Source organism: Zingiber officinale, chromosome 11A (genome assembly GCF_018446385.1).
Source record: "Zingiber officinale cultivar Zhangliang chromosome 11A, Zo_v1.1, whole genome shotgun sequence".
Taxonomy (NCBI): domain Eukaryota; kingdom Viridiplantae; phylum Streptophyta; class Magnoliopsida; order Zingiberales; family Zingiberaceae; genus Zingiber; species Zingiber officinale.
Window position 1 is genome coordinate 13630917 of NC_056006.1, and position 72089 is coordinate 13703005.

General features: G+C 35.7%; 2 protein-coding genes and 1 pseudogene across 2 annotated transcripts; all 3 read right to left on the reverse strand.

The window, feature by feature from the left end:
- Positions 1–8919: 8919 nt before the first annotated feature.
- Positions 8920–10588, reverse strand: LOC122032416 (annotated as a pseudogene).
- Positions 10589–46882: 36294 nt separating this feature from the next.
- Positions 46883–52685, reverse strand: LOC122031239. The gene is made up of 6 exons (XM_042590376.1): positions 52392–52685; positions 51293–51358; positions 48231–48586; positions 47844–48101; positions 47194–47339; positions 46883–47088 (listed from the first exon to the last, which is right to left on the reverse strand). Exons 1-6 carry the CDS (start codon positions 52683–52685, stop codon positions 46883–46885), a joined length of 1326 nt encoding a protein of 441 aa, XP_042446310.1.
- A 17349-nt stretch (positions 52686–70034) lies between these two features.
- On the reverse strand, positions 70035–71675 carry LOC122032257 (cytochrome P450 71A1-like). The gene is made up of 2 exons (XM_042591532.1): positions 70758–71675; positions 70035–70687 (listed from the first exon to the last, which is right to left on the reverse strand). Exons 1-2 carry the CDS (start codon positions 71433–71435, stop codon positions 70064–70066), a joined length of 1302 nt encoding a protein of 433 aa, XP_042447466.1. The 5' UTR covers positions 71436–71675; the 3' UTR covers positions 70035–70063.
- Positions 71676–72089: the final 414 nt, after the last annotated feature.

Here is a 72089-nt window from a genome sequence, read left to right on the forward strand (position 1 = left end):
TAGGACACAGTTTCCTTCTATAATCAACAACACACACTATAAGTGATACCATTTCCCAACTTATCGGGCTTATTGATTCATCGAACTAAATCTCACCCATTGATAAATTAAAGAAATAAATATCAAATATATGTGCTTGTTATTATATTAGGATTAAGAGCACACACTTCCATAATAACCGAGGTCTTTGTTTCTTTATAAAGTCAGTATAAAAGAAACGACCTCAAATAGTCCTACTCAATACACTCTGAGTGTGCTAGTGTAATTATACAGTCAAGATAAACTGATACCTAATTACACTACGACCTTCCAATGGTTTGTTCCTTTCCATTATGGTCGTGAGCTACTGTTTATAATTTATAAGATACTGATAACATGATCCTCTGTGTGTGACACCACACACCATGTTATCTACAATATAAATTAATTGAACAACTACATTTATCATAAATGTAGACATTTGACCAATGTGATTCTTATTTCTAGATAAATGTTTATACCAAAAGCTAGGCTTTTAGTATACACTCTAACATTTGTGAGGTAGATGGTTTCTTACTAAGCTCCCAAGCTTATAGTTGCATTTTCCTTATACTGCAGATAAAGATAAAGAAAAGATGGAATAGTGGAAGCTGGAGGCAATGTGATGAAGATGTGTGTGGGCAGGAACTTGGAATAAAGATCTTTGGGGGAACTGGCAGATTTAAGAACATAGTGTTTCAGTTTTGGTTATTTTATGCAATTCTAGAATATTAAGTGTCATGAATTGTGGATGTGGACACTATGTTATGCCTAGACCTCTAGCTACCTTAATGTTAGTCGTAAGTTATGGATCATGATCTGTTTAGTAAGAGTTTAGTGTTTGTTAGATGATATATCCATGTTTTGCTTGAGATTCTGAATTGCAGCAGAAATCAGAGCTCCGATCGATCAGCCGATCGATTGGAGAGACCCGCAATCGATCAGCCGATCGATTGGGAGGTAATCTGTTGCGTACATAGAGCTGTGGAATCGATCAGCTGATCGATCGGTCATGGATCGATCAGTCGATCGATCGGGAATTTAATTCCCGCGAACAGAGAGCTTCTGAATCGATCTCTGGATCGATTGAACAGATTGGATCGATCAGCCGATCGATCCAGTTTTGACTCCGTGCACAGTAGCGAGTTGAATCGATCATTGGATCGATCAGACAACTCCAATCGATCAGCCGATCGATTGGAATGTCTGATTTCAGCTAGAAGTGTCAAAATTCAGATTTTGACCAAATAGAAAGTTAAGTTCCCTTCTTTAGCATATGTATAACTTCAGGAATGTAATCCGAATATAAATTTCAGATGTTATGACACACAACATAGAATTTTAAATTAGTTCAGTTCTTTTCCGCACAAGAATAGTTAGCATAATGTAACCCCCGGCCTTACAGCATAGTTAGTAGGAGGCGGGTCGTTACACAATAATAGTGTCTTTTCCTTTTGCACTTCTATAAGTTCCATCATCAAGAATAATACTTGAGCTAATATTTGTATCGAGCTCACAAATATTTCTTTATTTCCCATTATGTGGTTGCTAGCACAGCTGTCCAAATACCATTGATGTTTTGATGCATAACCATGTTGAGAATAGAATAAAATCTCATGTTCTTCTTCTTTTAAGAAATTTGCAGTATCTTCTTTTTTTTTCTCATTGTTTTGAAACCAACAATCCCTTTAAGAGTGACTAGGAATTTTACATTTTTTGCATTTATAATAGCAATCACTTGACTCATTATTTAACTTTTTACAAATTATACAAGATTCAATGTTACCAGATTTTTGTAATGTCTTAGCTTTCCAATTTATCTTCTTTTTATATTTCCTACATTTGTTAGATTTTTCCTTACTATATTTTGAGCCTTCATTGCTCAAGTCTCCATAATTTCTTAAAATTGTCAATGATTACTTTGACTTGAAGGCTTGTTTGGTTGATTGAACATTAGAACGATTGATTTTTGGCTCATGTGTGAGAAGTGAACCCGTCAACTCATGTATTGTCATATTTACTAAGTTCTTTTATTCTTCGATTGCGGTAGCAGCATAATCAAACTTTGGAGGAAGAAATTGAAGTATTTTTTCAACAATTTTGTTTATCTTCAATCGAGTCTCTGCAGCCTTTTATTCGATTGACAATATTTGAAATCCGTAAAAAAAATTTTGTATGATCTCTCATTCCTCCATTATTAAATTATCAAAATCTCTCCATAAAAATTGGAGTTTTAATGTAATTGTCTTCTTTGTTCTATGAAATTCTTGCTTTAGTATTTGTGAAGCCTCTTTGCTCGTCATGACACCAAAGATAAGAGGAAAAATAGTTTTTTCCAACTCTTTGTTGAAGGTAATGCAACGTCATAATATTGCGTCTTGCTTTTTGTATTCTTTTAGCAACTCTTCATAATCTTTGCCCAAAGATACAAAGAGATGAAGAATGTCTACATTTGACTGCTCCAAAACTCATAATATTCGTCTTCAAATATAGGCAATTTGGCTCGAAGAATATGTGAATAAAATAGATGTCGTTTAATCGAGAAAAAGAGAAATCTTCTACCTAAGCTCTACTAGAAATTTTCCTGATGCAGACTCTGCTTTTGAATTTAGAAAAATTCTGCTCGATTGTTGAAGAAAGCATATTTTAGAGGACAAAGGTGGTTCTATACCAAATTTGTTGGGTTTGGAATTGTAGAAATTTGAGGAAAAGAGATTTTTTTATCGAAGTGAGTTTGCTACAGCACACTCTTTTACAATTTCTCTCTTGCTTTCTTACATCTCAAGTGCAAGTGCTTGACATGTTCGAATTTATAAGAATTTATAATGCAAAATGGAACACGATACATTAACATTAAAGCTAGTCAACCCTATCAACTATTGGTATGTTCCCCGATGCAATTCTTCTTTTCCCCTATTTTGACCATGCAATTGTAGTTCTTCTATGTCCCAAAGTGTGACCATGCAATTCCAGATTTTCAAAGATTACCAATTAATACTATTCAATATTGGCTAGGGATGAGAGTATTTTTTTTCCCAAGCAATGCTGTATTAATAGTATAAAAAAAGAGCATTCCTCTATAATACTGAATTTTCTTAGCTAGTACTTATTGTTTGCTTCAGTGATAAGAAAGAAGAAGGTTATGATTTTTGGTGTTGATGGGTGATTCATATTTGGATGAAGACCAATGTGATGGATGTCATGGAGGAAAAATCTGTTAAAATTTTTCGTAATGAAATTCTGTTGTGATTTTATATAACAGAATTTTGTTATGATTTTTCATAACAGAATTCTCTTGCGATTATTCATAACAAAATTTTATTATAAATTTATCAGGTCTGGGGTTTGTGCATTATTTATAGGGGTCATTGTAAACCTATTGTATAACAACAATCACAAGAATCATGTAATATGATTTTCTTGTGTAGAGAGAATTCTAATAAAGCTTCGACCGTTTTTGTAAAGTAGGCACGTTGCCGAACCACGATAACTCTTCTTCTTTCTCATCTTTTTCTCCTTTCTCATGTTTGCTCTGCTTTTGTGCGTCTTTATCTTGTTGCTCCACATGATCTCTTTTCTCTCTTCCTCGTCTTTCGCGCTTTAGAGGTTGAGAGGTGTTGTTGCCCCCTCTCTTTGCGCAACAATTGGTATCAAAACTATAAGTTTTTGGTGGATTTCTTCAACATGTCAGGGATGACTTCTGCGAAGTTTGATATGATGAAGTTTGACGGAACTGGAAACTTTGGATTATGACAGAGAAGAGTCAAGGACTTGTGGGTGCAACAAGGCACGGTGAAGGCGCTAGGAGAAAGAAAATCGGAAAGCATGGAGAGATCAGCTTGGGAAGAACTTCAGGTGAAGGTAGTAGCAACAATCAGGCTTTGTCTTACAGATGACATGATGTACCATGTCATGGACGAGGAGTCACCGATGGCAGTTTGACAAAAGTTGGAAAGTCGGTACATGTTAAAGTCATTAACAAACAAGTTGTATCTCAAGTAGAAATTATTCGGGCTGAAAATGATAGAAGGAACCGATCTGAGCTAGTACATCAACATATTCAATCAGGTTGTAAATGATCTGAAGTGGGTTGATGTGAAGATCGAAGACGAGGACAAGGCGTTGATATTGTTGAATTCTCTACCTTCATCTCCTACATACAAGAATTTGATTAATACTTTGATGTGGGATAAGGAAACTCTCAAATTGGAAGAGATCACAGATGCGTTGTTAGGTTTTCACCAAAGGAAGAAAACAAGTGATGAAGTTTTTCAGGGAGAAGGACTTTTGGTAAATAACAACCAAGAGTGTGGTAGAGGCAAATCTCGACATGGATATGACAACAACAACAAGGCTCGTTCTAAGTCGAGAAGGAAGAAGGTGATCACGTGCTACAAGTGTGGAGGCAAAGGTCATATCAAGAGAGATTGTCCAGAAATAAAGAAACATGTTGTAGAAAATAAAGGTAGAACTCTGCAAACATAGTTGAAGAAGAAAATTATGAGAGTAGTGATGGAGATATGCTTTCAGTTATGTCGAGTTCGGAACAACCGACAGATGCATGGGTTTTAGACTCTGCATGTTCATATCACATGTCTCCAAACACAGATTGGTTTGACACTTATAGGGCAGTGGATTCAGGTTCAGTTTGATGGGAAATGATGTGTCATGCAAAGTTATCGGCATAGGAAACGTCAGAATCAAGATGTTTGATGGTGTGATCAGAACCCTATGTGATGTCATATATATACCAAAGTTAAGGAAGAACTTGATCTTACTAGGTACACTAGATGGTATTGGTTGCAATTATAAATTAGTGAGTGGGGTGATAAAGGTCAACAAGGGCACTCTGATGGTAATGAAAGAACAAAAGGTAGTAGGAAACATCTACAAGTTGATAGGGACTATAGTTGTAGGTGGATCCGCCTCAGTGGAATCTGAATCAGATAGTACTGTCTTGTGGCATATGCGGCTAGGGCATATGGGTGAATGTGGGATGCTAGAACTTCACAAGAGAGATTTGTTGAAGGGTGTCAAAACGTGCAAGCTTGAATTTTGCAAATTCTGTGTTCTTGGGAAACAGAGCAAAGTGCAATTCAAGATGACAACAAACAAGATAGAGGGGATTTTGGACTACGTACATACGAATCTCTAAGGACCAGCCAGTGTAGCATCACGTGGAGGGCACTTGTATTTTATGAGTTTTACTGATGATTTCTCATGAAAGGTTTGGGTATACTTTATGCGTCACAAGTCGAAAATTTTTGTAAAGTTTAAATTGTGGAAAACTGAAGTGGAGAACCAAACCGGAAGGAAGATCAAATGCCTTAGGTCAGACAATGAGACTGAGTACACAGATTTAAAGTTTCAGGAATTTTGTAAGTAGCATGGGATAATGAGGCATTTCTCGGTTCGCAGGATACCTTAGCAAAATGGCATAGCGGAAAGGTTGAACATGACAATTATTGAGAAGGCAAGTGTCTTAGGCTAAATGTAGAGCTTGCAAAGAATTTTTGGGCAGAAGCAGTTAACATGGCATGTTATCTCATTAATAGATCACCAAGAGCAGCACTAGAAGGCAAAGTATCAGAGGAAGTATGGACAAGGAATCAAGTAGATTACTCTCATCTTCAAGTTTTTGGTTGTCCAGCCTATATGCATATATCTAGTGAGGAAAAATCAAAGTTGGATGAGAAGTCAAAGCAGTGCATTATTCTGAGGTATCAGAAAGGAGTTAAAGGCTTCAAGTTTTGGGATCCTAAGGCAAACAAGGTAGCGATCAGCAGAGATGTGGTGTTTGACGAGAAAGCTATGTTATAGCGTACTCAGGAAAAAGAAAGGAAACACCACAAAGCAACATAGCGAAAAATATTGTGCAGGTGGAACTAAAAACTCATAATTCCGATTATTCTAGCTCAGAGCACATAAAGTATCGCACTATAGTTAGTGGTAGAACGAGATGAGTCATAAAACCACCCACTAGATACGGATTCGAAGACTTGGTATCTTATGCACTTATCATAAGTAGCGAAGACCCTACATCTTTTCAGGAGGCGATACACAACTCTGAGAAGGACAGGTGGACAAGTGCTATGGCAAAGGAGATGGAGTCGTTGCATAAGAATCAAATGTGGGATATAGTGGAACTTCCTAAAGGAGAGAAAGCTATAAGGTGCAAGTGGATATTCAAGAAGAAAGAAACAATCTCAGAGGGAGAAGAAGTGAAGTTCAAGACTTGGTTGATAGCAAAGGGGTATTCACAGAGAAAGGGGAGAAATTTTCTCTCCGGTGGTAAGACATAGGTCAATTAGAGCGGTGTTGGCTTTGGTAGCGCATCACAATTTGCAACTGGAACAAATGGATGTGAAGACAGTATTTCTTCATGGAAATTTGGACAAGCAGATTTTTATGTAACAACTCGAGGGATTTAGTTAGCCCGAACAAGAGCGGTTGGTTTGTAAGTTGAAGAAATTGTTCTATAGATTGAAACAATCTCCTAGGCAATGGTACAAACTTTTTGATTCATTCATGATTCAAAACGGATATAGAAGATGTGAGTATTAATGATGCATATATGTGAAGAGTCTTGAAGAAGAATCACTGGTTTTCTTACTACTATATATAGATGACATGCTCATTGTTGCAAAGAATATGAAAGAGGTTGACAAATTGAAAAGACTACTAAGCAAAGAATTTGACATGAAAGATTTGGAAGAAGCCACGAAGATTCTTCGGGATGAAGATTCACTGTGATAGAGGTGCAAGGAGATTATGGTTGTCTCAACGTAGCTATGTGGAGAAGGTACTGGATAGATTCAACATGAAGAATGCAAAGTCGGTGAGCACATCCCTAATGCATCACTTCAAGTTATCTAGTACACAATATCCAAAGACGGATGATGAGATCTAAGAGATGTCAAAGGTTCCTTATGCCAGTGTAGTTGGTTGTCTGATGTATGCCATGGTTTGCACGAAACCAGATTTGGTGCATGCAGTTAGTATGGTAAGCAAGTTTCTCTCAAATCCTGGTCGATCACATTAGAATGTAGTGAAGTAGATTTTCATATATTTGAGAAATACGACTGATTATGACATTATGTTCATAGACAATCGGAAGATCTTTCAGTTGCTAGGTACATAGATGCAGACTATGTAGGAGATTTAGATAACATGAGATCTACTATAGGATACGCGTTCACTGTGGCAGGAGGACGTATTTGTTGGAAATCTATAATTCAATCTATTGTTGCATTGTCTACTACAGATTCAGAGTACATGGCAGCAGTTAAAGCAGTGAAGGAAACTTTATGACTCACAGGGTTGGTCAGAGAATTGGGTGTTCAAAAAGGTGGAGTCAAGTTGTTATGCGATAGTCAGAGTGCTATCTATTTGGCGAAGAATTAGGTGTATCATGCGAGAACCAAACACATTGATGTGAGGTTTCACAAGATCAGAGAGTTAATTGCTTCCGGAGAAATTCAACTTGAGAAGGTTCACACTGCAGACAATGCTGCAGATATGCTAACAAAGCCAGTGACCACATAGAAGTTTAAGTATTGCTTGAACTTATCCATATCTCTAAATGTTAGAGGAAGAAAGCCCAGACCTAGAGATCCAAGTGGAGTTTTGTTCAGATATTCGTGTTCTTCGAATGGGTGAATATTCATCAAGGTAGAGATTGTTGATGAGTGACTCATATTTGGATGAAGGTCAATGCGATGGATGTCATGGAAGAAAAATCTATTAAGATTTTTCGTAATGAAATTCTATTGTAATTTTATATAACAGAATTCTGTTACGATTTTTCATAACAAAATTTTGTTGCGATTATTCATAACAAAATTCTGTTACAAATTTATCGGGTCTGGGGTTTGTGCATTATTAATAGAGGTCATTATAAACTTATTGTACAACAACAATCACAAGAATCATGTAATATAATTCTCTTGTGTAGAAAGAATTCTAATAAAACTTTGACCGTTTTTGTGGAGTAGGCACGTCGCCGAACCATAGTAACTGTTCTTCTTTCTCTTCTTCTTTTCCTTTCTCGTGTTTTCTCTCCTTTTGTACGTCTTTATTTTGTTGCTCTGTGCAATCTTTTTTCTTCCTCTTCTTTTGCGCTTTAGAGGTTGAGAGGTTTTGTTGCCCCCTCTCTTTACGCAACACTTGGCATCTATCGAATAAAGAATAAATGGAGCTTGTAGTGACTAATTGGTTGAAGGCTTCGTTCGACCCAGAATGCAGCTGCTCCTTATTGAATGGACCAACGTCACTGCTCTTTATTGATTTAGCGTCGAACAAATGAACGGAACTGAATCGACGATGAGGAATGATTTTTTAACAACAGATTTATGCTTTGTTTTATTTTTTGTGTGCCTCATTTAGAGAAATTTTTTTTAATAAATTTATCATAGTTAAGAATCGAACTATGAGTACTTGGATGACAACTTAAATATCTTACAATTGTACCATAATTTCAGGGGCGATTTATGCTCTGTTTATGAATGAGTAGACAATGGTAAATAAAATAAACCTAGAGACATAAAAAGAGAATAAAAAGGAAAAGAAATTTCATCCTCCACATACTCTTGATTGGGGGAAGGTTGATATATTCAATATAATTTTTATAACTAAAAAAAGTACATATTTTATTTTTTAAATATATGATCTAATTTTGTGAGTTAAAAGAAAATATGATACATACATGATTTTTTTTATAAATATCACCGTGCATTAATATCGATCTTTTACAACGTATTATATGAACGTCCAATGTTATCGTCTACTTATTCATTGTACATAATTTATACTGACGGATTATTTTAAAATTAATTTGACATTTTATTTTATATATATATATATATATATATATATATATATATATAGTATCGCCGGCTCACGGGGATAATTTTTATTGGCGGAATTCATATTCTTCGTGCATGAGATCAACGACATGCTCAGTTTGCCTCAAATTTGGCGGCCACGAGGCACAGAGCATGCTTCCTGCGCACAGTGAAGCCCAGCGCTTCTTCCATGTTCACGTCCTCCTCACTCATTCCCGGAGGCAACTGCCAGTCGAAGGAGTACAATAGGTTGGCCAGCGCCACCTCCGCCATCAGCATCCCCAGATTCTTCCCCGGGCAAATCCTCCGTCCCTCGCCGAACGGAATCAGCTTGAAGTCATAGTGCGCAAACGAGTTCACCCCCGGCGACACCATGTTAACAAACCTATCCGGGTCGAACACCTCCGGTCTCTCCCACGCATCCGGATCCCTGCCGATCGCCCATGCGTTCACGTAGATCATCGTCTTGGGAGGAATTTGATACCCGTTGCTTAAAGTGACCGGGTGCATGGTTTCCTTGATGAGCAGCGGCGCCGGCGGGTGCAGCCTCATCGTCTCCTTGACGATGCGTTTAAGGTAGTGAAGCTGGTGCAGGTCGCTTTCTTCCACCTTCCCTTTGCTTCTCCCCACGCAGCTTCTCACTTCCTCTTGGGCTCTCTTCATCAACTCCGGCAGGCGGATGAGCTCAGCCATCGCCCATTCCACCACAGATGAAGAGGTATCCGTCCCGCCGATAAAAATATTCTGTCAATAACTGAGTCAGATTTAACTTCGACAATTCATTTTGACATCGAAACTGAAAATAATGGTCACCATAAGAATTCCTTTGAGGTTCTCCTCTGTCAGCTGTCCATCCTTCCGCAACCGAAGCAGCACATCCAATAAATCCTCATTCTCTTCACTTCCTGATCGACTCTTCGCATCGAGATGGCGATCGATGAATTTCTGGTAGATGCCGTCGAGCTTAAGAAACGATTTCCGAAGCCTGGATTTCTTCCCCGTCGCCACATCGACCCACCCGAGCAGGGGAAAGTAGTCTGCCATGAAGAAGCTAGCCAACATCTCCTGCGCTTCCCTGAGCACATCGTAAACGTTGAAGTCGTCGCCGGCGATGTCTCGACCGAAGGCCATCCTGTATGTAGTGTTGCAGGAGAAGTATAGGGCGAGCTCACTCACGTTGACGGTGAGGGAGCCCGAGATGCGAGAAGATATATGCTTCGCCATCCTCACGATCTCATCTTCCCTTACGGACTTAAAAGAGTTGATCTTTCTGGCGTTGAAGAATTCTACGGTGCAGAGCTTGCGTTGCTGGCTCCAGCGCTCGCCGTAGGGCATGAAGGCGATATCAGAGCTGCCGTAGAGAGCTCGGAGGTGGCCACGTTGTGGGGGCGGGAGCAGCAGGCGAGGTCGAAGGTCTTGAGGACGTCCCTGGCGAGGGTTGCGGAGGAGACGACGATGGCGGAAACTTGGCCGAGTTTTAGGTGCATGAGCGGGCCGTACTGTTTGGAGAATTCCCATAAGGACTGGTGCAGTAGATTGCCGCGTATCTGGTGGAGGTTACCGATGATCGGGAGTTTAGCGGGGCCCGGCGGGAGCTTTCTGATCGCTGGATTAGTTCTTGCTTCTCGGCCGCCGGCGAGAAGGAGAGAGGAGAGGAGTGCGACGAGGAAGAGAAGAGACAAGACAAACACAAACATTTTTTGACTTAAAAAAGTGGGAACAGCACGATGAGATAAACCGCCCTGCATCCACATCCGGTTAAATAGGGCAATGTTCTATGAAATTTTCAATAACATCCAAAATAGTTACTTAACTTTCATTTATCAAAAATTTTACCAAAATATATTTTTATTCTAGCAAGAAGGATTTTTTTTAAAAAAATAAAAAAGTAAAACTGTGAATTCTAGAAAACTAAACTACTATTTGTTGCCGTGAGTTCACCGATTAAATTGAGTGAACTTGCGGCCACTTAACCACGATTTTATCGTAGATTTTTAAATTTGAAAGTTACTTTGATAGCGACATTAAATGCCATTTGGTTTAAAGGTTTAGAAATGAGGAAATGGATTCATTCCTAAATCTTGTATTTGGATGATGGAAATGAAATCAAGATTTTGAAATAAAATCCAAAAACTTAGGTATGGATGAAACTCACCCTCTCCTTTGGATTTTTGATGAAATGAAAATAAGAATTAAGTTTTGGACGAAAATACCCTTAATATATTTATTCAATTTTTCTTTTATTTCACTCTCTATTCTTGTTCTCTCTCATCATACTTTTTCTCTCCTCATTTTATCATCACATTTCTCTCTCAATATACTTTCTCTCTCATCACACATTCTCTACTATTTTCTATCTGTATTTTCTCTTATCTCACACACTTTCTCGTATTTTCTCTCTCCTTATTTTTTTCATCATACTTTCTCTCTCCTCAATCTCTCTTACCGTACTCTCTCTCTCCATATTTTATCTCATCATACTTTCTCTCTCTTCATTCTCTTTTATCATACTCTCTCTTCTCATTCTCACTCAACATAAATTCTCTACCATTTTTTCTCTGTATTATCTCTCATCACACACTCTCTCTCATTATTTTCTCTCTCTTCATTCTCTCCTATTTTTTCATCATACATTCTCTCTAAACATACTTTCTCTCTCCTCAATCTCTTTTATCATACTCTCTCTCCATATTTTCTCTCATCACACGTTCTCTCTCTTTATTCTCTTCCATCACACTCTCTCTCCTAATTTTCTCTCATCACACTTTCCATCTCTTCATTTTTTCCCATCACACTTTCTCTCTCTTCATTTTTTCCCATCACTCTTTCTCTCTCAACACACTTTCTCTCTCAACACACTTTCTCTCTCATCATATTTTTTTCTCTTCTTAATCTCTCCTATCACATTCTCTCTCCTCATTTTCTCTCATCACATTTTCCCTCTCTTCATGTTTCCCATCACACTTTCTCTCTCATCATATTTTTTTCTCACATTCAACTTTCTCTTTCATCTAATTTTTTCTCTTATTTTCCTCTAAGGGTAAAAAAGGAAATTTAGGTTTATTCCGATTGAAAATATTCAACTAACCAAACATTATTTTTAAGAATGATATCCAAGCTCATACTCATTCTCATTCCACAATACTATGTAAGGGTGTAATCGAGCCGAGCCGAGCCGAGTCGAGTCGAACTCTTGGATGTTTGAGTTTGACTCATTTATAATCGAGCTGAGCTCGAGTTTTATTTAACAAATATATTCATGGCTCACGAACTTATTCGAGCTTTTATCGAGCCTAAACGAGCTTAAAAATATAAATTATAAATTTAAATATTCATTAAAAACTAAATTCTATATTTTAAAAAATTATAATATTCTTGTTAAAATTTATAATTTTATTCTAATAAATAAATTTAATATATTTATCTATGTTTTTCATAAGTAGAGTGTAAAATCTATAAATTTAATATCAAAACTATTATTTTTTTATTTAAAAGTTGATTCATGAGCTTAACGAATATGTTCACGAGCTAACAAGCCGAATATTGTGAAGCTTGAGCTTGGTTTGCTTAGCTTAACGAGCCTCATTAAACGAGCTCAAACAAGCTTTTATCGAATCGAGGTTCGAATAGCTCACGAGCAGCTTGGCTCATTTACACCTCTAATACTATGATACTCATTCCCATTCTGATTCCTAGGAGAGAACCAAACGCCACCTAAGTTCAATTTAAATTTACCAGTGAAAGTCTCGAAATCAAATGTTGATTTTTTTTAATTATTTTATTTTTATCATTTTTTATAAGAAATTTTTTTAAAAAAAATAAGTGTACTTTAAGTAAATATAAAAGTTAAGTGCCTATTATATATATATATTATTAAAATAGAGTACATAATAAGATGGATTGCTGATTTATTGCAATCTTTTAATTCGAGCAAATCAAATCACGCCGAAATGTGTAGCCTTTATAAAAAAAAATAATTTATTTTTACTTAATTTAACGATCAATTATAAATTAATCCTATAATTTGTTGCATAACTAACTATAATAAATATTTAAAAATGAGTGTAATTATTTTTTAATTATGGAATTGTGTTTATATAAATTTGAAAGCTATTTATTTATTAAAATATATTTATTCATTACTTTCATATTTATAAAAAATATATTTATTTTTTAAAATAACTTTTTACGCTTAGGATAAAAGAAAAAATCATTCAAGAAAATTCTATGCGTATTAAATTTGACGTGAACTTGTTGACGGATTTCTTGTGGGTTTTTACAAAGGGAAAAAATGTATTTTAACAAATAAATATATCTTTTAATTAATATAAAAATCAGGTGTATTTATTGCAGCCCTTTAATTTGTCCCTTTAATTTATTGCATCCCTTTAATAAAAATCAGGACCTTAATTTATATTTTTTTAAAAATTAAATACTAATTTCTAAAAGTTAGATAAATTTTATATAAAAAAAATAATTCTCTAATTTTGAGATATAAAATATTAATTAAATTTTTATATTTAAATTTTGATAATAATTTTTTTTGACAATTTACCAATAATCAACTTAAATGAATATGTGTTTTCCCTAAACACATATATGATTTTGGAAATGTCTAAATAATGTAATCTCTTATTTCCTTTTACTGATCATCTGACAAAAATTACATTCAACCTATTCTCTTTTCTCTTTCTTTTGTATTTATGCAATAAAAAAAGTTGTCTTTTCTCTCCAAGCAATCTCTCGAAGCAATCTTTTCTCTCTCTTTTGTATTTATGCAATAAAAAAATTTGTCTTTTCTCTCCAAGCAATCAATACTATTGTGTTGTTGAATTTCAAAAACAAGTAACACAACCATATTGATTTTTAAAATCAGTAGTACAGAGTTGAGTTTCTGTATTATTGTGTTCCTGATTTTTTATTTTAGAAATGTCCAAACAATGTAGACTTTCTATTATTTTTTATTTTTTTTTTCTTTTTTACTTATCTCTCTCTTCCGTTTTATTGTTTATCAAAAAAATCTAGCAAGTTAGCAACACCGTGTGTTGTTGATTTATGAAAAATTAGCAACACTTTGTATTACTAATTTCTAAAAAATAGCAACACAAACACACGGTGTTGCTGGAATTTTTTCAACAACACTCTGTGTTGCTGATTTCCACAATCAGCAACAAGAGTGTTGTAGAAAAAATTCTAGCAACACTGTATGCCTATATTATGGAAAAAATCTAACAAATCGTGTGTCTGTGTTGCAGATTTTTACAGCAACAAGACAGAGTGTTGTGTCAATGTTGTTGGAAATTTTTCAACAACACTCTTATGTTATTGATTTCTAAAAATCATCAACATAGACACACGGTATTGTTGGAATTTTTTTAGCAACACAAAGTGTTTCAAAATCATCAAACACTTTGTGTTGCTGAAAAAATTCTAGTAACACCATGTGTTTGTGTTACTGAAAAATCAACAACATTCTATGTTAATTAGCAACACCATATGTCTATATTGTTGTAAAAATTCCAGCAACACCATGTGTTTGTGTTGATGATTTATGAAATTAGCAAAAAATTCTAGCAACATCATATGTCTATATTGCTGAAAAAATTCTGGAATACAGTGTTGTTGGAATTTTTTCATCATTACTCTGTGTTATTGATTTTGGAAATCAATAACATAGAGTGTTGCTGAAAAATCAGCAACACAGACACGATGTTGTTGGAATTTTTTCAGCAATACTCTATGTTACTAATTTCATAAATCAACAACACAGACACACGGTGTTGTTAGAATTTTTTTAGCAGCACCCTGTTTGCTGATTTTCAGAAATTAACAGCACAGACATACGACATTGTTGGGATTGTTTTTAGCAATACTCTATGTTGCTGATTAACATAGAGTGTTACTATTTTTTTAACACCATAGACACACAGTGTTGCTAGAATTTTTTCAGCAACACTATGGAAATCAACAACACAGACATAACACTTTATGTTGTTACTGAAAAAAATCAGTAACACTATATTTTGGCATAACTTTCGAAGGGGTTGATGATTTTTGAAAACCAATAATAACATTGTTTATTTTGACCAAATCTACTGATGGACCTAAACAAGTTCAATTGGATCTATTTTCAAGTTTTGTGGATTCCTGAGGCTCCAAGGAGTCCAATGGTTCTCTCTATTGTTTATTTCAGTTTATCTAAAGATGCTAAAATATTATTGGAAGAATCAGCATTAAATCTCAACATGAGCCTGATATGAATCATATCAGACCCACGTTATGTTTGATATGATTCAATATTAGGTCCAATGTGAGCCTAATATGAATCTATATCAAGCCCCACATTAGGATTTAAAACTGATTTTTTTAATAACATTTTAACACATTCATAAAAGCTAAAATAAGTAATGGAGAGCACTGTTTGACTCCTTGATTCTTTAAAAATTCACAGGACCTGAAATGAGTCTAATTGGACGTGTCTAGGTTCATTAGTAGATTTTGATTAAAATCTACTGATGGAGCTAGACAAGTCTGATTGGACCAATTTTAGGTTATGTAGATTTTTGAGGCTGCAAGGAGTCTAACAATGCTCTCCATTGCTTATTTTGACTTCTCTAGAAGTGTTAAAATGTTATTGGAAAAATCGACATTAAATTTCAACATGGGCCTCATATGAAATGATATTAAGCCCATGGGCTTAATATAAAATCATATTAAGCCCACGTATCAAATCCGCATTAGAATTTAATGTTGATTCTTCCAATAACATTTTAATACATGATAAACATAGGAGGATCCAATCTTATGAAAGACATAACTTTTGACTTGGGATTCAAAATCAAGCTTTGTTCGCGGCCACACTTATAGAATTTAAAAATCTACGTTTGTTACTAGGGAACCCGTAACTACCAATTTTCAAGCTCAAATTCCACCGCTTAGACCCTTTTTGGAGCCTTTTTTTTTTACTATTTCCTCTCAAAGTTATAGCTTATAGTTCTAGCGTCTACAATTTCATAATTGTTATAATATGTTGCTGATCTTTTTGGCACATGGGAAAGAATCTCCTGGTGCGACATTTGAAAAGAGGTTGCAGAGAAAGAATAGGAAGAGGGGGGATTTGCCAACAAAGAGGAGTTACCTTTAGGTTTAAATGAAATAAATTTTTATTCAGATCAAAACCAAACTCCATATATTTTTATAAGAGACCTAACCCTTGTTTAAATATCCTAAGAAATAACAAAATGCCACAATAGATAAAAGAAAAAGTAAAAGGAAAATCATCCTAAAAATGAAATAAAATCTAAACTAATTTTTAGAAAAGAAAACTAATCCTAAAATTTAAAATAAATAAAAGAAAAAAAATAAATGACCAAATTTACAGTTCATCAAAAGACATAGCATAACATGCTCATGCCAAGGGGCATGGGATAGTTGTGTCGACCACTAGAAAGATGATTTTGCTTGGGATGGACTCTGAATTGACGACAACCGAGTTAGGATGTCATAGACTGGTCATCTTCCTTATTAGAAGTCTCGATCATCCTACTTCAAGATCCAAAAGGGAGGCAGATAGTTCATTTTCTTCTCGTCACAGCTAGAAAGAAAACATACTCATATCGGAGGACATAAATTGGTCATATTTGCTGGATGCTCCGGCATCAGACACCTTAGGTTGAAAAGAACTCATCCTCGAGTTTATAATTGTATTAGGTGGTAGTCTACAAGGAAGATTATTTGACACCAATTCAATAAAATCTACTAGTCGCTGTTGGATTTTCACCTATTTATTAAAATCAGTTGAATCCCTATAATCTCCATCACTATCATTAACAAAACATAATCTGTGTACTATGTCTCCTTCCATGACTACCATCAATGTATGCCACATAGTGTATCACCAATCCCTCCCTTCGGGTGAAGCCAATCCGGAAATTCCACTTTTGCCACTGCACAAAATAACTACTAATGCAAAAATTTGGACCTTCAGGATGAAGAATATGTATTAACCATAGCACCCATAGGTGGTTGGACGTCAGGAAGAACTTCAGATGAGATGACTTTTCCTCTATGATGGCCACCTAGAGTTGATGCATGCACTTCTGATAGTTCAACAATCCAAATGATTCTCCAAGGAGAAAGCTTACTGGGGATGGTAGAAGAGCCTTTAGTTTGGGGCAGTAGTGAAGGTTGAAAAGGAGGGAAGTCATAAGCATCAGCTAGAGCAACAATATTTTTCTTTGGTTCCAATAGAACAACTTGGATCAACCACATACTACTTCTCACCTCTAGAATTGCTCTAGCAGCTTGAACTGTTGCCATTGCAACATATATTTCAGTAGTAGATAATGGATCGAGAGGAGGTCTTGTCTGATCCCGCATTATAATTAGAAAACTTGCTTCATTGTAATTGAAGAGGCTGAAAATTGAGTAATAGTCTCATCTAAATGTTAGATAAATTGGGGTGTTGGATGGACGCATGGCGAGACGATGGGGAATGGGGCTTTATCGATAGAAGAACCAAGCTGTTGATTGCCATCAGACAAATTGAGCTTTAGATCTTTGATCAGTGCTTCATTCAGGTCTATCTCCTCTTCGTTATAAATTGGATCACCAAATATTTTAATCTTGTCGTCGTTGATAGAAATAAAGAAAATAAAGAATAATTATTTCTAGATGATTTTATTGATGAAGTTAAAGGGGTTATTTATACAAATTGTCTAACTAATAATAAAAATTTAAATATGATAAACAACCATAATAATAATAATAATAATCATAGCAGTGAATATAATAAATTTAGAAATATTAGCTGTTGCTGTCGATATTTGATTATGATACCAAATATGATAAACCATATGTGCTTGTTATTATATTAGAATTAAGAGCACACACTTCCATAATAACTAAGGTTTAGTTCTTTTACTAAGTCAATACAAAAAGAACATACCTAAATGATCCTACTCAATACACTTAAAGTGTATTAGTGTAATTTATTAGTCAAGATAAACTAATACTTAATTACACTACGACTATACTGATAGTTTGTTCCTTTCTATCTCAGTCGCGAGCCACTGTTTATAATTTATAGAGAACCGACAACATGATCTTCTGAGTGTGACACCACACTCCATGTTGTCTACTATATAAATTAATTGAACAATTACATTTAATAAATGCAGATATTGACCAATGTGATTCTTTTATTTTAACAAATAAATGTTTACAAAAGCTAGGCTTTTAGTATACACTCCAACAATCTCCCACTTATACCAAAAGACTAAGCTGCCATATCTGTTGCCTTACATCTGATTCTCATCCCCTCCACATGCCGATCAAAAGCTTTCGCCGGAAGGGCCTTTGTGAAAGGATCTGCTAGGTTATCTTCTGATGCAATCTTGGCGACGACAACTTCTCCTCGCTTGACGATGTCTCGTATCAAGTGGTACTTGCGCTCAATATGTTTACTTGCCTTATGAGCTCGTGGTTCTTTCGAGTTTGCAACTGCACCGCTATTATCACAATAAATTGTGATGATCTTGGGCAAACCAGGAATCACATCTAAGTCCATTAGAAAGTTTCTGAGCCATACGGCTTCTTTTGCTGCCTCAGAGGCTGCAACATACTCAGCTTCCATGGTTGAGTCCGAGATGCATTTCTGCTTAATACTCCTCCATGCAATGGCTCCACCTCCTAGAGTAAACACATAGCCTGATGTTGACTTACTATTATCCCTATCTGATTGGAAGTCCGAATCCGTGTAACCCACAGGGAGTAAATCGTCTGCTTGGTAGACCAGCATATAATCTATAGTCCTTTTCAGGTACTTTAAAATATGCTTCACAGCAGTCCAATGTCCTTGTCCAGGGTTACTCTGATATCTGCTAACCATGCCCACGGCAAAACAGATATCAGGTCTCGTACACAGCATTGCATACATAAGACTTCCTACAGCCGATGCATAAGGAACTGCCTTCATGTCCTCAATCTCCTTTGATGTCTTTGGGGACATCTCTTTAGATAAGGCTACTCCATGTCTAAAAGGTAAGAAACCTTTCTTAGAGTTTTGCATGCTAAAACGAGCAAGGATTGTGTCTATATATAAAGCTTGGGATAGGCACAACATTCTTTTCTTGCGATCCCTTATAACTTTGATCCCAAGAATGTGTGCACATTCTCCTAAGTCCTTCATATCAAATTGTTTGGACAACCATACCCTTACGTCCGATAATACCTTGACATTGTTGCCAATTAACAAAATATCATCTACGTATAGTACAAGAAATACCACCACGTTTCCGTTACACTTCTTGTATACACAAGACTCATCTGGACACTGAATAAATCCATATGACTGGATTACTTCGTTAAACCGGATGTTCCAAGATCTTGAAGCTTGCTTCAATCCGTAAATGGACCGATTAAGCTTGCACACTAGATGCTCTTTGCCTTTTTCAATGAACCCTTCTGGTTGCTTCATATGGATGTTTTCTTCAAGACTTCCGTTAAGGAAAGCTGTCTTGACATCCATTTGCCAAATCTCATAATCCATATGAGCAGCAATGGATAAGAGTATCCGGATAGACTTAAGCATGGCTACCGGCGAAAAAGTCTCCTCATAGTCGATTCCCTCTTTCTGAGTATACCCTTTCGCAACAAGCCTTGCTTTGAAGGTTTCTACCTTCCCATCTGTCCCTCTTTTCCTTTTGTAGATCCACTTGCATTCAACGGCTTTTACACCATCAGGTGGTTCTACAAGCTCCCAGACCTTATTAGAGTACATAGACTATATTTCAGAATTCATTGCCTTTTGCCAAGATACTGCATCTATATCTTGGAGTGCTTCATCATATGTCCGGGGATCAGGTTCATGTTTACCCGGGATCAAGTCCGAAGACTCTCCCAAAAACATGAATCTCTCAGGTTGCCTTACAACGCTCCCACTACGACGAGGCACCGTCTATGGTTGTGTATCATGTGCAACACATGTTGCAGTCTCTTGTGGTACTTCATCTTGTACTGTTGGTACTGAAGTAGACGTGTCCTCTCTAATTTCTTCTAAACTATTTCACTCATGGGCTTATGGTTCATTACATAATCTTCTTCTAAAAAACGAGCATTGGTGTTAACAATGATCTTCTGATTTTTAGGATTATAAAACAAATCACCTTTCGTTCCCTTAGGATATCCACCAAACAGACAAACTTCTGTACGTGATTTCAACTTGTCAGTATCTCCCTTCAGCACATGTGCTGGACTACCCCATATCCGGATATGATTCAGACTAGACTTACGTCCATTCCATGGGAGTAGAAGGAACTGTTTTAGAAGGTACCATATTCAGAATATACACTACTATTTCTAAAGCATATCCCTAAAACGAATTCGGTAATTCTGAATAACTCATCATTGATCTAACCATTTTCATAAGAGTCCTATTCCTTCGTTCTGCCACACCATTCTGCTGGGGTGTACCAGGTGCAGATAATTGGGATTGAATCCCGACTTCTGATAAGTAATTCCTAAACTCTCCAAAGAGGTATTCGCCACCACGGTCAGACCGTAGTGTCTTGATACTTTTTCCAAGACGTTTCTCCACATCAGCCCTATATTCTTTGAATTTGTCAAAGCATTCAGACTTGCGGCACATCAGGTAAATGTATCCGTATCTTGAATAATCGTCTATAAAGGAGACGAAGTAATCATAACCACCTCTTGCCTGGATAGACATATGACCACATAAATCCGAATGAACCAATTCTAACGCATCTTTGGCTCTATACCCCTTGGCCTTGAAAGGTCTCTTGGTCATTTTACCTTCCAAGCAGGATTCACATGTTGAAAAATTTTCCAACTCTAATGAACCCAATAGTCCATCGACTACAAGCCTTTGAATCCTACTTAAGTTAATATGTCCAAGCCTTAGATGCCAAAGATATGTTTGGTTCATTTCCGAAGGTTCTTTTCTCTTATTAGAGTTAGAAGATGTGTTATTAATTTCCATATTTTGCTTTGTGGGAGAAATTGGATTTAAAGTGTATAAATTACCAACCAATGCACCAGAACAGATAATCACCTTATTTCTCTTTATAACCACATTGTTACTAAAAGAAACTGAATATCCATCCAAATACAGTTTAGAAACTGAAATTAAATTCTTTCTAAAACTGGGTACATAAAGACAATTTCTTAAAACCAAATTTCTATTCCTATCAAAAGATAAGTAGATGTCTCCCACTGCAACAACCGCCACCTTAGTAGCATTGCCCATGTAGACGGTTATCTCTCCATCAAATAGTCGTCGGGTTTCCTGGAACCCCTGCAAAGAATTGCAGACATGATCAGTGGCTCCCGTATCTACACACCAGGTGCTGGTAGATAACACCGCTAAACATGTTTCAACTACTAAAGTATGAGATATACCTTTATTGTTCTGGTTCCTACAAGGACAGTCCGTTTTCCAATGTCCAGACTGCTTGCAGATGAAGCACTTGCCCTTCGGCTTCTTCATTCCAGCTTTCTGTCCCTTCTTTGCTGAAAAGACCTGTTTCTTCTTCTTCTTGCCTTTCGACTTAGAAGTAGAACCATTTTCAGCATAGTGAATCTGAGAACTGTGACGAAATATTCATTCTGCTGCCTGTAGTTCTGTCAGAAGTTCCGCCAATGTATACTCTCTTTTGTTCATGTTATAGTTCAGGCGGAACTGCTCAAAACTCCTTGGTAGCGTTTGGAGAATTATATCGACCTGGGTTTCTCCATCGATTTCTCCTCCAAGGACTTGTATTTCATTCAGATAAGCCATTATTTTGAGGATATGATCCCTTACGGGTGTCCCCTCAGACATGGTGGCTGTCATTAGCTTCCTCATTGCTTCTTGCCTAGCAGTCCGACTCTGGTGCCCAAAGAGTTCTTTGAGATTGTTCATTATATCATAAGCTGTTGGTAAATCTTGATGCTGATGTTTCAATACATTTGACATAGATGTCAAAATGTAACACCGCGCCATCTCATCAGCTTTTACCCATTTCTTATGATACTCAATCTCCTCTGGGGTAGAGTCATCGTCAGGTGCATCAGGGCAAGCCTCAGTCAGTACAAACTTATAGCTTTCAGCAGTAAGAACAATGTCCAGGTTTCTTTTCCAATCAATATAGTTGGGACCAGTAAGTTTGTTCTCTTTCAGTATAATGGCTAGTGGGTTGAAAGTCATCCTAAGAATCACAAAAATAAACTTTGGTCAAGACTCTAAATTTAGAATAATATTGATTCCTCAAATAATACTATTTTAAATTAACCAACACCTCAAATCATCGTGAATATTGCATGCCACGTTAGTGTGGACGTATACAAATTCATCATTTGTAAGAGGAGGGTGTGACCCATTAATTTTATTATCTTATCAGCCTAACTTTATGACAAATAAAATTAATAGTTGGTTTCACTTTGGTCACACAATACAATAGCAGTACTCCGTTGGGGAGGATACTATTGAATGCGTCTAAGTGTATACCATTACTTGATACTAAGTCCATTAAATAGGATTGTGCCCCTTCAGTTGGAGAAGATCACACGCTCCTAAATAATTTCCTATAACCATCCATAAAAGGAAATTTGATCTAGTGATCCGCAACAAACCCATCCGTTGTGGAGGGAGGCACTCGGAGCCAACACGCAAGCTTGTTGCATCACTTACAAACCAGTAATGGAGACCATGGGATTTATTAAAATCCCTCTCCCACTTAGTTATTTTAAAATGAGGATTTTTAACCTATCCTAGCATACATCACATGCATAAAAACATCACAGTAAATAAAAGCAATAAATTTGGAAATTAATTTTTCAACTATTATGGCATTTTCCATCACTGTCTTCAGTATGCTCCAACCCTAGCTGCTGTCATCTTTAGCCACCGCCATCGGGTCGAGTTGTCGCATCCTTCTTGCTTCTTATTCCGCTGCGCCTCTGGTGCTCCAAAAGTACCTCGCCTTGCAAGAATCCTATCAGCGACAAAAATAGAATTTTACATATATCGATCCTATATTCCACGAGGGAATGTACAAGTATTCTAGATTGAACAAAAAATAAAATTCTAAAAATAATACAACTCCTGCTGTATTATATACATACAATCATGCACACAAATAATGCCCTTGACATGTCCAAGGGTCTAATCACACACAATATCAATAAGCCATAATAGTTGGAGCCTACAACCAAAGAGTTAGCACATCCTACTATTTTCCTGCCTAAATTATGTATGACATGTACATAACCTATTTGAATTCTAAAAATACACAGAGGCAAACCCTAGCTCTGATAGAATTGTTGGTTAAACCTAAGAAAACGTACCGGTTCCACTGTACAAAAATTTTTGTACAAGTGTCAAACATTTCCTTAAATAACCTATTGTGTTCTTTAGAAGTTAAATAAGGAATCGCAGATGGAACTTAACATCATTGATTCCAAATTTAACTTATCTGTTCTTAATGGTTTAGATTTGAATCGCAAGCGGAACTTAACACTATTGATTCAAATCTACCTAGGTTATTAATTCCATAAATATTAATTTCCAAAATTGGCTTCCAGGACTACATGGCGAGACACATGACCTTCTTGGATATGGGAGCAGCCACCATCGCCTAGGCAAAGCCTTTTAAGGAAAGCTAATATTTATTTCCTTAAATAACTCTAGGTTAACCAAAAGGAACAATCGAATTACAAGTTCGAAAAGAAGAAAACACAAACTCGAAAAACTATTTCAAAAAACTAGATCTAATTGCCTTTTGTATTTAGAATTCTTACAAAGAGTAAAACTAGCATGATGCGGAAAACAATTGCGAATTATACCTTCTCTTTGTATGCTAATGACCTCGAGATCTTCTGTCGTATTCCTCGCCTCGCCTTGGACGTCGTGTGGGCGACGATCCTCCAAGATGAACACCACCCAAAAGCTTCCTCCTTCTTCTTCTAAAATCCGGCCACCACCACCACCAAGGAGAAGATAGCAAAGGGAGAGGAAGAAGGGAGAGGGCCGGCTACACCAAGAGATCACCCAAGCAAAAGAATAAGAGTTGTGTCTCATGAAGCCCCCTCACCCCTTCTTTTATATTACTTGCCCAAGGCAAATAAGGAAAAACCTTTTACAAAAAATAAAATCATCCAAGAGTTTTTCCTTTTCCCTTTTTATTTTTCCTTTTCTTTCCTCTCGATTGAATCAATCACCAATCAATGGTTTGTAAGACCGATAGGTTCGATAGAGGGGGGGGTGAATATCGATTCGAAAATATAGAGTATTAGCGCAGCGGAAAAGTAAAGTAGACACAGTTGTTTTTTTACTTCGTTCGGAGCCTGTGACGACTCCTACTCGAAGGCCCGTGGTCCTTGACCACTTTCGTTGGGCAATCACTAGCAATTCGATAATAATTACAAAATGAATACAGGAGATGCTTAATGAAACAAAGTAATACCGACAAGAAAATTAACCAAAAACAAAGAAGCACTTTGTCGGAGCTTTGTTAGCGTCGCAGGAACGTAGAGCAGCGGGACCAGCAGTCGAAAGTTCTCAGTAGATGATTGATTCTGAAGCTTCTGCCTGAGGCTTCTTTTATATGCTGTCCCGGGCCGGGAGCCTGGAATGTGACGTAGTTGCACAAACCATGATGCTCCACGTGGCGACGACTCGGCTGGATGAAATTTGCGGCGCGGACCTCCGGCGCCGGATCCGGCGCCGACCTCTTATCAGAAGTCCTTCTCCTGCAAGAAAAGGTTAGTCAGAGGCAAATGTACCCTGCAGCAAAAGAATGTTAGCACAGTTTTATAGATGAGAAAAGTATGACTTAGATTCCGTCTTTCCGAGACCGAAATCTAGTCACGATCTCGACTTAGATATCGAAATGGATCTAAGCGGATCGACGCTAATGTCCTTCCGGAATGTGTCCTCACACTCCCTCCGATGACTTACCTCCCTTACCGGGAACGTCCTCACGTCACTCCCCTCCAGTGACTTACCTTGACTTCTCGTCAGACGTCCGGTCAGCCCGTCGACCTCCCTGGACTTCTCGCCAGCTATCCGGTCAGCCCGTCGACCTAGCTGGACTTCTCGCCAAGCGTCCGGTCAGCCCGTCGACCCGTCTGGACTTCTCGCCAAGCGTCCGGTCAGCCCGTCGACCCGCTTGGACTTCTCGCCAGCTATCCGGTCAGCCCGTCGACCTAGCTGGACTTCTCGCCAGCTATCCGGTCAGCCCGTCGACCCAGCTGGACCTCTCTCCAGCCCGTCGACCAGCTGGACTTCGCCAGACATCAGGTCAGCCCGTCGACCGTCTGGACTTTTCCTGCACACTTGATAAAAGTCTCAGACAATAGAACCTAACTTAACCTGATTTGTCATTCATCAAAACCTGAGTTAGACCGTTAGTGCTAACCGCACCAACAATCTCCCCTTTTGATGGAATGACAACCTGGTTAAGTTAGTGAAAAAAATATGCAAGAATCAAGCATGATTTTTAAGGTTTAAGTTAGTTTTTTAAGTTTGCATTAAGTTGCTCTAACTTAACCAACCTAACCCTCCCCCTTTGGCATACATCAAAAACCGAGGGTAAACAAACATAGTGAGAATTACTGAAAACAATAAGACTTTGAAAAATAACTGAGTTTTTAAATCCAAGAAAAGATCAGATTAACTTTGAAATGCTACTTAAACATAAGTTTTCAAAACCGAAATTCCAAAACTAAGTTTGAAAGGTCTATTTTTCAAAACTAATTGAAATTTATTTTTCAACACTAGGTGTTTAAGATTCAATTTTCAAAATCAAGGAAACTAATATTGAGAAAGCTCAATTTATCTTTCAAATTAAGTAAGATTAAGTTTAAATCTTTACTTTTAGTTTTCAAGGGTGTATTGGTAAACGTAAAAAATATGTTTTTCAAAATCAAATTTTTCAAAGTTTAAAAATATTAGATTCAAAATCATGGTTTAAAATACTTGAAAGGTTAAACAAATTTTGTGAGTTTAAAATTTTCACAATTTTAAACAGATTATTAAACTTTGATTTTCAAAATTAAGTTTAAAACTCAATTTGGAAAACTAAATAGTTATATTTCTCCCCCTGAATTTGATACCTATCTTCAACCAGCTGTCTAACCAATTAGGTACTAACTAACTATCAGAAGACAGTAGTTTTCACTAGGTTAGTCAGATTAAGTTAATTGTAATCAGTCAGTGTTTGACTTGACTGATGAACTTTTAATCTGATTAATATTTGATTTGTATTTAATGTCCAGACTTATACTGATGCACTGAAATAAGCATCTTAAGTCCAGACAGATGGCCTATGCATCTCACCCCTTTCTATGTTTGTCAAACACAAGCAAGGTAATCCTAGGGTGTTGGTGAGATGATCAAGAACTCAACCTATGGGTACATGCTTTCTAAGGATGTAAACCTAGTCTAAGGCCAAAACTGTTTTTGAAAGTCTAAAAATGGAAATTTTGAAAGCACACAAGTTTAGCCTATAAGTTGATAAAATCATTTTTTGAAAGGATTTTTGAAATTTCCTAGTCTATTGAGCAAGAACATATTCAATGTAAGTTTGAAATGTCACTAGATAAATCCAAAATATTTTACAAATAGCGTAGCTACAGAAGTAGGTCATCACTAAAGCTACTGAGATGATGAAGGGGGTGGTCCAGATCCCAAGGATCGAAGAAGTGTCATCAGCTCAGTGTGGCGGGTGTCCCCGGCAGCTCGCAACTCGGCAACCTCTCGCCGTATGTCCCGATGAAAATCGGAGTTCTCCTGCTGGAGACTCGCCATGGCTCTCTCTAGTCCGGTCATACGGTCGGCTAGTGTGCGGGGAGCGCGTCGTGGTGGGGGTGGTGGTGGAGCCGGTGCGGCTTCCTCCGGAAATAGTGCGAGCATGAACTCGTCCATCTGTGCGTCTGGCCCCCCTCTGCCAAATCATAGTCCCGTCATCTCTATCTACCTGGATGCCGGCTAGGGAAAAGTTCCGAGAGGATATAACATCGAACTCGGTCATATGGGCAACGTCTCCTCTAGTGACATCAATGTGCAGTGAGGACATATAGGCTGTCAGAATGTGACCAAATGGCATATGGACTCGACTGTCAGTCACGTATCCGGCTGCGTAAATGATGGTGGAGAAGATATGTAGGCTAATGTCAATCTCCAACCTATGAATCAGGGCATAAAGTAGGAATGAATGGAATGGGCGCATCACAGCGATGTCCCGAGTGGTCAGTGGTAAAATGCAAAGAACTACAACCCTATAAAGAGCGTAGTCCTGGACTCTAAGTTCTACTGACCTAAACTGTGTCACAGTGGGATCTCTCTCTCCCCCCAAAAAATACGAATACATCGTATCGAGAGTAATATGTGAGTAGGGATCGTCGAGCGGTAGATCCCTCGGAGGATAGCACAAAAAGGGGCAAGTAGAAGGACGCAACTCTAAAAACTCTCGGATAGTCGTAGGGGAAAATACGATATCAGTGCCTGCTGCCCTAGTGGTATAGGTGAAGTCATCTACTTTTACTAAGTTATTGCAAAATTTGGCACATAGACTTATGTTTATTGGACTGGTACACTCTACAAGGTTCCTTAAATTGTAGTGGCCTATAACCTCTAAGGCAGGGGGACATGACCTTAGGAAGAACGCTCTATCTATGCAGGTAGTCCTAATGGCCTTATAGATGGTGGACTCAAATTTAATCCTAAGTTCGTCTGTGGGAAACCTAGGGTCTGCACTAGCAATGGAGGGTCCAGCACCAGTATTTGTTCGTTTCTTACTGTATATAAAGAATATATATTAAAAAATTTAGAAGACAACAACAAAAAAAATATTTTAGAGAGGGGAAGAATATTTTACCGAGGAGCCATCGAGAAAAATATAGATTTGACGACCTCGGTTGAATCGCAACAGCGTCTTCACCGCACGAAAATTTAAATTTAGAGTACTTTCGCACTGATAGGGCACTCCGGGCGCCCGGGGTTGCTGGGGCGGGGCGCCCGGGACCCCTTCCGGGCGCCCCCGACGAGAATACCAGGGGCGCCCGCCCCTGGTTTTTGACCTTTTTTTTTTTTTTTTAGATTAATTTAAGTTTCTTTAAAATTAATTAAGTTTGAAATTAATTTTTAAGTTTAAAATTTTGAAAATAATTTTTAAGTTTAAAATTAAAATTTTGAAATTAATTTTTAAGTTTAAAATTACAATTTTGAAATTAAGTTTTAAAATTAAAATTTTGAAAATAATTTTTAAGTTTAAAATTTTGAAAATAATTTTTAAGTTTTAAAATTTTGAAAATAATTTTTAAGTTTAAGAATTTTGAAAATAATTTTTAAGTTTTAAGAATTTTGAAAATAATTTTTAAGTTTTAAAATTTTTGAAATTAATTTTTAAGTTTAAAATTTTGAAAATAATTTTTAAGTTTTAAAATTTTGAAAATAATTTTTAAGTTTAAGAATTTTGAAAATAATTTTTAAGTTTTAAAATTCAAATTTTGAAATTAATTTTTAAGTTTAAAATTTTGAAAATAATTTTTAAGTTTAAGAATTTTGAAAATAATTTTTAAGTTTTAAAATTAAAATTTTGAAATTAATTTTTAAGTTTAAAATTTTGAAAATAATTTTTAAGTTTAAAATTAAAATTTTGAAACTTAATTTTAAGTTTAAAATTTTGAAAATAATTTTTAAGTTTAAAATTTTGAAAATAATTTTTAAGTTTAAAATTTTGAAAATAATTTTTAAGTTTTAAAATTAAAATTTTGAAATTAATTTTTAAGTTTAAGAATTTTGAAAATAATTTTAAGTTTAAGAATTTTGAAAATAATTTTAAGTTTTAAAATTTTGAAAATAATTTTAAGTTTAAGAATTTTGAAAATAATTTTAAGTTTTAAAATTAAAATTTTGAAATTAATTTTAAGTTTAAAATTTTGAAAATAATTTTAAGTTTAAGAATTTTGAAAATAATTTTAAGTTTTAAAATTAAAATTTTTGAAATTAATTTTAAGTTTAAGAATTTTGAAATTAATTTTAAGTTTTAAAATTAAAATTTTGAAATTAATTTTAAGTTTAAAATTTTGAAAATAATTTTAAGTTTAAAATTTTGAAAATAATTTTAAGTTTAAGAATTTTGAAAATAATTTTTAAGTTTAAGAATTTTGAAAATAATTTTAAGTTTTAAAATTTTTGAAATTAATTTTAAGTTTAAAATTTTGAAAATAATTTTTAAGTTTAAAATTTTGAAAATAATTTTTAAGTTTAAGAATTTTGAAAATAATTTTTAAGTTTAAGAATTTTGAAAATAATTAAGTTTTAAAATTTTTGAAATTAATTTTTAAGTTTAAAATTTTGAAAATAATTTTTAAGTTTAAGAATTTTGAAAATAATTTTAAGTTTTAAAATTAAAATTTTGAAATTAATTTTGAAGTTTAAAATTTTGAAAATAATTTTAAGTTTAAAATTTTGAAAATAATTTTAAGTTTAAGAATTTTGAAAATAATTTTAAGTTTTAAAATTAAAATTTTTGAAATTAATTTTAAGTTTAAGAATTTTGAAAATAATTTTAAGTTTTAAAATTAAAATTTTGAAATTAATTTTAAGTTTAAAATTAAAATAAGCCTAATTCATCTCACCGATCTATATTATCAATCAGGGAATCTTATGATTTTGTGAGATGAAATTGGTTTGATTCTGAGACTTTTGGTTTAACTTGTGTTAGATTCAGATTTAGTTTTGGTTTCCACAAATAGGCATTTTTGGATAAACTTCTAAGCTTGGTGAGTCACGGGGACATCATTAGAAGTAACCAACCTTTCAAGTTTTCCGAATAGTCCTATCCACTGAACTTAGTACTAAATCTTGGTCTAACTGGTTAGGATTCGTTTAAGGGTAGCTTCGGTCAGTTCCACTTGGCCAAATGCACCGGATCGAAGCCATATCTTTCTAGACATGCGATGCCCAAGCTTCCCTAACGTACTATCATCCAAAAACTTCACGACCATGAGTCAAGTTAACCTCGGTCTCTTTTTAACTAATCCGGATAACCTGCCGGGTTAGTTTGTTTTGGGTTACCTATCGGGTATGTTAGTTTTGGAGGTGCCTGATTCTGGAGCCTCCCTGAATTATTGGCCATTAATTTAGATTTTGGGTTTGTGTCGATTCTTTTATAGTTATAATCAACTTGGTGATAGTCTAAATTTTGTTGAGTTTTGAATTTTGATTTTAAGTTAAATTTATTTTTTAGTTTTTGATCTGATTTATTCAAGTTTATATAATGTATTTTATCTTTAGGTATATAGAATTGATTAAGTCCTACTTGCGTGGTTAAGCACGCTTTCGGGACCCAAGCTTGTTTAGTTGCTTTGTGTTGGGTTAATAATGATTTAAAGGTTTTGTTTGATTTTGACTTATATCCAAGCCCGGTTTTATTATAGCATGCCTTTTGGTTATTTAGAATTAAATCTAAATTTTTAGATCTTGTTGTGAATTTTCCAACAATTCTTTTAACTTATTAATTTCACTTTTTAATGATAAATTCTCCTCCTCAAGTGTTCGGTCTTGAGTTGAATTCGAATTTTTTAATTGTTCCTCGAGGTTTTGATTTTCCTCAAGAAGCGATTTATTTTCATTTTCCAATTTAACTAATTTTTTATTTAAACACGAGATAATTCTAAAGAATTTATGATTTAAGTTTCGGTATACCTCTTCGGAACCTTCGGAAACAAGTGCGGACTCGTGGCTCGATTCGGGTTCGGACCCGTCTTCCGATTCCTCTGATTCGTCTTCCGTTTCAGCTTCGCGAGCCATCAGCGCGAGGTGACTTTGGTGCTTTTGCCTTTCTCCCTCCGATTCGTCTGAGGAGGAATCGTCCCATGTTGCTTTGAGGGCTTTCTTCTTTGTTGACTTTGGTTTGTCAAGTTTCAATCTTGGGCATTCGTTCTTGTAGTGCCCCTTTTTGTTACATCCGAAACATGTGACATTTCTTGAGTCGGCTGGCGAACTGATCTTCTGAAGATCCTGTTTGCTGAAGTTTCTCTTTTTCCTTACCAGGTTCACCAGGTGTTCTTCGTCTTCAGAGTCTTGATCGGAGTCTTCTTCAGATTCGGGTTTGTTTTTCTTTTCTTTAGAGGAACCTGCAATTAAAGCTACACCTTTCTCGACCCCGGCGTTAGTTTGCTCATGAAGTTCTAATTCACAAAAGAGTTCATCCAATTTTAATTTAGATAAATTTTTGAAATTTTGTAGGCATCTACAATTGATGCCCACAAATTATTTCGTGGAAAAGCATTTAACGCGTACCTTATTAAGTCTCGGTTCTCCATTTGGTGTCCTATCGCGTGGAGACCGTTGAGGATATCTTTGATCCTCGCGTGGAGTTGACTTGCCGTTTCTCCTTCCTGCATTTTTATATTAAAAATTTTATTTAACAGCAAATCTCTTTTTGTTACCTTCGCGTCGCTTGTTCCTTCGTGCAGCTCGATCAGTTTATCCCAGAGCTCCTTAGCGTTTTCATGCGGTCCGACCCGGTTCAGTTCTTCTCGTGTTAGTCCGCAGTGTAGAGTGTTGATGGCTTTGTTCTCCATTGATGCCTTTTTCTTTAAATCATTTGTCCATTCTTCAGGGTCTATTATTTTCCCGGAGTTGTCTACTGGAATTTTATAAGCCTTTGTGACGCTCATCCATTGGTCGTAGTCTGTCTTCATGTAGACCTCCATTCTTCTCTTCCAGTACGAAAAGTCATCCCCGTTGAATAGGGGAGGACGAACTGTGTTGAAGCCTTCTTGTTGAGACATCTTATCCTGCACACACTAAATTAACTGGAAAAAAGGAAATCCCAAGACTTCGCTTGGATTAGTAGTCGGGAAAAATAGAAACTCTAAGTGTAACGAAAAAATCTTCCAAAACAATAATAATATCAGTTTGAGTTAGAAAATATTTCACCTGTCTCGATTGGTGGTTGCACCAAATCGAGGCGTACCTGCTCCGATACCACTTGTAAGACCGATAGGTTCGATAGAGGGGTGAATATCGATTCAAAATATAGAGTATTAGCGCAACGGAAAAGTAAAGTAGACACAGTTATTTTTTACTTCGATGTGACGACTCCTACTCGAAGGCCGTGGTCCTTGACCACTTTCGTTGGGCAATCACTAGCAATTCGATAATAATTACAAAATGAATACAGGAGATGCTTAATGAAACAAAGTAATACCGACAAGAAAATTAACCAAAACGAAGAAGCACTTTGTCGGAGCTTTGTTAGCGTCGCAGAACGTAGAGCAGCGGGACCAGAATGAAAGTTCTCGATAGATGATTGATTCAAGCTTACCGAGGCTTCTTTATATCTTGTCCGGGCACTGGATCCCTTCCGGCGCGGAATGTGACGAGCTGCACAAACCATGATGCTCCACGTGGCGACGACTCGGCTGGATGAAATTTGCCTTGGCGCCGGATCCTTCCGGCGCCGGACCTCAGCGCCGGACCTCCGCCGGACCGCCGGACCTCCGGCGCCGGACTTCTCCGGAAAGTCCTTCTCCTGCAAGAAAAGGTTAGTCCGAGGCAAATGTACCCTGCAGCAAAGAATGTTAGCACAGTTTTATAGCTGAGAAAAAGTATGACTTAGATTCCGTCTTTCCGAGACCGGAATCTAGTCACGATCTCGACTTAGATATCCGAAATGGATCTAAGCCGGATCGACGCCTAATGTCCCCTTCCCGGGAACGCGTCCTCACAGTCACTCCCCTCCAGTGACTTACCTCACTTACCTGCCAGACGTCCGGTCAGCCCGTCGACCCGTCTGGACTTCTCGCCAAGCGTCCGGTCAGCCCGTCGACCCGCTTGGACTTCTCGCCAGCTATCCGGTCAGCCCGTCGACCTAGCTGGACTTCTCGCCAGCTATCCGGTCAGCCCGTCGACCTAGCTGGACTTCTCGCCAAGCGTCCGGTCAGCCCGTCGACCCGTCTGGACTTCTCGCCAAGCGTCCGGTCAGCCCGTCGACCCGCTGGGCTTCGTGCCAGACATCTGCCTGGACTTCTCGCCAGCTATCCGGTCAGCCCGTCGACCTAGCTGGACTTCTCGCCAAGCGTCCGGTCAGCCCGTCGACCCGCTTGGACTTCTCGCCAGCTATCCGGTCAGCCCGTCGACCTAGCTGGACTTTTCCTGCACACTTGATAAAAGTCTCAGACAACAACAAACCTAACTTAACCTGATTTGTCATTCATCAAAACCTGAGTTAGACCGTTAGTGCTAACCGCACCAACATGGTTATGATCAATCCTATTTGGTTTAGGATTGAATTTTGTTTAATCCTATTGGTCGACCCTTGCTTGGGCACCAAGCAAGGTGGCCGGCCACAATTAAAAGGAAAGGAAAAATAATTTTTTAAAAATTTTACAAGAAGAAATCCTCTTATAAAATTTACAAGCTCTCTTTCCTAAAGTATGAGTTAAAAAAGGAAAGTTTCTAAAAATTAAAACCATGTTTTAAATTTAAAAAAACTCTCTTATAAAATTTCCTTTCTTAATATGGTGATAGAAAATTTAAATTTTAAAACTTCTTTTCCTTTTTTTAAACCATGAGGATGGTTAAAAAATGAAAGTTTTAAAATATTTTAAACTCTCTATTTAAACATGTGGCCTAATTCAAATAAGGAAAGTTTTAAAAATTAAAATCTCTCTTTTAAAACTTATAGTTTTCTACACAGAGAAGATTTTAAAAATTCAAAACAACCCTCCCTTTTTTGAATTATTATGGCCGGCCCCTACAAGCTTGGTCACCAAGCTATAGGGTCGGACCCTATAAGAGGATGTGGCTGGCCATTGCTTGGTCACCAAGCAATGGTCCGGCCCCCTTCTTGGACACCAAGAAGAGCCTTACATTTGGATGGACTTGAGGCTATAATGAGGCTACGACAGGGATCTAGAGGAGAAATTGGTTTTGGCCTTCTGATGAGCTTGAGTATCCCATGTTCACCCCGAACACACAACTCAAGTTCATCGATAATAACTCATTCCACTAGAGAGTTATTACTGCACTACCGCACCAATCCCAAATTACATTATGGGCTCCTTCTTATCATGAGTGTGTTAGTCTCCCTGTGTTTAAGATTACGAATGTCCACTAATTAAATAAGTTACTGACAACTCACTTAATTAATATCTAGCACCAAGAGTAGTACCACTCAACTTCATTGTCATGTCGGACTATGTCCACCTGCAGGGTTTAACATGACAATCCTTATGAGCTCCTCTTGGGGATATTCTCAACCTAGATAACTAGGACACATATTCCTTTTATAATCAACAACACACACTATAAGTAATATCATTTCCCAACTTATCGGGCATATTGATTTATCGAGCTAAACCTCACCCTTTGATAAATTAAAGAAATAAATATTAAATATATGTGCTTGTTATTATATTAGGATTAAGAGCACACACTTCCATAATAACTAAGGTTTAGTTCTTTTACTAAGTCAATACAAAAAGAACATACCTAAATGATCCTACTCAATACACTTAAAGTGTATTAGTATAATTTATTAGTCAAGATAAACTAATACTTAATTACACTACGACTATACTGATAGTTTGTTCATTTCTATCTTAGTCGCGAGCCACTGTTTATAATTTATAGAGAACCGACAACATGATCTTTTGAGTGTGACACCACACTCCATGTTGTCTACTATATAAATTAATTGAACAATTACATTTAATAAATGCAGATATTGACCAATGTGATTCTTTTATTTTAACAAATAAATGTTTACAAAAGCTAGGCTTTTAGTATACACTCCAACAGTCTAGACACTCAAGGTTATCTTATAAAGCTTCAATATTAATTGATGATGCATCTTTGACTAATGAGGGGACAACCTTTTTGGATGAACAATTTGATTCTATCTACAATAAAATTCAAGATATGAATATTAGTAGAACATGCAATGATAGAATTCAAAAGAAGAAATCTGTGGATGAGGGCCTTGGTATTATTGATCCTTCTTCAGTCAGAACAAAGGGATGTGGAAAGATATTGAAATCATCAAAGGAGAAATCAACCTCAAATTCCAGGCTATGTCTTGGATGCGGACATCGAGGAGTGTCACATGACAAGCGCAATTGTCCAACTTTGCAACAAGGGTGGTATGTGTCGATTAATGATGAATTTTTATTGTAATTTTACTTGCAAACATAAATTTATTTCATTACATTTTGTAAATATGACAATGTGTTAATTATTAGATCGACTGAAGATACTAATCATAACATTGTTGATGACATGTATGAACCAGATTTGACTTCTATAGCAGGTACTATTAAAATTTTAATATGTTAAATTATAGTGGTTCATTGAGAAAATGAAGTTAATAATTGCATTTATTGTTGCACGTTCTAACAACATGCATTGGTATTCATCTATTTCCTTTATTTGTATGTTTGATTGGTTTAGTACACTAGATGGCTACTGCTACTGCTGATGATTTCACTCAACAGCATGAAGATTATCTAATTTCAAGATATACTTTGATTCATGGATGATTTATGAGCTATTGGTTGCTTTTCCAGGTGACCACTGGTGGTGGGCCTCTTGAGAAGGATACAGTAATGATTCATTGCATTATGGCTGCATTTGAAGCAAAGGTATGATTAAAACCTTTCACAGGATATTATTTGACTTATGGTTTTCCACATATACTAAGCCTAGGGATATTGAGATTTTAATATGAATTCTCATGTCAACCATTGGATATTGAGGTTTTATGTACAAGATATTCTAGTTTCCACGTACTTGAGTATTTAAGGATCTTCCATTTATATATTCTTGAGTTTTGTAATAGGACTATAATTTTTATTTTTATTTTTTTGCATAAATCACAGCCGACTTTGACACTACTGGGCCTCTGAGTTCGTGGTTAGCACACATAAACTACTGGAAGGACCTCCATGTCATGTTTTGAGAGCAATGTTTATGTTGGTGATTTTCATTGTCATGGATCCTGATTGTCAGCACACATAAAATTTGAAGTTACAGAGTATGAAAAATGTTATCTGAAACTATTTGAATACGTTGGATCCTGATTTCATTGTCTGAAACTATTTGTAGCTTTTTTTCCCTTTCTGAATGAGTTGGTAGGCAGTGATGTTATCTGAAACTGATGACATTTTCTGGATCCTGATTTCATTGTTTGAAACTATTTGTAGCTTTTTCCCTTTCTGAATGAGTTGGTAGGTAGTAATGTTATCTGAAACTGATGACATTTTCTGGATCCTGATTTCATTGTCTGAAACTATTTGTAGCTTTTTTCCCTTTCTGAATGAGTTGGTAGGCAGTGATGTTATCTGAAACTGATGACATTTTCTGGATCCTAATTTCATTGTCTGAAACTATTTGTAGCTTTTTTCCCTTTCTGAATGAGTTGGTAGGCAGTGAAGTTATCTGAAACTATTTGAATACGTTGGATCTTGATTTCATTGTCGAAAACTATTTGTAGCTTTTTTCCCTTTCTGAATGAGTTGGTAGGCAGTGACTTTCACAGAGTGTGTTCCTCGCTGCTTCTTTTTCAGAGCCGGCATTGGATTTTTCCTATCTGAGTCAAACTTCCAGGAAGACCATTTGCCCCCGTACATGATTCAAATTACTAGATTTTTCAATTGATTACACAGCACAATGTCAAAACTAAGTGGAGTGACAAAAATGTTATCTTCAAATACATTTGTGTTATTAATTTGATCCTCCAAAGTTAGTTAATGTGAAATGGCAAGCAACTTCTGGTTTGAATTTATCCATTATCCAGACTATTGAATTAAGAAGCCAGTTGAGAAACGTAAAGTAAGAAGCATGTATGTTGCTTCTTAGCTCTACTCCATTTTCAACGGTGGCTAAAAGTACTGCAGTTTAATTGATTAGTATGAACGCCTAAGCTTAATCTGACGTATCATTTTGAAAAAAAGTATAATATGGACACAAAGCCTGATTTAATCAAACCGACGAGAATCAATTGATTAGCAAAGCACAGCTAATCAAGTTTGATTAATTACCTAGGTAACTTTTCCTCTCCTCTCCTACTATTTGATGAGTATACCCTCCTGCCAACAATTCAGGTTTAAGATGGTCCACAGTACTAATAAGGTAGCACTTGACTACGAAGATCCACCACTTGCAACATAACAAATTCCAAACATAACAACATATTAAGATAACATAACATATGTTTTAAATTCAATACACCACTTACAACACCATTGTTCAATTTGAACTCAGATTAAAAAAAAATAAAGCATAACACCAACAATAACAACAACTAGAAATTGGAAAGCTGCTCTATTTTTGTTTAATGTATCCTTCAACTTAGTTTTTTTTTCAGAGCTCAAAAGCTGTTTGTCTAAATTTGAATTTGATCCCGAAGTTGAAGTTGCACATGATGAAATGGAAATTGGTGCAAATTTTTTATCCAAGTGCGCTTGAAAAGCTTTTTGTGCCTCCATTCTACTTTTGTATGATTGATGTACGGTGCCTTTAAAGCCAATAACTTGACTTGATACTTCTATCCACGTTTCATAAATACCCGAATTATATCCAACAAATACAACATATGTTTTCCCCTATATTGAAACAATATTCAGAATTTTGTATAAATAAAATATTAGAACTTAAAATGAAATAAGTTACCATTTGTTGATAAAAGGAAACGTTGTTTTGCAAGTTTCCTGCATAACCGATATGAAAAACATAATTGACAGTATATATAATTGACAATAAATGACGGTATAACACAGAAGTAAAACAAAGATTCAAATCATGTTTTAAAATTTGCAACAAAAACAACAAATTCATTAATTTAAAGGTAAACAGATAACCAATTTCCAAATAACTTTTTGCTACTGCTACAAAGTATAAATAATTCTGTTGTGTTGTGTATTTCAAAACATATACTTACAACTTATTAACTCTATAACTGTATATTTCAAAACTTCCAAAATTTTGACCACTAAACTGATAGATACAAGTTGTGTTAGGATGTATACTAAAAGCCTAGCTTTTGGTATAAACATTTATCTAGAAATAAGAATCACATTGGTCAAATGTCTACATTTATGATAAATGTAGTTGTTCAATTAATTTATATTGTAGATAACATGGTGTGTGGTGTCACACACATAGGATCATGTTATCAGTACCTTATAAATTATAAACAGTAGCTCACGACTAAGATGGAAAGGAACAAACCATTGGAAGGTCGTAGTCTAATTAGGTATTAGTTTATCTTAACTATATAATTACACTAGTACACTTAGAGTGTATTGAGTAGGACCATTAGAGGTCGTTTCTTTTATACTGACTTTATAAAGGAACAAAGACCTCAGTTATTATGGAAGTGTGTGCTCTTAATCCTAATATAATAACAAGCACATATATTTGATATTTATTTCTTTAATTTATCAATGGGTGAAATTTAGTTCGATAAATCAATAAGGTCGATAAGTTGGGAAATGATATCACTTATAGTGTGTGTTGTTGATTATAGAAGGAAACTGTGTCCTAGTGATCTAGGTTGATAATGTCCCCAAGAGGAGCTCATAAGGATTGTCATGTTAAACCCTGCAGGTGGACTTAGCCTGACATGACGATAAAATTGAGTGGTACTACTCTTGGACTAAGATATTAATTAAGTGAGTTGTCAGTAACTCATTTAATTAGTGGACATTCGACATCTTAAACACAGGGAGACTAACACACTTATGATAAGAAGGAGGCCAAAATATAATTTGGGATTGGTGCGGTAGTTCAATAATAGTTCTTTAGTGGAATGAATTATTATTGATGAAATTAAGTTGTGTGTTCAGGGCGAACATGGGATGATTAATTTCATCGGGAGACCAAAACTAATTCCTCCTCGTGGTCCCTATCGTAGCCTCTTGTATATAGAGATTTATACCCACCACATACCCACCTTCTTACCCATCCAATGGGGCCGGCCAAAGCTTGGGTTCCAAGCTTAGGTGGCCGGCCACTAGAATATTAAAAAGGATTTTTATTAAAATTATTTCTTATGTGGATATCATGTTTTTAAAAGAGAGTTTAAAAATTAAAAATTTCCTTTTATAGCTTTCTACAAAAGATTAAGAGAAGAGATTAATCTCTTTCTTTATTTGTAGATTAAAAGTATGGTTTTAATTTTTGGTAAAAACTTTCCTTATTTGTAAATCATCTACATGTTTAAAAGAGAGTTTAAAATTTGAAATCTTTCCTTATTTGTTGATTAAAAGGTGGATTTTAAATTTTAAGAAAACTTTCCTTTTTAACCATGTTCATGATTTAAAAGAGAGTTTAAAAATTAAATATTCTCTTTTATAAGTTTCTACAAGAGATTAAGAAAAGATTTGATATCTTTCCTTATTTGTAGATTAAAAGAGATTTTAATTTTTAGTGATAACTTTCTTTTTATCCACATGTTTAAAAGAAAGATTTTAATTTATAAAATTTCCTTTTTACCAATCATAAAGGGATGAAAATTATTGGAGAAATTTTTTATAAATTTCTGGAGACAAATTAGGAAGTTTTAATTAATTAAAACTCTCCTTGTTTGTAGCTTTAATATGGCCGGCCATTATAATTGATGAGAAGAAAATTGTTTTTAATTAAATAAATTTTCTTTTTCAATGGCAAAAGAATTAAGGAAGTTTTTATTAAATTTTCCTTATTTGCCAAGACCAAGGATTATAAAAGAGGGGGTAGAGGAGGCTTCATGGTGAACATCTCTATTTCTATTTTTCCTCTCTTTTCTCCTTAGGTGTGGCCGGCCCCTCCTTTTCCTCTCCTCTCCTTTGTGTGGCCGAAACCTTCTCTTGGTGGAGATAGCTTTGGTGGTCGGATCTAAGAAGGAGAAGGAGAGAAAAGAAGCCTCTTTTCTAGCATCCCTTGGAGCATTAGTGGTGATTGAATCTCTTCATCCTTGGAGGTGCTCTTGTTGTGGCCGAACCTTGCAAGGAGGAGAAGAAGGTGCTTTGGTGGTTTCTCATCTTGGAAGATCGTTGCCCACACAACGTCCGAGGTTAGAAGAGGAATACGGTAGAAGACCTAGAGGTTTTTGCTTGCAAAAGAAAAGGTATACTAGTATTTAATTTCCGCACAATACTAGTTTTATTTCTTTGTAAAAATACCAAATACAAGAGGCATGCGATTCTAGTTTTTCGAATTATTTTTCGATGTTGTGTTCTTTTATTTTTCTTTTCCTTGTGATTCGATTGTTCCTTTTGGTTAACCTAGAGTTATTTAAGGAAATTAAATATTAGCTTTCCTTAAAAGGCTTTGTCTAGGTGGTAGTGGTTGCTCCCATATCCAAAAGGTCATGTGCCTCACCATGCAGTCCTAGAAGCCAATTTTGAAAATTAATATTTAATGGAATTAATAACCTAGGTGATTTGGATCGAATGTGTTAAGTTCCGCAGGAGATCCAAGTCTATACCTAAAAGAACAAATAAATTAAACTTAGGATCAAACGTGTAAAGTTCCGAGGGCGATCCAAGTTTAATTTAAAAGAACACATGGTAGCTAGGAAAAGGTTCAGACCTTTGTATAAAATTTTTGTACAGTGGAACCGTTAGGTTTTCTAAGTAGCAACCAACAAGTTGGACTTTATTCTGTCGGTATAATAAAGTTTTTTAGCTACAGTTTCAAAAACTTGCAAATTAATAGGAGGTATAATAAAGTTTTTTAGCTACAAGTTGGACTTTGTTCTGTATTTGAATTCAGACCTCCTATTAGTTGCAAGATTATGTTGAATTCAGACCCCCAGTGAGGAACAAAAAGTTAGACTTTATTATGCCGGTATAACATAGATGCAAAATCAACTTTTAAAAAAAAGTTTTTACCGACAATGAAGGGTACTCCATCCTTGTGTTATGGGAACACAAACAAAATGTTTTAGGAAAAAAACCGTAAATAGAGAGAAAAAAATAATTTCTGAAAAAAAACTGACAAACTAAATTGTAGCATTTACTCTGAAGAACGTTTTAAGATCACAAGCTACAAATATCTAAACATCAAAGTACCCCATAAGCTACAAACAATAATACCCTTTCAGACTTGCCTTTTCTGTGCATATTAATCACATCCTCCACATCTTTCAAAGAGAATTTCACAAAACTATATAAAGTTGACCAAGCTAGATTTAGAGTTGTACAAACTAAATCATTCATCCACCAAGCCAAAAAAAAAAAGAAGCCAAAGCCACTTATTTGCATGTACTATCCCCAATTATAGTGTTCACTAATCTAGAGGGATTAAAAATAAATATGAAGGTAAATAGGCTTGCCACAAAAGAAAAGTAGAAGTTGATTTGAATCAAAGCAAAAATCAGTCAGAAAATTGGTGGTTAGTATATCAGCATGTAATGTGTTTGCAGTATGAGCATGTTAACTGCTATATTAAGGCTACGGTTCAGTAAATTTGTACTTACAAAAATTATTCAAGATAAGCTTTGTAAACAACTCAGGCTGAAATCATATCCTGTGCTGATATTTGATCATTAAGCCATGACAGAACATATGGATCAAATTTAATGCACACAAAAATAAACATGCAACTTACAAGTGGTAGTAACAATTTCAGTGATGATTTAGAGGTTGTGTAGTCGACAGAAGATGCCAAAGTGATGATTTAGAGGTTGGTTTGATCATAAGAAGAGGGCTTCTGCAGGGACTCGGCGAGAGGGGTCTCTTCGGCGAGTCTGGGCAGCGTCGGAAGAAAAAGGAAGAGGCGATTTGGAGTAGCGTCGGGAGGAAGAAGATGCGGCGAGTTGGGGCAGGAGCTAGGGCACAGGTCGGGAGGAAGAGGCGCCTGTAGGGGCACAGCGCCAGGAGAAAAAGGAAGAGGCGATTTGGGGCAGCGTCGGGAGGAAGAAGATGCGGCGAGTTGGGGCAAGAGCTAGGGCACAAGTCGGGAGGAAGAGGCGCCTGTAGGGGCACAGCGCCAGGAGAAAAAGGAGAGGCGATTTGGGGCAGCATCAGGAGGAAGAAGATGCGGCGAGTTGGGGCAGGAGCTAGGGCACAGCGTTGGGAGGCAAGATGAGGGTTTGTGCAGGGTCTTGTGGCGAAAAGATATTAAAAACGGTGTGACGCGGACTTTGCCACGAGGGCAGTCCGCAGCGATCCGCAAATTCTACTCCGCAGCATAGCGATGCTGTATATATATATATATATATATATATATTGTGTGTGTGTATGTGATGCATGCTAATTTATTGAAATTAGTGCCTTTATGCGTATTTGATATACATCCTCGATTAGATTAGATCATAATCGAATCAACTCGAAAAATACCTAACAAGTTTTGATACCCATCACTACCTCGATCATATGTTGTTGTTGAATCTGCCAAAGCAGAGCAATGCATTTTATCTTGGTAGGGTGCGGAGGGACAACCTTGGTCCCGCCTATCAAAGCTTGGGTGAGAACAAACTCAATTAGATTGAGTCAAACGGACCTATCTGGACCTATCTGGACTTTCCACCATCTATCAGATCCAACGGACCTAGCTGGATTTCAGCCTGGTGTAGGTCCTCCAAACTCATCAAGTCTTGTACACTTGGTAATAAGTTTAGATCACACAACATCTTAATTACTTTAATCTATTTTTCATTCATCAAAATTTAAGTTTGATCATTGATGCTAACTGCACCAATACTATTCACCCTCTTCCTCTATATCGCATGGGTCCTAACATAATAGTCAATCGATAAAGTTATCAACCGATTGTTAAGTAAGGTTTTGATTGATTCAGGTTGTTTTGGTTAGCAATGTTTACTCATAAGTATTTTGGCTAACCCTAACCCTTTAACATGCTTGGACAAATATTCAAAGGAAACTTTCTTAGTGAAAATGAGAAAAAGATGTTAAAAAAATGGAGAATAAGAATTGAAGGGAGGCCAAGATTCAAGGTTGAACTTTTAACCTTATACAATATAGAATTTGGAACTTCCTAGAAGTATAGAAGCTCCAAAATATTATTGATGCAATAATTAAAAGCAAGTATGTTTTGAGGGGAGATCCATCTTAAAGGCATGTGAAATAACCTAGGAAGAGGAGATGTGTTTTCATAATGGGAGAGAAACTTCTCATATTAAGGAACGAAGTTAAGAATAGATGGTTAAATTAAGGAAGAGATAGTATTTTTGAAGGATTGTATACTCAAGGTTGACCTTTGGAGAAAATGAAATGTAGGGAACCTCCTTTAAGATATTGATATAAATTAGGAATGAAGGAGGAAAATGAAATATTTTTTATGTATACATGCCAAAAGGGGAGAATGAGTGATGTAAGTTAGAAATTTTCATTTATATATGCTTTGGAAAAATTAGTGAGAAGTTGAGCTAATGGTCTAACTTAAATATATTATTAAATATTAAAAAAGGGAGATTGTTGGAGAAATCGACCTCTAGTTGACGTAGACCAATCTCGAGTTAGATTACAATATTTGATCAATATATTTGATGTGAGAACAAAAAGTCAAGTAGGTCAAAGTTAACATGATACTTGACAGTGGAGAAATCTAAGTGGGCTATAGTTGATTAGACACTTGATAGTTGAAAGTCCAACAAAGGCTTGACAAGATCAGAGTCTAAATGGGTCATGGAAAATTGAACACTTGATATGAGAAGGGAATTCCAAATGGGTCATGGAGGAGTGAATACTTGACATAAGATGTAAAGTCCAAGTGAGTTAAAGATGATCAAACACTTAATATTGGTAAAGTTCTGACATATTAAATTGATCAGATGTTAAACATGAGATGAGAAATCTTGATATATTAAGGATGATCGGATGTTAGATAATAATGAAGTTTCGATGTGTCGGAGGAAATTAATTTATGAGTGAGTAAATGAATTAGGTGGTAAGACTGCCTGCTTAACTCAGAAATTTGACAATCGACTATGGTAAGAAATTTGATAATGACAAAAATTAAATGGTCTATTGATTTCTGAATATGATTTCTAAATATGCATGCTCTGAGTGTGCAAAAGTTGTAGTTTAAATTTATTCAATAGATAAATTAAAACAAAGATAGTCTAGATTAATAGGGTGAAATTAGATATCTAAATTATAAAATAAAAATATATCTTATTTAATTTAGATAAGTGCATATTTCACTTTAAAGGGTCCTGCTAAGATTGAGTTAATTAGTACGGAATAAAATAATTATTTTAGGATAAGAGTTTAAATTTGGATAAAGTTGAGGAAAACATAAATCTTTCTTCGCATTAGTCAATTATAATTTTTTAATTTATCTCCTAACATATGATGATAAGACAAATCATATAGCACTAGTAAGATGATAAATTCAACTTTTTACTATCATATTTTACTTTTAAAGGTCCATACCTAGTGCCCTTTCACTTAAAATAGAATTTTAACAAAAATCTAATTAATTTCGTATGTTTAAGCAACCGACGAGGACAATTTTAAATCAATAAAATTTTTCATATAGAGTAATTATTTTATATAATTTATTTTTATAACATAATAAATCTATTTATACAGATTATTTAAATAGTATAAATATCACCGTGCATTAATATCGATCTTTTACAACTTATTCTTCCTGCGTATCTCTAAAAGTCTAACGTTATCATCTGCTTATTCATTGAGCAGAAACTAATAGAGAGAGGAAAAAACATAATATAAAATAATTTTTTTATCTGTTATTTATTAAAGTTAATAAGCGTGATACATTAAATATGACATCTAACACTATTACAAATTGAGGCTAAGATATCATTCCTAAAATATTATTTTTGACCATATAAATGTTACATTATACTTAAGGTAATATTTTTCATTCTATTTTATCAGGTCCTGTCATGTTAGATATAACACAACACTTTTGTTATTTTATGCAACACTTTCTTGAACTGTCGCGATATATAGCAAAGACAACACTTCTCTATATGCAATACTTTTTTCTTCCAACAACAACACTTATTCTTTTGTTACTCTTAAACAATTGCAACACTTTTGACTATTAATAGCAACACATTTTACAATTTTTTAACCCAATAATGCAACACTTTTTTAATTAAATGCATCACTTTTTATTAAAAATTTCACCTCTTAAATACATCACTTATTGATACATATGCAATACTTATATTTGTGTTTTATTTTTTAAAATATAACATTTTTATCCATTAATAGGAACACTTATTTTTTCACCAATATATTATTGATAATGCAATTCTATTATCCAATCAAACACATTTGTATAAAATAGATTATTCAAAATATGGTCATTATATTACAAAAGTTGTATCACATTATATTCTGCTTAAGAATTTTACAAAAACCCAACAAAATTATAATTAAATGTCATCTACAAATATATAGCCAACGAAAGTACTATTAAAAGCCACCAATTAATACCTTTATGAATTCCCCCCAAAAAAGAAAGAAATGACATAAAAAACATCAAGATGACAGTACACCATCCTATCTAAAACAATAACATATAACATCAAAACACAAAACACAAGATCAAGACATCTAACATCAAAACACAAGATCAAGACAGCATATGACATCAAAACACAATGGATTTCAATTTTAATGTACAAGATCTTGCAATACTTGTCAATAAAGTAAAGCCCAGAGATTGACATTTATCATTGATGTGCGTAGATTATATACACTTTTATACATATTTTGACGCACATCTACTTGTATTTTATTAGCATAATCTATATTTATTACACCCTATTTCATTGTAATGTCATACTTTCATTATATTTTGTTCGGAGATCTGCTCTTTGCTTGTTTTGATTGATAGGACAATATTTGAAGCAAAAATGGAGCTAAAATGCACACGGGAGCAACTCCGGAAGAATTCATGCTTGGGCCGTGTATGTCACACGGTTGTGTGGCCATATCATGCCTTGGCCATGCCAAATGGCACGACCGTGCTCCAAAACCAAATGTAAAGAAGGTCACGGCCGTGTGTCCCACACGGCCGTGCTAAGCTTCCCGTGGCCAAGCAACACACGGCTGTGCCAAATGGCACGGCCGTGCCAAGTTTCCAGAGGAGAGAAAGGCCACGGCCGTGTGAATCCACACGGCCGTGTGGCCTCGGCAGAGAAGAAAAGGGCCACGACCGTGTGAGCCACACGGCCGTGTGACTCAACCAGAGAAGAAGCCGTGTGAGGCCGTGTGGATCCCACACGGCCGTGTGACGAAGAACACGAGCCGTGCCACGCCCAAACAAAGCTGTGCTGAATTCTGGGCAGACTGCAGACCGTTCGTAAAATGGCCATAACTTTGCGCTCGGTTGGATTTTTTGGATGATCTTTATACCAAAACGTAGCAGACTTCAAGATCTACAACTTTGATTCAGGTCCAACAGAGAGAGACACTTGTCTACCCGTGCTAAATGGCACAGCCGTGCCTCCCAACCGCGGGTTCAACTGGACCTCCGCCCAGACTGCAGACCAAACTTTGAACCACCATAATTTTCACTTCGGTTGGAGCCAGGGCTCGATCCAAGTATCAGATTGAAGATAATTTCAAGAGATACAACTTTGGTTCAGGGTTAATCATGAGAAAATCTGGTTTAGTGGGTGAAAAACTCGGTTTACCGGACCCCTGTTTTCCTAGTTTTCCTGGGCAGTTTGGTGGAGGTATAAAAGGGTCAAGATCCTCATTCTTTGACTGATCTTGGGAGATCTTGGGAGATATTGGATCTTGGATCTGGGACTTCATCCCTCTCCTTGGGGGAAGGGTTCTCCCCTTAGGGGGAAATCCTAGAGCTCCATTCTCCTCCATCCTTTGGCAATGGCGGATCCAGTAATTCAATCATGGAGGGGCGGCTGCAATCTTGAGTACGACAAATTTTTTTTGAACAGTTAATAACTTCTATGTAATTAAAAAAATATTTTTTAAATAACTAGACATACAGGAGAAAAAAGTACAATATTATGAAAAAATCTCATACAATAATATTAAAATATGAAAGTAGTCTACTAACGAATACGTGACAATTGCATTCTTCGAGACTCCATGTTCTGAAAACGCTGTAAAATTGGCTCATTGTCGACAGTATTAAAAACATCTTTCTCGATATAGACTACTGAACTATCATTCATCCATTCATCTCCAATCCTATTTCGCAAATCTGTTTTGACAATATTCATTGCCGAAAACACTCTTTCAACGGTTGCAGTAGCAACTGGAAGAAGTAAGGCTAGCTCAATCATCCGATAAACCAAAGGAAACACACGGTTCTTCATTGTTTCAATCATTTTCTTTGCAAGAGCTCCTAAATCTTAAATGCCTTCAAACCATTCATCTGATCTGATGTCATCAATATATGTTTCAAGCTCTTGTTCAACCAACATACGCTCATTCCAAGAAAAATCATCCTCATAAAAATGAGCCAGACGCACTAACTTCTGTACATCAAATCTAGAGAACGAGTTCCTATGATCAATGCATGACATATAAATCAACAAATTTATAGTTGTTTCAGAGAAATGACTATCCATCTCCTGTAGAATAATATCGATAACCTACAATTTAAAAAATCAAACAACAAAATTAAAAATTAATAAATATGTTACTGTTTAAAAGAATTTAATTGATGGTAAACAAAAACAGAATTATGAAATTACCTCACAAAAGATTTCAACATGGTAGTAGTGATAAAAATTAACATTTTTCCCATCTCTCTTCAAACGGCTATGACTGTTGATGTTATCTGTCATATTAATTATTTCAATAGAATGAGTGTTACAAAATTTCTTCACATCCTCAAGTAAAATATCCCATCCAGAATCTCTCAACTTTTACAATTTTCATTTCACATTATTGATCAAACGCATCACATTCACAATATTTTGATCTTTCTCTTGTAGAACGGTTGACAAATGATTTGTGATTGCCAGTATATGTTTCATCAATAGTAGAATAAACACAAATTCATACCTCTCCATTCTTTCAACCAAAGTTCTACTTAAACTCTTAGAAGAACGATCACCATCATCAATTAAATTTTGAAGAACCTCTATAACAGATGGCCACATTTGTTCAATACGACATAAAGTTGAATGATGAGACCCCCATCGTGTATCTCTAGGTCTAGCTAGACTAGTTTCTTGGTTTAGTCCTCTACCAGAACTAATCTCTCCTCTTTCAAGAAGTTTAACTTTTCTGTCATGTTCAAGTTGTCGAAGTTTGTCGGCCCTTTTGCAAGATGATGCAGATATGTTCACAATCGAACCAACAATCCACATGAAATCACAAACATATTAATTTGCTTGAGCAATAGCTACAACCACTAGCTGGAGTTGATGAGCAAAACAATGAACATACAATGCATACGGATTTTCTTTCATTATCAGTGACTTTAAGCCATTAAATTCTCCAGACATATTTGAAGCACCATCATATCCTTGACCCCTCAATCTCACCACTGACAAACCATAATTAGCAAATAAAGAGTCGATTGCCTCCTTCAAACAAGCAGCTATAGTTGTTGCAACATGAACTACGACCATAAATCGTTCAATCACCTCTCCATATTTGTTCACATATCTAATAACAACTACCATTTTCTCTTTCACTGAACAATCACGAGCCTCATCAAGTATTAAAGTGAACCACCTATCTCCAAGATCAGCTAGAATAGCATTTGTGGTCTCAACTGCACAAGCATTCACCAATTGCTTCTGAATTTTTGGGGCAATCATTTGATTATTTCTAGGTGCATTCATTCCAACAACTGCCACAACTTATGGACACTCTGAGCTATACCATTTGAGCAATTCTAAAAAATTTCCTCTATTGGATGATGTCGAAGACTCATCATGTCCCCGAAAAGGCAATCCTTGTAACAACAAAAATCGAATTACTTTTAAAATGGAAGTCAAGCGTTTGCGATAAGAAACTTCAAGCTCATGTTTCCCTGATGAAAATGAATACTCCACACTTTGTCTTTGATTCTTGAAACCCTCAAACTGTATTCTTGCCTCATTGTGTGCACTACCAACTCCACCACATGCTCATTAAAATTTTCAATTGCATTTTTCCAATTTATGAAACCAGATCTCGTAAACACATCATCTCCTCCAAACCCTATATTACTAGGTTTAAAAAGATAACACCAGAAACAAAAGGCTGCATCCTTTGAAACACTATACTCCAACCAATCACGGTCTTTAAACCAAACCTCTCTGAAACATCTATTGTCTTTACCCATTTTTTTTCTTGGAAAATTATGGCCTCGAGGTTGACAAGGGCCCATAGCAACATATTCTTTTCGAATACGATCTCTAGCACCAACATCATACTCTTCAATCAATTTTCGTAAACCAGGATCAGCAACAATTTCTACTTCACTACTCAGATTTTCAATATTTTCAAATAAAATTTGTAGAGGAGGAGGAGGTGGTGGTGGTTGTGGTGCAGGAGTAGACTCTTCATTCGGAACACTAGATGATTCAATTGAACTCCTAGGCCTCTTTGCAAAATATTTCAACATTTTCTACAAATTATAATGTATGAGAAAAAATTATCAACGTAAAGTAATGTGAACAATTTAACAATAACATAATTTAATTATTTAACATCATTCATCGACACAATTATTTTAAAAAAATAAAATTAATTTAACATACATTATCAAGAAACAATCAAACAATTATTAATAAAATAAAATAAAATAAAATCCACACCTGAATGAAGGCCGAAGGCTTCACCTTTGGACTTTGGCACAAAAAGATGGATCAGGAAGGGTTCCTCCTTTGATAGGCAATCGACAGAGAGAAAAAAAATTTGGGCGCTGGGCGTAGGGCTTTCAGCTTTGCTGTTTGGTCGGTCGTCGGCGCTCAGCACTGCAGAGAGAAAAAATAAAGGGCAAGAAATATCACAAGGTTCAAGGTTTTGTGAGAGATAAATAAAAATATGAAAAATAAACGTTTCCAAATATAAAAAATAAACTGAGAAAACGTGTCAATTAAAAAAAGGGAGGAGGGATAAATAAAAATATAAAAATAAACCTTTATATATGCTTTATATAGGGAAACGTGTCAAGGTGATTCACAATTAAAAAAACGAATTGGCTTTGACTCTTCATTTTCTCCGTTTTTCGCTCGACGCTGCGTTTTTTCTCCGGCTGCTGCGGCTTGCGAGTTCCTGCGCCCCGATTTTTTTTTTGTTCCACCGGCAAGGGGGGCGACCGCCGACGCCGCCCCCCGGTACATTCGTCCTGTCCCTTGGCGATCTATCCATCTCCGGAGCGAGGAGGCATCCCCAAGACATCGGAATCATCGGCAAGCATCTCTTCTTCCCCTTCTTCTCAAATCTAGGGTTGTAAGTATGTTTTTCTATATGTTTTAGGGTTGTTCTTCCTTTGCAATGGAGTAGATATCTAGATCTAGGATGTAGGGAGTATTTGTGATGTGATGAATGATGTAAAACTATGTAGATTTTTGCCATGATTCTATTCAATGACTTGTTGATGCATTGTTCTTGTTTGATGTAATGTGATTGTATGCAAACTCTTGTGGATTTGTCAATTCCCTATTTCTATGATTTTGCCCTATTTGTATCAATTAAATCTTGGATGTATTGTTGTGATTTGGACCTAATTCACATTCTTGATTGATTGTTTGAATGTCTTGTGGATCTTATAGAGATTATCTCTCACTCGATTTTTCGAGGGAAGCACGCGTAAGGTGCAAGCCTGTGTAAGGACGTTTGAGGGATGAGCTTTAGGGGGGAAATAGGATAATTCAAGAGGGTAGGATAGATTTATGCATTAATCTTTATATCTTATGGGTTGAGAGGTAATGATTTATATGTTGATTTTCCGAGGGATCTTCGTGACAGGAACATACCCGTGTAAGGACAACATAGGTTCATATCTAATTGATCGCATTTAGGTATAGATTTCAGTCCTAAGCCGGTTATCTATTGCAAGAGAAAACCGGCAACCTTCTACAAATGGTGGACAATTGAAGAATAAGATTTGGTAGATCATTTACATTGAATAACATCACAAAGAAACCGAAATCCTAGTATCTATTCCCCTCCATTCACTACGATCATTCTCTCCCTCTTTACTCTTTCTTTTCTCTTCTATTTCTTATCCTAACATTTGTAAACCACTTTTTGATTGTCTAGATAATTCTCCGTGCAAAGTTAATTAGTGCTTAATCAACAGTCCCTATGGATACGATAATCTTTTATATTACTAACGACGTAACCGTACACTTACGGTGATGTAACAATCATCGATGCACAAAAATCTCAAAATAAGGAAAATTGATAAGTTAAATTAATTCCATATTGGAGCATACTACTGGAACTTCAATCCAGGTGATTTAAGGGGAACTCAAAATGAGAATATGCATATTTGGTGGCGTAAAGACTACGTTCCATTTGTTTTGCATCTTCAACGCTTCTAGAAATGACCATGCTGTTTCTATTCTTGCATTTTCCTGCAAGAGCTCACAAATGTTTAGAAGAGATCTTGAGATGCTACTTCAATTAATGTAATTAATATACCAATACGAGTTGATGCCAAATCATTCACATACATGTAACTTTCACCCTATTTAGATCTTTACCAATTAAATGTCTAAATAAGAGCTTCAAAATTCAAATTCACAACAACTATGTAAGGATGCTCACGTAATAAGACTAATTATAGTGAGCTTCCTAAAGACCGAATATAAATAAGATTTATTATACTTAGTGCAAATGAAATGTAATGCTTGCATTTGATATTCCTATGAGCATGTAAGCTGAGTTTTGTCTGCTTTCTGAATTGTCATGATATGGATTGTTTTTGTCTCTCTGCTATTAAGACCAAGAATTTGCTCCATACGTGATTTTCTCATATGGAGCAAAGGCAAGTATATATTTACAAAGGCAACTATACAAATTTTTTGCTTGCCTTAAAAAAACATCGAAGATCACGCAATAGAAAAGAGAACCAGAAAAAAAACGTGGAAGATCAAGCAACAAAATATAATTTACCTCTTTTGGATGTATTATGGGCATAGAAAAATATAAATAAATAAATTTTGACAAGGAAACATGAATGATGTGACACTAACAGATGAAGACTTTCAAAGGTATTCATGATAGCAAAATGAGATATTAAAATGCTATAGTTTAGATTGCATGAGTTATCTAGAAAATAAGAACTGATAATAGAGTGCAGTAAAAGATGCCTGAATTGGACCAACAATATTGAAGTTGATATAAGAACTACTCTCTCAAAATCTCCAAATATCACTAATTTACTCAAGTATCATCTATTCTGACTATTTTTGAAAGTTAATAAAATTATTCAGTAAACAATAATAAAATGAAAGAATCTTATAAATCTTACACAAAAGGCTGGAACCTTATTATTAACATATGATCAAGTAACTGAAACATATACGTAAGAAAATACATATAAAACTATAACATACCTTAGGAAAAATATTGATTTGCAATTTCCGGAGGTAGTTTTGCAAGAACCTTCTGGACTATATCTTCAACAATTTTGTCACGTTGAAGGTCAATGTCCCTTCGCATCTTTTCTAGTTCCAACCTTTGCCTTTCATTATTAGCTTCAATTTCTTTTTGCAAGTGCTCTAATTCTGCCTTATCTCTCTTATATCTTTGTTCAATCTCAGTGGTACTTCTTAGAGACTCAAAGACCTCCTCAGATACCATATATGGCGACGTCGGTGCACCACTGACCTTCTTCAACATCTTCCTAGTAACTCCTCTACCATAAAGTCTGCAACGTCCATCATAATCCTTGCCCATAACGGGCCTTGTTGTACATGACTTGTTTCCTCTACGACATCTCTAAAGCTATCATGCAATAATTCATCAATGTTATCATGTATTCTTGGAACATCGTCATCTAAATCTCTTGTAGTTTTCAATGATGATGGATCCTCTCCGTGAAAAATCCATAAATCATAATTTTCCACAAATCCCTCACTTTTCACATGATTATACACCTCTTCTCTATGATACCAATATCGATTTTTACACCGCCTACAAGGGCATTTAATTTGACCTCCCAAAGATGCTTTAGCAAATGATATGTTAAGAAAGTTCAACAACCCATTTTCAAATTCAGGCACCCATCTAGAAAAATACATCCAGCTTCTATCTTCACCCATCACTCTAAAATTCTGCAACTACAAACAAAGAGCCATAAATTGCTAAAATGATCTTTAATAGTATGAGCAAATGACTTTGATAAACCGACTTTGACAAATTTGATCACCTATCAGGCATAAAACCACCATTGTTAAATAGAATGAAGATATTTTAAGGAATTTCATAAAGATATAAGCATTTGTAATAATGTCACATTAGTGCTTTCTATTAGTAACAGAATTACCCAAGTCAAAGCAAGACTGATAAAATTATAATACCACATACATATAGGAATAGGAACAAGCTTAATTCAATATTAGGAGCCTCAAGGAATATAACAACAATAGAAAACTAGGGATTCCTGTCATTACAAGAATAAAAACAAATATATAACAAGTTAAAATCCTTTTTACAAATCCTAAAAGGCTTTTAAAAATGGGTCAAAATAATTTAGTGGGTTGATTCAACCAAACTCATTCCAACAAAAAAAAATCCCTTGTAATAATTCCTTGTAAGATAACCATTCCAATGATCTTAAAACTTTTATTGTGAAAGTTAACTAGCAACAATATATCATATGCAATAATTAAGTCCCAATGGTTGGATGCAATATGATCATGAAACTAAATCAAATACCTCATCAGTGTTCAATCTAAAGTTGTGGTTTCATTTTGCATAACTCATTTCGTAAAGCTTAGAATAGAAGATCCAACCTTAGAAGAAAAACAACATAATACAAGAAAAATAATACAAGAAGAACAAGGATTGGGGGAAAAAAGCTTGAGGTAGTTGCAAAAACATAATACCCTTGGCAGCGGTCCAAGGTGTTCAACAGAAATAAAATACAAGAAAAACAAAAGAAAATAAGTGAAGATCTAACCTTAGAAAGACAATGATTGCAAGAGAACCAAAAAAGGAGCCCGGTGAAGATGTTCAGTTCGCGGAGAGGGCTTCGTCGGAGATGTTCGACGAAGACAGAGTATGGAGGTTGCGAGATTAGGGTTAGCAGCAAAGAAGTCCGGTGAAGATGTTCAATTCACGGAGAGGGCTTCGTCGGAGATGTTCAGCGAAGACAGAGTGAGGAGGTTACGAGATTAGGGTTAGCGGCAGAGAAGTTCGGAGGGGAGGAACTCGCGATTTACGTTTTGTGAGCTACATTGCGAAATTAGAGAAGTTCGTGTGAGGGAGGTCGTGGTTTAGCAGGCGGTTCGCGCGAGTTATTTGGCGAAAAATGATCCCGCCATTCATCAATTGCAACAGTTCTACAAAAGTGTTGCCTTTACTAATAACAAAGGCAACACTTCTAAATAATGTGTTGTATTTTAGTTATAATGCAACACTTATTTGAAAGTCTTGTATGTTTTTCCTAAAATTTGATATATGGCAACAATTTATTAAAGTGTTGCTTCCAAAGTGATACCTTAGGCTCATTTTGTAGTAGTGTAATTATAGATATAATAATAAATATAATAAATGTTAAAATATTATTTTTACTATTTGATTTATATTGATTTTAATTGTGATACAAATTTTGATTATGATGTCAAATATAATAAATCTTAATTGATTAAAATTAATTCGAGATTATTTTTCATTATTGACATTACCCCTCAATAAATTCAACGAGACTACATGAATGTTGATTTGAGTGTTAACTTGGTGAAACGTTGTCTGGATAATGGCTTAGTAAATATATTAACAATTTGATCTTCAGTAGAGATGTAAGAAACTGAAAGTTGTGAAGTCGCCACACGCTCATGAACAAAATGAAAATCAATCTCTACATATTTGGTAGGAACATCAAAAATAGGATTTGCCGCAAGATAAGTAGCTCAAATATTATCACACCAAATTTGGGAAATAGCAGCTAGGGAAAAGTGTAATTCCGAAAGAAGATATTGTAGCCAAATAATTTCTGATGTCGCATTAGCTATAGCTTTATATTCAGCTTCAGTACTTGAGCGAGAAACTGTAGGTTACTTATTTAAAAGATAGGAAACAAGATTTCTCCCAAAAAATATGGCTATCCACTAGTAGAATGCCTATCTTTAGGAGATCCAGTTCAATCTGCATCATTGTAGACAATTAACTTTTGTGAGAACTGACGATATAAAAGAAAACCATGTAAAATAGTTCCTTTGAGATATCGAAGAATTCTCTTAACACCTTCCCAATGGTGTTCAGTAGGAGTATGCATAAATTGACAGGCACGATTAACAGCGAAAGCAATATAGGGTCATGTAATACTGACAGATTGTAGGGCGCCAACAATGCTTCGGTAGATCTGGGGGTTAGTCATTGAAGAGGAGGATGAAGGTGCAGTGAAACCACTTTCAATGATTGGTGTGGAGATAGGACGTGCACCATCCATTTTAGCTCATTGTAGAAGTCTAGTAATATATTTGTTCTGAGAGAGAAGACAACTTTCAAATGTGAGAGACTCTATGTCAAGGAAAAAACAAGGATTGCCAAGATCCCGAATAGGAAACTTTTGATGAAGAAGATGGATCACTACTAGTTATTAAGATATCATCCACATAAATAAGAACAAATATTGAAATCTCTCATTACATTTGTAGAATAGGGAAGAGTCAGTTTTTAAGCCAGAAAAACTGTAAGTATGAAGCTAAGTAGATAGACGATGAAACCATATATGAGGTGCTTACCGAAGACTATATATATATTTCTGAAGTTGACACATATGTGTTGGAAGTTACAGGATGATGAATCCAGGTGATTGCTCTATATAAACAGCTTTTTCAATGTGTCCATGAAGGAAAGCATTGGAAATATTTAATTGTCGTATCGGCCAATTAGAACTAACAGCTATAGATAGTAGCAATCTGATAGTTGTAATTTTGACAACTAGACTAAAAGTATCATTGAAGTCAATACATGGTTGTTGATTAAAGTCTTTAGCAACAAGGCGATCTTTGTAACGTTCAATAGATCCATCTGCATGATACTGAATTCGGTAAACTCATTTAGAATCCACAATATTCATAGATGGAATATGAGGAACTAAGTGCTAGGTTGCATTGCGAAGAAGAGCATCAAACTCTGTAGTCATCGCAGCACGCCAATTTGGATGTTTGACTGTCTGTGTAAAGCTAGAAGGTTCAACAAAATTTGAAGAAGCAATAAGAGCATGTGGAAAAGGATAACGAGTGGAAACTGGTTGACATCATGCATAAATATCACTTAGAGGAAGCATTCGCTGAGGAGTAGTATCATTTGAGCTACTTGGAGATGAGTGATTAGACGGATTGGAATTAGAACTAGAGAGTGGATCATCACTAGCCATTGAGTCTACTGGAATTTGTGGAGATGGAATAGGAATCAATATGTCCTGATGAAGCAATCTGTGAGGATTCTAGTATATTACTCAGTGATATTAGATAAGTTCCTTGATTATCTAAAGGAGGAACCGAGGTTGCAACTGCAAATGGAAAAAGAGATTCATCAAAAGTAACATGTCGAGAAATATATATCCGCTCGGTCAAAATATGGAGGCAACAGTACCCATGATGCAAATTACTATAACAAAGGAAAACACATTGTTGAGAGTGAGGGTTTAACTTATGTTTAGAGTAAGGTCGTAGCCAAGGATAACATGCGCAACCAAAGATTTGGAAGAAAGAATAATCTGGAGGACGATTATAAAGTCTCTCCAAGGGACACTTATTTGAAGTAGTGGAGTGGGTAAATGATTGATAAGGTAGATTGCGATTTGGACGACGTCATCCCAAAATTTAAGTGAAACTAAGGCATGATTAAGAGGAGTTAAGGCAGTTTCAATCACATGACGATGTTTTCTCTTGGCGGATCTATTTTGCTCAGGAGTGTGGGTACAAGAGACTCGATGGAGGATGCCAAAGGAAGTAAGAGGACGATGAAGTGCTTGATACTCTCCACTTGAATCAGAATGAAGAGAAAGTATTTTACAATCAAAATAATGATCAATATGCTTTTGAAAACGACAAAAAATATCGAAGAGATCAGATTTTTTTTTCATAAGAAAAATCCAAGTGAACTTGCTAAAGTTATCAATAAAAATAATGTAATAAAGAAAGCCCTGATTAGAAAGAATAAGAGCAAGACCTCATACATCAGAGTGAATAATTTTCAAAGGAAAACTAGAGTTGCAAGTAGAGGATGCAGAAGGTAGTTTATGAGATTTTACTTTCATACAAGCTTCACATAAATGAGATGATGACGCTAAAGAAGTTGGTAAACCAAAACAATTAATTATATCCTGAACAAGATGTAGAGACGGGTGACTAAGACATGCATGCTAAGAAAATTTGTCTGTGCATTCTCCAACAAAGGTTTTGAGAGAGGTGAGTTGAAGATGATACAAACCGTTTTTAGTATCCCCTTGGAGTAGAATAGTTCCTATCGTAGGATCCTTCACAAGATAATGATGAGGATGAAATTCAGAAAATACATTATTATCAAGAGCAAATTGACGTACGGAAAGTAAATTTTTTAGTGATAGAAGGAACATGAAGAGTGTTTCGCATGCCAAAAGTACGACCACATGAATAAAAGGATGTGTTTCCAGTGTAAACAATTTGCAAACCTGAGCCGTTGCCTATTTATATCATGTCGGGTCTATGACTGTGGGGCTTTTCCAATGTGAGGCTGATTATGTTAATCAGGTTGTAGAGCTTTGCCAATCATGTGTGCCGATAAAGACAGAGAATATGATATCCTTTCAAATTGTATTTGTAGAAGTCTTTCATGAGAAAATAACATACCATGAAGAGTTTCGAGTGACACTTCATTCATGCGAGTCGTCACACTGGGAACAAAGGTATCATATTGAGTGTAAGACCGATAGGTTCGATAGAGGGGGGGGTGAATATCGATTCGAAAAAGACGAGTATAAACGCAGCGGAAAAAGATAAAGTAGACACAAATATTTTTACTTCGTTCGGAGCCTGTGACGACTCCTACTCGAAGGCCCGTGGTCCTTGACCACTTTCGTTGGGCAATCACTATCAATTCGAATATTACAGAGTTAAGTACAAGAATTGACAGATAAAGAAAACACCGACAATAGAGTTAAAACAAAACCAGCACTGAGTCGGAGAGCTTTTCGTGGCGTCGCAAGAGCACAGAGCAGCAGATCTTGGATTCTTAGTTGATGTTGAAGCTCCACCCTTGCCCCTTCTTTTATATGAAGCTCAGGGCGCCCCGGATCCCTTCCAGGCGCCCTAGTGGGACGTGGCAGGTCCAACCAGTGAGCTCCACGTGGCGACGCGCAATCGGGATAAAACTTGCCTCCCGGGCGCCCGGATCCCCTCCGGGCGCCCGGACCCCTCTTCTCCAGAAAGTCCTTCTCCTGCAAGAAAAGGTTAGTCCGAGGCAAATGTACCCTGCAGCAAAGATTGTTAGCACAGTTTTATAGATAAGCAAAGTATGACTTAGATTCCGTCCTTCCGAGACCGGAATCTAGTCACGATCTCGACTTAGATATCCGAAATGGATCTAAGCCGGATCGACGCCTAATGTTCCCTTCCCGGGAACGCGTCCTCGCAGTCACTCCCCTCCAGTGACTTACCTTACTTACCTGCCAGACGTCCGGTCAGCCCTTCGACCCGTCTGGACTTCTCGCCAGCTATCCGGTCAGCCCGTCGACCTAGCTGGACTTCTCGCCAAGCGTCCGGTCAGCCCGTCGACCCGCTTGGACTTCTCGCCAGCTATCCGGTCAGCCCGTCGACCTAGCTGGACTTCGTGCCAGACATCCGGTCAGCCCGTCGACCCGCTTGGACTTCTTGCCAGCTATCCGGTCAGCCCGTTGACCTAGCTGGACTTCGTGCCAGACATCCGGTCAGCCCGTCGACCTGTCTGGACTTATCCTGCACACTCGATCAGAGTGTTAGATAACGACGAACCTAACTTAACCTGATTTGTCATTCATCAAAACCTGAGTTAGACCGTTAGTGCTAACCGCACCAACAATCTCCCCCTTTTTGATGGAATGACAACCTGGTTAAGTTAGTGATAAATATATACAAAAATCAAGCATGATTTTCGAGGTTTTTAAGTTAGTTTTTCAAGTTTGCATTTAGTTGCTCTAACTTAACCACCTAACCCTCCCCCTTTGGCATTCATCAAAAAATAAGCAGGGGTAAACAAGCATAGTGTAGAGTAATAAAAAGTTTAGTTCAAAAATTCAAAGATACTGATAAAAGTACAATTTTTAACAGCTAGTTAAAAAAATAGTCAAGTTGAAAACTTGTTTAAAGCATTAGCTTTTAGCTTTTAGAAAAATCGTTAAGTTTAGATAGTCTAATTTTCAAACATAAGTGTATAAGGTCTAAATTTCAAGATCAAGTTTAAATTTTCAAAACAAGTTTCAACTTTGAAACGCTTTTCAAACATAAGTTTTCAAAACCAAAATTCCAAAACTAAGTTTGAAAAATCTATTTTTCAAAACTGATTGAAATTTATTTTTCAACACTAAGTTTGTAAAAGATTCAATTTTCAAAATTAAGGAAAATGATTTTGAGAAGCTTAGTTTGTAAACTTAAGTTTTGAAAAATCTAATTTCCATAATTTTCAATAAAAACGTAATTTTTTTTCAACTAATTTTTTGTAAAATTTAACTTTCAAATCAAATTGTCAAAATTAAGTAAAATCAAATTTTAAGAACTAGATTCAGGATAATTTTCAAAGTAAAGTTAAATTAAATTTAAATCTTTACTTTTAGTTTTCAAAGGAGTTTGGTAAAAGTGAGATCATATTTTTAGAACATTTTTGTAAAATTTGTTTTCCAAAATCAACTTTTCAAAGTTTAAAAGTACTAGTTTCAAAACCATGGTTTAAAATACTTGAAAAATTCAGTTTTCAAAGACTAAGTAAAAAGGATAAAAAGTTTGTGATTTTAAAAAAAATTCACAATTTTAAACAGGTTGATTTTGAAAATTGATTTTTAAACTTTGATTTTCAAAATTAAGTTTAAAATTCGATTTGAAGAACTGAATTAGTTTTATTTCTCCCCCTGAACCTGACATAAAATTTTGAAAATATTTGCTAAAAATATTCAAAGTAATTTTTTTTTTTTTAAATGAGGTAGAATTTTCTAGAGAGATTTTAAAGAGAAGATTGAAAAAATAACGCTTAAGGAGATAATTAAAAAATAAACCTCCCCCTGAATTTGATATTCCTTTAATTTGATATTCCTTTAATTTAATATTCCTTTAATTTATTAATCCTCCTTATTTATTAATTTTTCTAGGGGATTTAAAAGAAATTGAACCTTCCCCTGAATTGGTTACTCCCCATAATTTAATATCTCCCCTTTAATACTAAGGTTTGGTTGTGTTAAATTTCAAAGCCCTAACACATTTGTTTAGTAATACATATATTATTATCTCTGTATCCTTGGTATAACTGTTTATTTGAATTTGATTAATCAATTATTAATTAATTTTGGATTCAGGTGCTTAACTTTAGTTTAAGGTTAAATAAGATAAGATTTTATTAATTCAATAATTAATCAATATTAATAATTTATTGATTAAATTTTGCTTGATTCAATAATTTAATATAATATAAATTTTGTATTAATTGATGAAGGTGTTAGTTATAATTTAACCTTTCATTTACTTCCTTTTAAGTTGGATTAACTTAGTTTAAAGTTGGTAGTAGTTTGAAGTTAAACTCGTTATTAAACAAGGTTAAGTAAGGTTCAATTTAAGTCAAACTTTAATTATGTTTTAATAAAAATACTTAATATTTTAAAGGTTGAAAAAAAATGACTTAGAGTAATTTTAATATTTTTACTAAGGTTAAACCTAGGTTCTAATCAAAACAAACTTAGTTCTCAAATAAAGTAAAACTTAAATAGTTAAGTTCTACTTATTAATTACATAATTAAGTTTAAAGTTAAAGTTAACGGAATTTAAGTTTTTAAGTTAGGTGTCTAAGTTTTAAATGAATTTAAAAGAATTATAATTATTATTATTTTTAAGGGATTTCTAACAGGATTTTAAAATGATTTTTTATAATTATTTAATGACAATTAATATACGTTCAATTCAATTTTGATTTTAGATTAAAATTAATATCAGTGATTAATTTCGGTTTAAGTTTTAAGTTTAAGTTTAATTTTTAAGTTTTAATTTTAAGTTAGGTTAAATTAAGTTGAAAAGTAATGTTTAAATTAAGTTTTAATGAGTTTTAATTTAAGATTTAATTTTCAGTTAAGTTAAATTAAAAAATAATTTTAAGGTTAAAATGATGTTTAAGATTAAAAATGAGTTTAAAGTCAAAATTATAATTTTTAAAATGAAAATAGTCTATAGAAATAATTTATTATTATTACTATTTTTTTTAAGTTAAAAGAATTTTATCATAGTGAAAAAAAATAAGAAGAATTTTTCAAAATGATATATAATTTTTTAAAATAGTTTTAAAATGATTTTTAAAATATTTTTTAAATGATTTTTAAAAGTTTCTTAAAGTAATTTTTGAAATAATTTTTAAGTTAAAATCATTTTAAAAATATAATTTTTATATTAAAATAATTTTAAGTTAAAATAATTTTTAAAATGTTTTAAAATAATTTTTAAAAGAATTTTTTAAAGTTTTTAAAATGATTTTTAAAAGAGTTTTTAAAATAATTTTTAAAATGTTTTAAAATAATTTTTAAAAGAATTTTTTAAAGTTTTTAAAATGATTTTTAAAAGAGTTTTTAAAATAATTTTTAAAATATTTTAAAAAAAAATTTAAAAGAATTTTTAAAGTTTTTAAAATAATTTTTAAATGAGTTTTTAAAATAATTTTTAAAATAGTTTTTAAATAATTTTTCAAATAATTTTTAAAATAGTTTTTAAAAAATTTTAAAAGAGTTTTTAAAGAATTTAAAAAATAGTTTTTAAAGAAATTTTTTTTTTAAATAGTTTTTAAAGAATTTTTAAGATAGTTTTTAAAGAATTTTTAAAATTATTTTTAAAGAATTTTTTAAAAGTGTTTTTAATGAATTTTTAAAATAGTTTTTAAAGAATTTAAAAAATAGTTTTTAAAGAATTTTTAAAAGAGTTTTTAAAGAATTTAAAAATAGTTTTTAAAGAATTTAAAATAGTTTTTAAATAATTTTTAAAATAGTTTTTAAATAATTTTCCAAATAATTTTTAAAATAGTTTTTAAAAAAATTTTAAAAGAGTTTTTAAAATAGTTTTTAAAGAATTTTTAAAATAGTTTTTAAATAATTTTTAAAATAGTTTTTAAAGAATTTTAAAATAGTTTTTAAAGAATTTTTAAAATAGTTTTTAAAGAATTTTTAAAATAGTTTTTAAAGAATTTAAAAAATAGTTTTTAATGAATTTTTAAAAGAGTTTTTAAAGAATTTTAAAAAATAGTTTTTAAATAATTTTTAAAATAGTTTTTAAAGAATTTTTAAAATAGTTTTTAAAGAATTTAAAAAATAGTTTTTAAAGAATTTTTAAAAGAGTTTTTAAAGAATTTAAAATATTTTAAAAGAATTTTTAAAAGTTTTTTTAAAATGATTTTTAAAAGAGTTTTTTAAAATAATTTTTAAAAATGTTTTAAAAGAATTTTTAAAAGAATTTTTAAAAGTTTTTAAAATGATTTTTAAAAGAGTTTTTTAAAATAATTTTTAAAAATGTTTTAAAAGAATTTTTAAAAGTTTTTAAAATGATTTTTAAAAGAGTTTTTAAAATAATTTTTAAAATGTTTTAAAATAATTTTTAAAATGTTTTAAAAGAATTTTTAAAAGAATTTTTAAAAGTTTTTAATATGATTTTTAAAAGAGTTTTTAAAATAATTTTTAAAATGTTTTAAAAGAATTTTTAAAAGAATTTTTAAAAGTTTTTAATATGATTTTTAAAAGAGTTTTTTTTTAAAATAATTTTTAAAAATGTTTTAAAATAATTTTTAAAGTTATTTAATATTAATTTTTTTTTTAAACTTAATTTAGTTTTAATTCGAAATTTAATTCTTAATTAATTCGAAATTTAATTTTAATTTGAAATTCAAAATTTAATTTTAATTTAATTTGAAATTCGAAATTTAATTTTAATTTGAAATTAAATTTGAAATTTGAAATTTAAATTTAATTTGAAATTGGATTTAAAATTTGAATTTTAATTTGAATTAATTTTAATTTAATTTGAAAATTAATTTGATCCTTATTCATCTCACCCTATCTAGATTATCAATCAGGGAATCCTATAATTTTGTGAGATGAATTAGATTTTATTACAGAGTTTGGTTTAGCTTGTGTTAGATTCAGGTTTAGCTTTGGTCTCAACAAATAGGCATTCTTCGGATAAACTTCTAAGCTTGGTGAGTCACCTGGACGTCATTAGAAGTAACCAACCTTTCGAGGTTTTCCGAATAGTCCTATCCACGGAGCTTAGTACTAAACCTTGGTCTAACTAGTTAGGATCCTTTTAAGGGTAGCTTCGGTCAGTTCCACTTGGCCAAATGCACCAGATCGAAGCCATATCTTTCTAGACATGCGATGCCCAAGCTTCCCTAACGTACTATCATCCAAAAACTTCACCAGTACCATGATTCAAGTTAAACTTGAACCCTCTTTAACTAGTCCTAATTACCCTGTCGGGTAGGTTGGTTGGGGTTACCCTTTTCGGGTAGGTTGGTTAGGGTTACCCTGTCGGGTAGGTTAGTTTTGGAGGTGCCAGCTATTCTGGAACCTCCCCCTGAATTATTGGCCATTAATTTAGTTTTTAGTTCTGGGTTTATTATAGTTAAGTTTTGGTTAAAATCTAATGTTTAATTTGTAATTTAGATTCAAGTTTTTAATTTTGAATTAATTAAATTAGTCAAATTATCTTTCTTTAAGTGAATGTATTTAATATTTAAATTTTCTTTCAATTTTAATTTTATTGTGTTAATTGACTTATCTTTCTTTAGTAGCTTATTTTTAAAGTTTAAGTTTTTATTTATTTTTAACTTTGAATTAATTAAATTGTTTGAATTATGTTTCCTTAAAGGTTTATCTTTTAACCTTTTATTGATTGTTAATTTTGAATTTTTTGGATTATCTTTATTTAATATGTTATTTTTAACATTTAATTTTAATTTTGTTAAATTTAGTTTTAATTTTATCAAAGTGTTTGATTTTATTCTTATATTTTCTTTATTTTTAAGTTGATATAATTAGTGGAATTTATTAGATTATTCTTATCGTTAAAATTTAATTTTTATTAATTAAATTATCTTGGGTTTGGATAGGATTTTCTAGATTAATATTGTCTAGATTATTAAATAATTTATTAATTTTAGCTAGATCAATATTGACCTTGTCATCTCTATCATTTGAGTTTTCAGATTTGTTTAGGTTTAAGTTTGAATTTTTTAAATTAATTGGATTTGTTTTATCAGATAATATCCTAGGGGTATTTTTGTAATTATTGTCAACTACATTATTTTCACATATATTTTCAGAAATAACCAGATCAATGCTCATATTTTTTAAACTACTATTAGCAGGGGTATTTTGGTAAATATCACTAACCTTGAGCGCAACCCCTAATTCAGTAGGCTTTTCGATTGGATCTAACCCGAGTTCGGATTCAATTTTTACTTGATCCTCGAGCTCCATCGGCTCCTCGTGAAGTTTGATCAATTGGGTCCAAAGGTCATGTGCATCTTTGTATTTTTCTAGTCTGCATAAAACATTGTTAGGTAAAACATTACAAATGATTTTACTTACATTTGTGTTTAGTTCTGAGTTCTGAGAAGGTTTTCTCAATATCAGCCAATAATCAAAGTTTACGCTTCCTAAGAAGCATTCCATTAATCGCTTCCAATAGTTGAAATCTTGATCGTATGGTGGTGGTTCGTGGGGGTTCCGTCCTTCTTGAAGAGTCATTATTCTTGCACACAGAGAAACAGAAAAAAAAATCCCAAGACTTGGTCTTGGATTAGCAGTGCTGGAAAAAATAATATTTCACTATTTTCGGAAAAAATAATAAAATATTATTAAAATATTAATAAAATATTTGAAAAAAAATATTATTTCAAAATTTTGAAAATGTAATATTTTTGGAGGGAAAAAAACGAAAGGCGTAAGGTTTTATTTAAAAGACAAACGATATCTAATTTTTCTTTAAAAAAGTCTCCCCTTTGCCTGATTGGTGGTTGCACCAAATCAGAGCGGTACCTGCTCTGATACCACTTGTAAGACCGATAGGTTCGATAGAGGGGGGGGTGAATATCGATTCGAAAAAGACGAGTATAAACGCAGCGGAAAAAGATAAAGTAGACACAAATATTTTTACTTCGTTCGGAGCCTGTGACGACTCCTACTCGAAGGCCCGTGGTCCTTGACCACTTTCGTTGGGCAATCACTATCAATTCGAATATTACAGAGTTAAGTACAAGAATTGACAGATAAAGAAAACACCGACAATAGAGTTAAAACAAAACCAGCACTGAGTCGGAGAGCTTTTCGTGGCGTCGCAAGAGCACAGAGCAGCAGATCTTGGATTCTTAGTTGATGTTGAAGCTCCACCCTTGCCCCTTCTTTTATATGAAGCTCAGGGCGCCCCGGATCCCTTCCAGGCGCCCTAGTGGGACGTGGCAGGTCCAACCAGTGAGCTCCACGTGGCGACGCGCAATCGGGATAAAACTTGCCTCCCGGGCGCCCGGATCCCTTCCGGGCGCCCGGACCTCCGGGCGCCCGGATCCCCTCCGGGCGCCCGGACCCCTCTTCTCCAGAAAGTCCTTCTCCTGCAAGAAAAGGTTAGTCCGAGGCAAATGTACCCTGCAGCAAAGATTGTTAGCACAGTTTTATAGATAAGCAAAGTATGACTTAGATTCCGTCCTTCCGAGACCGGAATCTAGTCACGATCTCGACTTAGATATCCGAAATGGATCTAAGCCGGATCGACGCCTAATGTTCCCTTTCACCTCGCAGTCACTCCCCTCCAGTGACTTACCTTACTTACCTGCCAGACGTCCGGTCAGCCCTTCGACCCGTCTGGACTTCTCGCCAGCTATCCGGTCAGCCCGTCGACCTAGCTGGACTTCTCGCCAAGCGTCCGGTCAGCCCGTCGACCCGCTTGGACTTCTCGCCAGCTATCCGGTCAGCCCGTCGACCTAGCTGGACTTCTCGCCAAGCGTCCGGTCAGCCCGTCGACCCGCTTGGACTTCTCGCCAGCTATCCGGTCAGCCCGTCGACCTAGCTGGACTTCGTGCCAGACATCCGGTCAGCCCGTCGACCTGTCTGGACTTATCCTGCACACTCGATCAGAGTGTTAGATAACGACGAACCTAACTTAACCTGATTTGTCATTCATCAAAACCTGAGTTAGACCGTTAGTGCTAACCGCACCAACATTGAGGACCCAAACCGGCAATAACATGCATTAATAGTTCTGAATCAGAGATCAAATATTTAATTGCATCTAGGTTGTTGGCAATGGTCTTGACTAATTTCATATAGTCAATAATAGAGGTATCTTCTTGTTGCACAGATTGTAATTGTAGACGAAGTTGAAAAATCCATGTTTGAGAGTGGGATGCAAAAGAATAATCAAGAGCTTCCCAAACCTGATGAGATGTGTCGAGGCCAACGAGCATGGGAAGTATAGGTTGAGATTAACCAAGTCAAAATTAATTGATCCTTCTTAAATCAAATAGTATAGAATGGATCATCTTTTTAAGATGAGGGTGAAGTATTATCAACATGACCAAGTAAATCATGAACACAAAGTAACAAAAGAAATTATAATTTCATAGTAAATAGTTATCATGATTAAATTTAACAGAAAAGAAAATGAAAAAATTATATGAAAAGAAAAAAAGATATTTTATAATATCATAGAAATCTCAATAGAATCTAGAAGGAAACGGTATGGAAAAGAAAAACAAAAACAAACAAGGAAAAAAAAAGAGAAGATGAATATAATGAAGGAATAGTAATTCTGTCTTATTATGATTGGCGTTATCAAAGTTGCTATCATTAATAGAAAAGAGTCGTTAATAAAAGGAGAAGAAAAGTTGCTGTTATCGTCGTTGAAGTTGCCGAGATTATCGTACTGTAAACGATGATATCAAACCAGCATGTAGAAACTCCCATAATTACTGTAACAAAAATTCGAAAAAAGAAAATTGGAAGGTAGAGAAGATGACTCTCATACCATATAAAAACTAATTGGAAGGTAGAGAAGATGACTCTCATACCATATAAAAACTAATAAATAGAGGAAAAAACAAAATAAAGAATAATTCTTTTATATGTTATTTAAAGTCAATAAATGTATTTATATACCTCCAAATAATAATAAAAAGATTAAATATGACATATAATTATAAAAATAATAATAAATATAATAAATTTGAAAATATTATTTTTATTATTTGGTTCATATTAATATTAATTTTGATATTCAGCAGGGATGATTATTTTTTATTATTGGCATTATATTGTATATAATTATTTTAAAATTAATTTGACATTTTATTGAGAGAGAGAGGGGGGCGAACGTTCAATATCTATCACTGGCTCACGGGGAGAATTTTTTATCGACGGAATTTTACTTGCTCACGGGGAGGAGCACAGATCTCTTGGACCACTTTTTTATGGTCCAGGGGATATGCCACTTATATTTGCGGCCGGATCATGACCGCGATCCGGCCGTAAATGGTTGCGATCCCTTTCTGGGTTCACCGTCCCTATTAGTGTTAGGATCGTTCGTACTCGGCTAGAGAGGGGGGTGTGAATAGCCGCCCCAAATTCTCGCGTTCTTCCTACAGTTAGGGTTAGTCGCAACGGAAATACAAGGAAGAAACTAAGGAGAAGAAAAACAAACCGATGTAACGAGGTTCGGAGATGATACTCCTACTCCTCGGCGTGTCCGTAAGGTGGACGAGCCCTATCAATCCGTCGGTGGATGAGTCCCCGGAGAACCGGCTAATAAATGCTCCTTGTGGGTGGAGAAACCTCGCCATAATACTTGTAACAACAAGAAGGAGTACAAGGAAAGCAAGAAGCAAATACAAACACAATATGAATGCAACACTCGCTTGCCTTCTCTGTCGACCGGAGGCGATGAAGCAGCAACTTCACAACCCAAACGCAGCAGCTGATCGACGACTGGAAGCTCACGCGAAGCTTGAGCAGCCCAACAAACTCAACAAAGCTCAGCAAGCTTCAATCCGGGAAGAAGAAGAAGGAAGAAGAAGGAAGGGATCTCCTTTTATAACCTGCGAAGAAAGCGAAGAAACACGAAGAAATCTGGCGGTTGTGTCGCGGCTGGCTGGTCGATGCGTGGACCGATCGGGCTCAATGTGGATCGGTCCACGACCGATCCTATTCCTAACCTTCGCTTCGTCCGATCGGTCCATGGACCGATCGAGGCCTCTGATCGGTCCACGCCGATCGAGGAACTTCTGATCGATGCGGGACGGATCAGGTTTTATCGATCGGTCCCCGCACGATCATCCCCTCTGCGCCTCGCTCGCTTCCGATCGACTCGATCGGTCATCGACCGTCGGTTATCACACAAGATGCTATCGATGTGCGATCGGTCACCGGACCGTCGAGAATATTCGCGATATCCGGATCGATCACGGATCGATCCAACTCATGGTTTCGCCCAAACCAAGTCCAAACCAACATCCGGTCAATCTTGACTGTTGGTACATTGCGCCTAGCATCCATCACTCCCTTGACCCGCTAGGACTCCCCGCTAAGTGTCCGGTCAATCCCTTTGACCCACTTAGACTTTTCTCTCCGTGCCAAGTATCCGGTCACTTCTATGACCTACTTGGACTTCCCATCACCGGATGTCCGATCACCCTTGATCCATCTGGATTTTCCTGCCCGACTTCACTCACGGGACTTTCACGGCTTTCTTGACTAGGGTTTTCACCGCTTCACTCAGGATTTCCACACGCCTAACATCCAGTTAGGACTTTCTCACTGCCTCACTCACCAGGACTTTCCAACCGCCTAACATCCCGTTAGGACTTTCCCAGTCGACTTCACTCACCGGACTTTCCATCTTGCCTAACATCCAGTTAGGACTTTCCCTTCGACTTCACTCACGGGACTTTCCATACTGCCTAACATCCCGTTAGGACTTTCCCAGTCACGTCACTCACTGGACTTTCCACGCCTAACATCCAGTTAGGACTTTCCCAGCTTCACTCACCGGGACTTTCCAACCGCCTAACATCCCAGTTAGGACTTTCCCACTTCACTCACGAGGACTTTCCTCCTGCCTAACATCCCAGTTAGGACTTTCCCTCGTGCCAAGCTCCCTGCTTGGACTTCTCCGTGCCAAGTCTCCATTCTTGGACTTTTCCAGTGCCAAGTCTCCATACTTGGACTTTTCCCGTGCCAAGTCTCCACACTTGGACTTTTCGCGTGCCAAGCTCCCTGCTTGGACTTTTCCAGTGCCAAGTTCCCTGCTTGGACTTTTTCCGTTGCCAAGTCTCCATACTTGGACTCTTTCCCGAATCAGGTCAACCAGGTCAACATTGACCTACGGTTGCACCAATAATCTCCCAAACATCTATTCTTGTCCCATATCAAGAATACAACTCTTCCACGAGTGTCAAACATCAAAATACAACTCAACTAGGTCAACCTTGACCTAAGGTTGCACCAACAATCTTCCTAAGTCAAACATCAAAATACAACTCGAGTCAGGTCAACTCGAGTCAGGTCAACCAGGTCAACCTTGACCTAAGGTTGCACCAACAATTAGGTTATAATTTTTGTTCGGAGCGGGCGGTCGGAGGCCGCCTGGAGGCCTCCGGTAGTGGATAAGTGGTCAAATTACTGGGCGCTGAGTGAGGGTGTCCTCCGGGCGGCCTCCGACCACCTGTTCCGAACAAAAACTATAATCTGGTGGGGACGATGAATCTAAGAAAAAATCACAATCATTTTTGATCGGATCGTAGTCATAATTCGACTACAAATACGAGTGACACATTCTCTAGACCACATAAAGTGATCCAGGAGATGAATACTATGTTTTTAAAAAAATATAGTATTGCAATTTTTAACGACATGCTCAGTTTGCCTAAAATTTGGCGGCCACGAGGCACAGAGCATGCTTCCTGCGCACAGTGAGTCCCAGCGCTTCTTCCATGTTCACGTCCTCCTCACTCATTCCCGGAGGCAACTGCCAGTCGAAGGAGTACAATAGGTTGGCCAGCGCCACCTCCGCCATCAGCATCCCCAGATTCTTCCCTGGGCAAGTCCTCCGCCCCTCGCCAAACGGAATCAGCTTGAAGTCATAGTGCGAAAACGAGTCCACTACCGGCGACCCAATGTTCACAAACCTATCTGGGTCGAACGCCTCTGGTCTCTCCCACACATCAGGGTCCCTGCCGATCGCCCATGCATTCACGTAGATCGTCGTCTTGGGAGGAATTTGGCAACCATCGCTTAAAGTGACTGGGTGAATGATTTCCCGGTTGACGAGCAGCGGAAACGGCGGGTGCAGCCTCATCGTCTCCTTGACTATGCGTTTGAGGTATTGAAGCTGCTGCAGGTCGCTTTCTTCCACCTTTCCTTTGCTTCTCCCCACGCAGCTTCTCACTTCCTCTTGGGCTCTCTTCATCAACTCCGGCTGCCGGATGAGCTCCGCCATCGCCCATTCCACCACTGCCGACGAGGAATCCGTCCCGCCGATGAAAATATTCTGCCAGTAAATGAATCAGTTTAACTTCGACAATTTAATTTTTAACTTCAAAACTGAAATTAATTGTCACCATAAGAACTCCTTTGAGGTTATTCTCTGTCAGCTGCTCATCCTTCCGCAACCGAAGCAGAACATCCAATAAATCCTCATTCTCTTCACTTTCTGATCGACTAGTCTTCGCGTCGAGATGGAGATCGATGAATTTCTGGTAGATGCCGTCGAGCTTAAGAAACGATTTCCGAAGCCTGGATTTCTTCCCCGTAGCCACATCGACCCACCCGAGCAGGGGAAAGTAGTCTGCCATGAAGAAGCTAGCCAACATCTCCTGCGCTTCCCTGAGCACATCGTAAACGTTGAAGTCGTCGCCGGCGATGTCTCGACCGAAGGCCATCCTGCATGTGGTGTTGCAGGAGAAGTATAGGGCGAGCTCACTCACGTTGACGGTGAGGGAGCCCGAGATGCGAGAAGATATATGCTTCGCCATCCTCACGATCTCATCTTCCCTTACGGACTTAAAAGAGTTGATCTTTCTGGCGTTGAAGAATTCTACGGTGCAGAGCTTGCGTTGCTGGCTCCAGCGCTCGCCGTAGGGCATGAAGGCGATATCAGAGCTGCCGTAAGAGAGCTCGAAGGTGGCGACGTTGTGGGGGCGGGAGCAGCAGGCGAGGTCGAAGGTCTTGAGGACGTCCCTGGCGAGGGTTGCGGAGGAGACGACGATGGCGGAAACTTGGCCGAGTTTTAGGTGCATGAGCGGGCCGTACTGTTTGGAGAATTCCCATAAGGACTGGTGCAGTAGATTGCCGCGTATCTGGTGGAGGTTACCGATGATCGGGAGTTTAGCGGGGCCCGGCGGGGGCTTTCGGATCGCCGGATTAGTTCTTGCTTATCGGCCGCCGGCGAGAAGGAGAGAGGAGAGGACTGCGACTGCGACGAGGAAGAGAAGAGACAAGACAAACACAAACATTTTTTTACTTGAAAAAGTGGGAACACGAAGAGATAAACCGCCCTGCATCCACATCCGGTTAAATAGAGCAATGTTTTATGAAACTTTCAAAAACATCGAAATTAGTTACTTAACTTCCATTTATCAAAAATTTTACCAAAATATATTTTTTATTCTAGCAAGAAGGATTTTTTTTAAAAAAAAATAAAAAAGTAAAACTGTGAATTCTAGAAAACTAAACTACTATTTAATTTGTTGCCGTGAGTTCACCGATTAAATTGAGTGAACTTGCGGCCACTTAACCACGATTTTATCGTCGATTTTTAAATTTGAAAGCTACTTTGATAGCGACAGTGAAATGGCGTTTGATTTAAAAGTTTTTGGATGAGGGAATGAATTTATTCTTAAATTTTATGTTTGGTTGATGGGAATGTAATCAAGATTTTAAAATGAAATCTA

Bases quoted from the DNA above. Each gene is read 5' to 3' on its own strand.
- LOC122031239 (XM_042590376.1), bottom strand. From the start codon at position 52,685: ATGGGCAAGGATTATGATGGACGTTGCAGACTTTATGGTAGAGGAGTT. The intron at 48,587-51,292 runs GTAGTCTTTACG...CCAAAAATTCAG, and splicing joins AGATGCAAAACAAATGGAAC to AAGCAATTGGTGAATGCTTG. The intron at 47,089-47,193 runs GCATTTAAGATT...TACTTCTTCCAG, and splicing joins ATCAGATGAATGGTTTGAAG to TTGCTACTGCAACCGTTGAA.
- LOC122032257 (XM_042591532.1), bottom strand. From the start codon at position 71,435: ATGCACCTAAAACTCGGCCAAGTTTCCGCCATCGTCGTCTCCTCCGCA. The intron at 70,688-70,757 runs GTGACAATTAAT...ATTTACTGGCAG, and splicing joins ACCTCAAAGGAGTTCTTATG to AATATTTTCATCGGCGGGAC.